The 50,748-nt window shown below is 39.4% G+C and overlaps 2 protein-coding genes and 2 long non-coding RNA genes across 15 annotated transcripts; 1 reads left to right on the top strand and 3 right to left on the bottom strand.

The window, feature by feature from the left end:
* Positions 1–2,554: 2,554 nt before the first annotated feature.
* Positions 2,555–3,480, bottom strand: LOC145431826 (uncharacterized). Its single transcript, XR_013912127.1, has 2 exons — positions 3,348–3,480; positions 2,555–3,018 (listed from the first exon to the last, which is right to left on the bottom strand). It is a non-coding gene; the product is annotated as an uncharacterized LOC145431826 (long non-coding RNA).
* A 6,869-nt stretch (positions 3,481–10,349) lies between these two features.
* LOC113032738 (meprin A subunit beta-like) lies at positions 10,350–19,953 on the bottom strand. Of its 12 annotated transcripts, XM_080308432.1 has the most exons (21): positions 19,769–19,953; positions 19,555–19,656; positions 19,187–19,205; positions 19,046–19,084; positions 18,899–18,924; positions 18,710–18,794; positions 18,210–18,327; positions 16,539–16,717; positions 16,020–16,238; positions 15,162–15,323; positions 14,753–14,983; positions 14,172–14,624; positions 13,911–14,084; positions 13,664–13,769; positions 13,417–13,461; positions 12,901–12,945; positions 12,729–12,773; positions 12,557–12,601; positions 12,385–12,429; positions 11,353–11,397; positions 10,350–10,949 (listed from the first exon to the last, which is right to left on the bottom strand). In XM_080308432.1, exons 2-21 carry the CDS (start codon positions 19,621–19,623, stop codon positions 10,874–10,876), a joined length of 2,226 nt encoding a protein of 741 aa, XP_080164558.1. In that variant the 5' UTR covers positions 19,624–19,656; positions 19,769–19,953; the 3' UTR covers positions 10,350–10,873. The 12 variants fall into 12 exon arrangements, with proteins under 12 accessions (XP_080164558.1, XP_080164560.1, XP_080164559.1 ...); XM_080308434.1 differs by lacking the exon at positions 12,729–12,773 and having other exon boundaries at positions 19,769–19,948; XM_080308433.1 differs by lacking the exon at positions 19,769–19,953 and having other exon boundaries at positions 19,555–19,694.
* Positions 19,954–20,845: 892 nt separating this feature from the next.
* LOC145431948 (uncharacterized) lies at positions 20,846–24,216 on the top strand. Its single transcript, XR_013912281.1, has 2 exons — positions 20,846–20,989; positions 21,387–24,216. It is a non-coding gene; the product is annotated as an uncharacterized LOC145431948 (long non-coding RNA).
* Positions 24,217–40,642: 16,426 nt separating this feature from the next.
* On the bottom strand, positions 40,643–49,068 carry LOC113032110 (meprin A subunit beta-like). The gene is made up of 16 exons (XM_080308446.1): positions 48,958–49,068; positions 48,602–48,620; positions 48,459–48,497; positions 48,312–48,337; positions 48,122–48,206; positions 47,626–47,743; positions 44,934–45,109; positions 44,415–44,633; positions 43,562–43,723; positions 43,153–43,383; positions 42,572–43,024; positions 42,312–42,485; positions 42,065–42,170; positions 41,818–41,862; positions 41,646–41,690; positions 40,643–41,242 (listed from the first exon to the last, which is right to left on the bottom strand). The coding sequence occupies exons 1-16, from the start codon at positions 49,024–49,026 to the stop codon at positions 41,167–41,169; spliced, it is 2,043 nt and encodes a 680-aa protein (XP_080164572.1). The 5' UTR covers positions 49,027–49,068; the 3' UTR covers positions 40,643–41,166.
* Positions 49,069–50,748: the final 1,680 nt, after the last annotated feature.

Below are 50,748 nucleotides of genomic sequence, written 5' to 3' on the forward strand. Positions count from 1 at the left end.
GGGGGGTTGGTCACACTGTGCTCAGAGACTATGCAGTCATAGGCTCCCAGCTCTGCAATGACACTCAAAGCTGGTATGTAGATGTCTTGCTCTGTTCTGTTTGACACAACAACTGGAACCTGAGTATGTGTACCACCTTTAAGAGCGACTAGACAATTACTGACACACAAACCACCCGGCAGGCCTGAACCCGGGTGCTGAATGACAACACATTGACTAGCTGGGCTGAGAAGCTTGGCAGAACCCTCGACCACAACTGTGCAGCCAGCTGGAATTAGCACAGGAGATTTACTAAGGGTCGTCACAACACCAAGATGATCAATCCAATTCTGTTGGTATGTCACTTGGAGAGTTTGCAGAACTGCTCTGTACCCGTAAGAGGTAGGCTGGAATGATGAACAGTTACTAGAAGAGAATTGTTCATAAAGAATTTCAAGTGTATTCATGCCAACAAGTACTGAGGTTGGATCAGGAACAACAAGTGCAAGCGTTTGAACTGGGAAGTCACTCCCAAGAAAGTCTTTTGGAAATGTCATGGCAACCTCAACATACCCAAGGTATGGAACACATTGACCGGCAGCCCCCTCCACATGAAGAAGCTCATTCAGTGGGTGGACTGGCTGATCGGAGAGATGCTCATTATAGAATGAAACTGGAATTGTGGTAACCTGGGAACCAGTATCCAGTAGACACGGGCAGTTGCAACCTGCAATGTTGACTTGCTGTACATCTGGATCCAACTAATCCTGGTGGTAATCTAGTGTGGATCTTTGTCTGCGACTTTGCACACTTGGCATGCTTTTTGTTCTCAGCGGGACAAGGTTGGTCCAGCTCAGCTCCTGTTTGCCCCTCAACAGGAACTGGAACTAGTTTAAATCCTCAGAAGCAGAGGACTTTCGCTTCTGCCACTTTTGTTTGCTGTCAAATTGCTTCCGCTTGGCACTTACCAATGCTGAATTGGGTGCATTTTCACATTGTGGCTTAATGTGACCATCTTCTCCACAGCGAAAGCAAAACCCTGGTTTAGGGCTGGAGACGCTAGGTTTTGGATTCTTACCAACCTTCTTTGGCCCATAGAGCTTTGGAGCTGGGCAGGCAGCAACCGGTGGTTTGACATTACACTGCTGTGCTGTCAAAGCTGAAAGCTGCTGTTGTATAGCTGCCATCTGTTGTGAGAGCCGTTTAGTCAGAGTGGTTAGCGCAGCACAGAGGTTAGTTTCTTCTCCAGTATTGGCAAACTGGGCATTAGTGGTGGCTTTCTGTTTTGTCGGTCCCAAATGCTGTTTCATCCTTAATGTCTTTGCTGCCTCTCTGTCCTCTTCAGTTCGAAGGAGTAATAGAAGCTCAGTAAATTTGGGGGGGTTGTGCTTCTTTTGCTTAAGTTGGAGTTCCGATATTAAATTGTTATCCCAACATCCCCTGCAGAATTGATTCAACAGTCAGTTGTCTATGTCTTTCTCTAAAACACCCCCTCTTTTTGCTGCATGCTGTAATACCACCTGCAGACGTTGCAAATAGGCCGAAGGCTTTTCTCCGCTGTCCTGGAAGGTGTCCATGAACTTGGCGTATAACTCATCTCCATCTTGCACAGTGCCATAGGCTGAGTCAAGTTGTTTCATATAGACCTCTGGTGGTGTGTCAAGGCTGAGATGTTTTACCATATTACAGGCAGGAGGCAGTAGACTGTCACGAATCAGTCTGGTGCGCTGCAGATCAGATATAGATGGATCTTTCAGGGCTAATTCGACCCCTGACCGCCATATATCATAATCTGTCTCTTGGATTGGCCTGGGCACTTTACCAGAAAACGCTCTCAGTCGATGGAATGCATGCAGCGAGCTGTCCCCACTCCGAACAACGTGTTCCACAACATAGCGTTGTACTTCAGGAGGGTTGAGATCAGCCGCTGGAATGGAGGCAGAATGCCTCTCTCCGCCGTGCGCTTCAGCACTACTGGCAACAGAAGGGGACTTAGATGGAAGAGGGGCTGGTAGTGAAGAAGGAAAGACTGAATCGGGAGGGTTTGAATCTTCTAGTTCTGGTTTTGCAACCACTGGAGTCTCTGGGTTGAGCTCTGCAAGGGACCGGCGTATCTGGGTCATCCCCTCACTGAGGACTTCTGCATAATCCCTCCCAGATAATTTGGCTATTCTTTTTAAGTCTGCCAAGTAAGTATTTGTCTTGGAACCACTAACTCTTGATGCATAAACTTCAGATAGACTTTCAATATGGAGTTTGTCACCTGAATCTGACATAGATGTGTGCGGTAGCAACTGAGACAACCGCGTTAAAGATAAACCCGAAGCGTACTCAGCGACAAGCATGTCATTAAATTCAGATCCTGGTGAATCTATAGTAACCTTGCGAGCTATGTCACCATACTGTTCAAGGAAAAGTACAACTTCATTAACTGAGTGCTCAGTTACTCCGTCAACTAAAACCGCATTTGGGATCTTAATGGCAAGTGTCTCAAAAACTTCCATTATTATTAATCAGAAGATTTAGGAATGCTACTGGAGCTGATGGGCAGTAATTAAATACACACAACACAAAATGCTTTTGCAGGTACCATGTATTTAACCGAAAGCAAAGAAAATTAAGAAAAGAAAATGAAAGCTTAAATAATCATTCCTGCTGTAGCTATTTAATTAATAGAAAAACCCAGTGGGGGTGCACAAAAACAACTAAGCAAATTCTTCTGGCTTATACCAAGCAATATAGATTCTCAAAAAAAGTTCCCCATAAATAACACATGTTAACATCGAAAACACTGATCCACACTGAAGTCCATGAGTTTTATCTGAATATCCATGAGAGATGTCCAAGCGCTATTGTCCATAAACGGGGGAACTGGTGTGTATGATTGTGGAAATCAGTGTATTCGGATATTACGGGACAGAGCGTCGTCTTTGATAGCTTCCTACCAGTCCAGTGGAAGCTTCAATGCAGAATGAGTCCTGCTCCTAGCCGTTCATTGGCTCGCCATCCTTTTTCATACCCAAAAAAGGTTCACCTGGCCTGCATTAAATAAACAAGGCCAATAAGAAATCACAAGAATAATACAAAACTGTCAGCCAATTAAGCTAAATACATTAAGTTATTCTTGTTCCTGTGTACACAATTTATAAAAATAAACAAACAATATATTGGTTAAATATAATATTTCTAACCAATAAGGATTTAACTGAAAACATTTCAACTGCTACATACATACATACTATGTAGCTCCACAACATTTGTTATTCAACAACTATCAGTCAAATCAAAATCAAATTGTTTGGACCGGCAGCAGCCGATTAGGGTCAGCTGGTAGCAATACAAACAGTCAATTAAAAGTTCAAACTCACCAATTCCGTTCTGTTCAGTGCACAACAACATTATGGCTCTGGCTCACAGTAATCAGCATCTGCAACAGCTCTGTCACCTGGCTTGCCTCCACGCATCTGACGGGAGGAAGCCGGGACAGGCTTACTATGACCTACATGCCATTCGATTGGCTGAGCAAAGTCATGTGGTTGGAGTCATGCATTTGTGATGCGTTCAATGGCAGGAAATAAGTGCAGGAAACTACTCTGGGTTACAAATGGAACATACTGGCAGTAAGGTACGTTTAACTGCTGATAAGGATAACATGATTTTTATATAGTCCTCATACATAAACTTCTAGGAATACATTTTTTAAATCTCTTCCCGTTTTGTTTCCTGTTCTATTCTTAAAACAGACCATTGTTAGTTTTTAACAATAATTCTACTTTTAAACAACGACTGTAAAATGTAAGGCATAAGGACCCCAAGGATATCAATGAAATGACTTGCCAAACTAGTTCTATTAAAGAGTGGAAAAAGGACTCGTCTAAAGTCTAAGAAGCTTGGAAAGAAAAGCATCTGGACTTCTTTAAGTTGCTTGAAGACGTTTCACCTCTCGTTCGGGAAGCTTCTTCAGTTTTAGGGTGTTAAGGCATCTGGGAAGGGATCTCAAAACTTGATTATAGATGGCACACAGTTGGTGAAAACCAGCTCCCCACATTTTTAAGTTTGTGTTTTGGAGTTTTGTCTTTCGGGTGAACCAGTTTTTGTCTGAGCGTGTTGCTGGGTCTGAAATACACCGGGATGTCATGCTTGGAGAAAACTCTCCTGAGTTTTTCTGATACACCGGCTACATAGGGGATGACAATGCTGTTGCGTCTGTCCTTCTTATCCTCCCTCGCTGGTGTCTGATCTTCTTTTCTGTGCCTCTTTGCTGACTTTAAGAACGCCCATTTAGGATAGCCGCACGTTTTGAGTGCTTCCTTTACATGCGTGTGTTCCTTCTTTTTTCCTTCAGGCTTAGAGGGAACATGTTCTGCCCGGTGGTGTAGGGTCCTAATTACTCCAAGGTTGTGTTCCAGAGGGTTATGGGAGTCAAAGAGGAGGTACTGGTCTGTGTGTGTGGGCTTCTGGTAAACTTCGATGTTGAGGTTGCCATTCTCTTCAATGTGCACGGCGCAGTCCAGGAAAGGCAAACAGTTATCCTTTGTGTCTTCCCTGGTGAACTTGATGTTTTTATCCACAGCGTTAATGTGCGCAGTGAAGGATTCCACTTCTTGTGTCTTGATTTTGACCCAGGTGTCGTCTACATATCTGTACCAGTGGCTGGGTACTCTTCCTTTGAAAGAGCCAAGAGCCTTCCTTTCCACTTCCTCCATGTAAAGGTTGGCTACAATAGGTGACACGGGGGAGCCCATGGCACAGCCATGTTTTTGTCTGTAGAAGCCTTCGTTGTATTTGAAGTATGTTGTGTTAAGGCAGAGGTCTAACAGTGTGCAAATCTGATCGGGTGTGAAGTTGGTCCCGTCTTCCAAGGAGCTGTCTTCTTGTAGTCGTTTTCTGACAGTCTCCACGGCCTCCGTGGTGGGTATGCAAGTGAAGAGAGAGACTACAAAGGACACCATGGTTTCATTTGGATCCAGGTTAAGTTTCTGGACCTTGTCAGTGAAGTTCTTGATGTGGTGTGGGGTGTTCCCCACGAGAGGAGCAAGGATGGTGGCAAGGTGTTTTGCAATGTTATAAGTGGCTGAGTTTATGCTACTGAATATGGGTCTGAGTGGGACAGCTTCCTTGTGGATTTTAGGAAGTCCGTAAATGCAGGGTATGGAATCCCCTGGGTAAAGGCGGTGATATGTAAGGCGGTCAATGGTTTTGTCCTTTTCAAAGTCTTGAAGGCAAGCTATAACTTTCTTTTTGTAGCTGCTTGTGGGGTCTCGCTTTAAGGCTTCGTAGGTATTGTTGTCACTGAGGAGAGTAGTGATCTTTGTATGGTAATCTGTAGTGTTTAGGACTAGGGATGGGTACCGGTGTCCGGTGCCATGATGGCACCGGTTCTGACACAAACGGTACCAGACCGAAAAGCAGCGCACATTTCGGTGCTTTATTTCGGTGCTTATTTTTTCCTGAGCTGTGATACACTTCTAGCCAATCATTTTACGTTTCCGAGGATAGTAGGCGGGTCCAGGTACGTACGTTCTTTTAGAGCAGAGCTACAGATTAAAAATGCCCAAGGCGAAGCGGTCAAAAGTCTGGCTGTACTTCACAGCAAAATATGCAAACTCAGCAGCTTGCAACAAGTGCTTTAAGCTGATACTGTGATACTATCAAAGGAGGTAACACCTCGAATCCGATGAAACACCTGGCGACGCATAGCGTTTTTTTTAAAAGCCAAGAAATGCGCTGTATTTGATAGCTTGCTGCGAGACCTCACACCCAGCGCATCTACTGCAGGTGTGGTGCCTGTTATCAGACCCGGAGTTAGCAACATCCCCAAAAACACAAAGAGGAGAGTCCTGGCCCCTAGCCCTGCCAGTGTAGCAGAAATGATGACGGCAGCAGCAGCCGTTCTTCTCTGCGTGAGTAGCTTAATGTTGTTCGTGTGTAATTTACGTTGAGTAGGCTAACCACGTTATTACATTAATGCAGGTAAGGTGAACTAGCAAACATCATCATAGCTACATGCGGCTGTCTTCTTGTTTGATGGCAGATACTCCCTTCACCCTGGCCAAAAAGGCTAAAATGACCAAAGAAAAAGAGGGAAATGGCTAAACATGAGAGGTTTTTGGATAAAGTTTGTGTTTTTTCCATTGTTTAAGCACTGCTTCCAGCCAAGAGTGATACCATATATGCCCCATAGCTGCAGAAAAGACTAACATTGTTATCTTTTTACAAAAACCAGCTGAACATGAGAGGTTTTTGGACCAATTTTGTGTTCTCCATTCTTTAAGCACCGGTTTGAGCACCGTTTGAGCACCGGCACCATTTCAAAAGTACCGATTTGGCACCGGTACCGGATAAAACCTAAACGATACCCATCCCTATTTAGGACCACGGTGCATCTTCCCTTATCAGCTGGTAAAACAGTGATGTTGTGGTCTTTGCTCAGGGAAGCGACGGCCTTCTTTTCTTGTATTGTGAGGTTGGACGGAGGGACTTTGGCACTGGAGAGGGTGGCTGAGACTTTCATCCTGATTTGCTCTGCTTCTGTCTGTGATAATTTTTAATCCATATGGCGGATTCTGTGGCTGTGATGAGGTCCACTATGGGCAACTGTTGTGGAGAAATGGCAAAATTGAGTCCTTTGGCTAATACTCTCTTTTCAGTTTCAGTGAGATTCCGGTCTGAAAAGTTCTTTACCCATTTCTCCTGACTGTCTTCAGGTGTGTTTTCTTCTCTGGGTTGTGTAGGTGTAGGTTCAGAATGAGGAGTGTGTGTTTTTGAAAGCAAGGTGTGAAATTTCCTGCGTTGTCTTTCTTTTCCTTTAGAATGTTGGGCCCGCTGAGCCTTGTCCACAAACTTGTAAACCTCTTCTAAGATTGGAGAGGGTAGAAGGGTTTCCAGTTCCTGCAGAGTCTGGCTGATCTTGATCTGGAGGGCATCTATAGTGAAATGGACCTGTCTTATCCTTTCACTTAAAAGGTGATTTTGTGCTCTCTGTAGAATCAAGTCTGTTCTGTATCCCCTGACAGTGGATCCAAGGCGCAGGCGCAGGGGGGATACTCCCACTAGGTTTAAATCTGGGACTCTCCACCATTTGACCTTAGAACTGAAGAAGCTTCTCGGATGAGAGGTGAAACGTCTTCAAGCAACTTAAAGAAGTCCAGACGCTTTTCTTTGCAAGCTCCTTTGACCATAGAACCATTAAAATACATCTGCAGCTTATCATTTCAGACTGGAGAACTGAAAATAGCTAAAGTTGTTAATTATTAAATTAATTATGTTAAACAACAGAACAGGAACCAAAATAGGAGTTATCTATTCCTTGAAGTTTTATCTATGAGGACATAATAAAAAATCATGTTATCCTTCCCACCAGTTGCACGTAACTTACTGCTAGTTGCGGTGACACTGGTGGTACTGTGCTGGCCCATGTGTGGATTACCTCTGGCAAACCTGATCTGGGCCACCAAAGGGCCATCATTCTTTGTGGTATGTGAGCCATGTGTAAGTTGTGTTCAGCCACGGGCCAGTTGTAGACACACTGCTGACCCTGTGCTGGCCCAGATGTCAGCCTGATGTGTACCTTAATCAAGCCATGTAATAACAAAATGTGCTGGAACATAATAGTGCAAAAGTAACTGTGACAGTGACATGAACTATGTCATATTTTGAATTATGACATAATTTCATAGTTCAAGCTTCTTTAGGAAGTGACTATGATCAGCAAAGATATCCTAAATGTGGCAGGTGTAGGTTGAACAAGAAACGTGATTATTAATTTTTTATAAAGAAACTGCTTTTCAAATGTAGCAGACCATATGGGAATAGTGTAATCTATATCATGGTTTAATTGTGTGCCTTTGTGGGTTTGATAGACTTAATCCCTTATACTTCCCAAGTGACATCAGCCTAGCACTCACTCATTTTTAACGAGGCAGAGAAACTTCCTGTTAAAACTTATCTACAATTTCTACACTTATTGTGAGCTCAGTGGTTATATGCATGATATCTTCTTAAAAAAACATTGTTGCGTTTGAGGAAGTTCCTTATGTCTTCCCATATGTACTGTCACGGCTGCCGAGGCGAGCCGTGTGGAGTTGGAAGAAGGACCCAAGATGCAGGCAGTGGATGAGATACCGGTGGTTTTATTTACAGAGGTGTAGTGGCAAACAAACAGTGGGGCATAACAAATAACTAAAGACACCTAAACTGGGAGAACTAAAAATAACAGACCTGGGAGCATATGACAACGGGGTGAGAAGCAGAGAGACGCAGACGAGGAACAGGACACCGTGGAACACAGGGTAACAGACTGACACGGCGTTACACAGACGAACCGGCAACAGGCAGGAAAACACACAGGGCTTAAATACACACACCAGTAATCAGGGGATGAGAGACAAGAGGGCAACACAGCTGGGAGGAATCTGGGCTGACGGGACAGGGGAAACGTAAACTGATCACACTCACATACGACACGGACCTTCACAATAAAACAGGAAACTCAGACACATGGAACCAGACAAGACATTGAACTAAACAGACAGATTCACAAACAGATGGGGTGACACCATAGACAGACAGATACAGACGCAGACTCAGAGGCAGACCGAATATAACACAGAACCTAAACAATCATCTAGAAAATGATAACAAACTAAAAGCGCTGGGTCACCGACCCAGGACCATGACATGTACAACAAACTGTACATTCTTGCATGTAACAGTATGTTGCACCCCTATAGTTATGCGAAAAAGAAAGTAAACCACTTTCCATTCTAAGGTTTAATCTATTTAAAAAGCAAGGAAAATGCAGAAGCAGTGTATGATATGTAAAACTTTGGAATTGAAAGAGGAGTCAGCTTTATCTGAACAAACTACTTCTCTCAGCAGCCGGTTGAGTTGTGGCTTTTTTCTACACGTACCTTCCAATTGCTTCAATGATCAGGGTTTGGAGTTTGAGGCAAACTTCCATTCAACTTCTAATATTTACTGTGGCAAGCTCCTTTGAGCGCTCAGTAAGGAAGACCCATCATGGATTGATGATACCATTCTTGAGTTTAGGGTTCTGAGCTGTGAAAAAGGTTTAGGCATTCAGGGTAGCAATGTCAAGTTGTACCACAGCTGCTTCTATGTTTTACACTTGTAGGTGCCAACCATCTAGTCCAGGGGTGTGAACTCCAGGCCTCGAGGACCGGTGTCCCGCAGGTTTTAGATATCACCCTGTTTCAACACACCTGAATCAAATGATTAGTTCGTTACCAGGCTTCCGGAGAACTTCAAGACATGTTGAGGTGATAATAGTAAAATGAGAATGTGATCAGTTATGTTTTCCCAATTTCTGGTATTTTCATCCACCTTTTGTTGCTAGACATATGGGAATGCTTCACTGCAACATGTATTTTGGTGTGGCTGTGTGCCTTCGTGTGTTTGATAGACATAATGTTTTATAAATCCCAAGTGACATCAGCCCTACCTTGTTATGGTCTGGTGTGCATAATTTGCTCACTCTAATGAGGTAGAGAAACTTCCTGTTAATAATTATCTACAATTTCCACACTTGTTCTTAGTGCAATGGTTGTATGCATGATATCTTTTTAAAAAGCTCATTACAACCATCAAATTCAATACTGACATTACCCCCATCCTTCCATCCATTCGCTTCCGCTTATCCTTTTCAGGGTCGCGGGGGGCGCTGGAGCCTATCCCAGCTGTCATAGGGCGAGAGGCGGGGTACACCCTGGACAGGTCGCCAGTCTGTCGCAGGGCCAACACACAGGGACAGACAACCATTCGCACTCAGATTCACTCGCACATTCAAACCTAGTGGCAATTTGGATTATCCAATTAACCTATCCCCACAAGTTGCATGTCTTTGGATGGTGGGAGGAAGCCGGAGTACCCGGAGTGAACCCACGCAAAGATTTCTCCAGACTTGTGTCAGATATTTATATAAATATAGAATAAAGGTTGTAAGTGTGGCCTTTTTGTGAAACTTGCAGCTAATGCTTCCATTTTTGTGGCTTTTTCTACTGACATTACAATAATCCAATCATCTTCTTGACCCCATTTGAGCTAATCAACCTCCACTCTGTGTGATTTAAATCTCAGAGTGCTCTCCTCATTTATGCAAACCACTTTCTCCCCATCGTCACCTTGCCTGAGGTCCATCCAAGCCTCAATCTTCTTCTTCACCACCTCCACTGTCTAGACCCTGGGGGATTCTTTCCTAAATCGTATTGCCACTGGGATTCCATTCTGCCATCATTGGACTCTAAAACGCCAAATTAATTAATATCTCTAGTAAATTATTTTCAGTTCTTCCAAGTGATCTCTTTTTACATTCAAGCAACACACACACAAAAAACAGAGGACCAAGAATGTTTTTGATTTAAAGGTTTTATTTTATGTTTTCTTAAACATCAATACACCAACAACCAAGAAAGCACACTGTGGCTAATCATTGTAGTATATTTTTGTTCACTACATTTTAATAACGTCAAACTCATGTAGATTTCTTGTGATTGAAAATTGCAGTAAACAAAACTATCATATGATTAAAGACTAATATTAGTTAAATGGAGTTTTAAACTTAGATATAGATAGATATTTTACATACTTCTCATTTCACTCTTTGCTTGCTTTATTTAGTTTTTTTAGTCTCTATATTGTGGAGAAAAACAAACAAACAAACAAATGAAAATATTGTTGCAAATGATTATTTTAAAAACAAAAACTACAATGAAAAGTTCCTCCACCAAAAAAACAAATCGCTATATTAGGAAAATCTATAATAAATGAAAAATGAATCAATGCAGTACAATAATAAACAATATCTAAAATGAATCTGGCAGAGTCCTTGGTGCTGTCCATGTAACGAGTCCAGATGTGGATGATCAAGATCACATCAAGGCATAAAAAGCATCAGTGCTAGCAGGAGGGTGAGGACAGGAGAGGCCATCATACCAGGAGAGAAAGTGCTACTGCAGAAAGACAGGAAATAATTAAATAAGTCATGTATAGATAAGCTCATGATAAGTACAGAAATTCTGAATTGCTATCACTGCTTTTGTGTTTCTGCAAAATCTATGTGGGCTTCAAACTGCAACAAATGATGACTATTCTTAAACAGAGCTTTTTGTGATGAACACTATCATTGGTATAACATCTACATTTTTCATGTCCACACACATTGTTATAAACAGAACATGTTTGAGAAGATTGTTGTGTCTGGAATTGGAATTGTGGTGGGTGAGATCCTATAAACATCAAAGCATTTCTTAACAGGTATGTTAAAACTTTTTAGTGTTAATTTTAGTGTTTCTGTTTGAAAGAAACACTTTCTATTTATTAAAAATCAGGAAATGTTTGAGAACATTGCAGTACCTGCCATCTGTTGTGTATGAGGTAGGAATCGAGGTGGTTGAGATCCTGTAAACATCAAAGCATTTCTTAACAGGTATGTTAAAACTTTTTAGCGTTAGTTTTAGTGTTTCTGTTTGAAAGAAACACTTTCTATTTATTAAAAATCAGGAAATGTTTGAGAACATTGCAGTACCTGCCATCTGTTGTGTATGAGGTAGGAATCGAGGTGGTTGAGATCCTGTAAACATCAAAGCATTTCTTAACAGGTATGTTAAAACTTTTTAGCGTTAGTTTTAGTGTTTCTGTTTGAAAGAAACACTTTCTATTTATTAAAAATCAGGAAATGTTTGAGAACATTGCAGTACCTGCCATCTGTTGTGTATGAGGTAGGAATCGAGGTGGTTGAGATCCTGTAAACATCAAAGCATTTCTTAACAGGTATGTTAAAACTTTTTAGCGTTAGTTTTAGTGTTTCTGTTTGAAAGAAACACTTTCTATTTATTAAAAATCAGGAAATGTTTGAGAACATTGCAGTACCTGCCATCTGTTGTGTATGAGGTAGGAATCGAGGTGGTTGAGATCCTGTAAACATCAAAGCATTTCTTAACAGGTATGTTAAAACTTTTTAGTGTTAATTTTAGTGTTTCTGTTTGAAAGAAACACTTTCTATTTATTAAAAATCAGGAAATGTTTGAGAACATTGCAGTACCTGCCATCTGTTGTGTATGAGGTAGGAATCGAGGTGGTTGAGATCCTGTAAACATCAAAGCATTTCTTAACAGGTATGTTAAAACTTTTTAGCGTTAGTTTTAGTGTTTCTGTTTGAAAGAAACACTTTCTATTTATTAAAAATCAGGAAATGTTTGAGAACATTGCAGTACCTGCCATCTGTTGTGTATGAGGTAGGAATCGAGGTGGTTGAGATCCTGTAAACATCAAAGCATTTCTTAACAGGTATGTTAAAACTTTTTAGTGTTAGTTTTAGTGTTTCTGTTTGAAAGAAACACTTTCTATTTATTAAAAATCAGGAAATGTTTGAGAACATTGCAGTACCTGCCATCTGTTGTGTATGAGGTAGGAATCGAGGTGGTTGAGATCCTGTAAACATCAAAGCATTTCTTAACAGGTATGTTAAAACTTTTTAGCGTTAGTTTTAGTGTTTCTGTTTGAAAGAAACACTTTCTATTTATTAAAAATCAGGAAATGTTTGAGAACATTGCAGTACCTGCCATCTGTTGTGTATGAGGTAGGAATCGAGGTGGTTGAGATCCTGTAAACATCAAAGCATTTCTTAACAGGTATGTTAAAACTTTTTAGTGTTAATTTTAGTGTTTCTGTTTGAAAGAAACACTTTCTATTTATTAAAAATCAGGAAATGTTTGAGAACATTGCAGTACCTGCCATCTGTTGTGTATGAGGTAGGAATCGAGGTGGTTGAGATCCTGTAAACATCAAAGCATTTCTTAACAGGTATGTTAAAACTTTTTGGCGTTAGTTTTAGTGTTTCTGTTTGAAAGAAACACTTTCTATTTATTAAAAATCAGGAAATGTTTGAGAACATTGCAGTACCTGCCATCTGTTGTGTATGAGGTAGGAATCGAGGTGGTTGAGATCCTGTAAACATCAAAGCATTTCTTAACAGGTATGTTAAAACTTTTTAGTGTTAATTTTAGTGTTTCTGTTTGAAAGAAACACTTTCTATTTATTAAAAATCAGGAAATGTTTGAGAACATTGCAGTACCTGCCATCTGTTGTGTATGAGGTAGGAATCGAGGTGGTTGAGATCCTGTAAACATCAAAGCATTTCTTAACAGGTATGTTAAAACTTTTTAGCGTTAGTTTTAGTGTTTCTGTTTGAAAGAAACACTTTCTATTTATTAAAAATCAGGAAATGTTTGAGAACATTGCAGTACCTGCCATCTGTTGTGTATGAGGTAGGAATCGAGGTGGTTGAGATCCTGTAAACATCAAAGCATTTCTTAACAGGTATGTTAAAACTTTTTAGTGTTAGTTTTAGTGTTTCTGTTTGAAAGAAACACTTTCTATTTATTAAAAATCAGGAAATGTTTGAGAACATTGCAGTACCTGCCATCTGTTGTGTATGAGGTAGGAATCGAGGTGGGTGAGATCCTGTAAAAGTTAAAGCATTTTTAGAGGGGTATTAAAACTTGTTAGAGTTTCACCTGCATTAACTTTTACATCTAGCAACCACACTTATTCTTGCAAGGTGCTCAAAAATGCATGAGAAAATTGCAGTATCTCTCATCATATATATTGTTTCATATGACATGTTGTATCTTCACATGAGTTGTAATTTAATAATATGTCCTACTGTGATGAGCAGTTTCCTTTATCCTGGTCTCCAGGGGGATGTGTAATTTTTACTGTTCTTACTTGAGGACAAGGCAGTGAACTTCCATTAACTAGAGGTGTGAGATCTATTGGAATGAAGAAATTAAAATAATCATAGAAAACTTGGTTTTGATGATGTGTAAAATGATTGAAATGTTTCATACATTTCTGTTGTAAAAGTTTCAAGTACAATATATAAGTTTAGGAATGAAATTATTTAAATTTGCCTTGTGCACTGAAGATGAAAATGGCACTCCCTCCCTTGAGATAATCTCTGGATTTGATGTCTTCCAAAGATGCAAAATAATATCTACCATACAGGTTATTAGCATAGATGAGCTCATTGTTCTCATCAACAATTTGAATTCCAACATCACGAGGTTTGCCCCAAAAGGGAACACCTATTTATAGAAAGCATATGTAACATAGTGGTCAATAATTTAGTTAGTAGATTTTTTAAGCATTACTTCATGTTTCTGCAAACGTACCAGTGGTGGTGAGCAGATTTGGGTCAGTGGTGAGACTCATTTGGCTTGACATCTGTAGCTGGATGTTGGGGTTCTGATCCACCATTTGGACAGTAAATTGCCTTTGTGGGCAAGGCCATTTCAGTTGGTCATCATAGACACCAGAGACAAGATGCACATATACTCCAAAATCTGTCTGCCTTAGATATAATGCTACCCGGTAAGCATAGCCCTCACTGGAATACTGCCTTGGGCTATATATCAGGGCCGGAGTATGAGTACTGTTCCAAAATCTCTCAAAATCATTAATCTGCCAGGTTCCATCTGGACACTCAAGCTCTGATAGATTGATGTCATCAATAGAGAAGCCACCTGTAGAGTTTCCTGCTCCTTTACGAACCTCAAACTCCACCTGGAACTGCTTGGTGGCATTCAGAGGAACATGGTGGAGAGTCCAGTGAGATGTCGGTGGACCTGGAGGGAGAATTTTTAGATTAATAGGTGAATGTGACGTATGTCTTCATGACAAAATGTGAAATGTGAAACATTTATACTTCATCTGGAGAAAATCATCATAAATAATCACGCAAATGATTCATTACCACTGATCTGTCCCATGAGGTAGCGAGTTCCTGTGGAGTCCCATTCATCTTGAAACTCTCTGATCCAGATGTTAAGTTTGTCTGTCTGGCTCCCATTGTGGTAATAGTAGAACTGCAGACACTGGACATGACACTCCCTCTGGGGACTCATCCTCTTTGTCTCCAGCCAGGCTGAGTCTCCCTCCTGACCTGGTCCTGTGCTAGCATACATGAAGTAACCCGCATCCTGACCTACAATGCAGTTCAAAATTATCTTACATCAGATCATTAAATCTTAAGTATCAAAAGTATTTATTATTATTGCTGGCAGCTTACTTTTGATGTTAATAATGCTGAGTTGGAAAACTAGATTTTCCATTTCAAACTGTAATAAAAACTGCAATAAAAAATGGAATATTTGAGACCTTACCTTGACCACTATTTCCACTGGGCAGATTGGTGTGGTCAGAGCTGGGACCACCATAAACACCAGTTACCATTTCCCAGCCATTGCCACTCTTTGAACAGCGGTTCATTTGACACATGGTCCCATTAGTAAAGCCACAGTACATCTTAAAGGCAATGGATGAGCCTGTAGAGATCAATTAAAAGTGCAAGGTTTTTTTTTCCAAGGAAGGTTGGAGGGAAAAGGCAAAATTGTCAACTCACAAAACTGTCATCTCAAGTCAGTGAATTGTGTCGGTGTGAGCAATTTTCTACACACATTCAGCACTTTAGGCTTAGTTAATTATTTACAATGAGCAACAGAAAGTTGATTATTGGAGTACCCGTGATATTGCTGAAATTGCAGCCTGACACATAGCAATCCTGGCATGTTGATTTTTGTATGAATTAAACAAATAGAGTGGGATTATTTGCTGATTATAAATTGACCATAGGTGCGAATATGAGCATGGTTGTCTGTTTAAATTATTTTCAAATCATAATTGTGACTTGTTGAACTTTTCTTAAAACAAATAGACTTGATCATTGTGCCAGTTCAAAAAGTGATCATAATAGATATTTTGGAATTCAATAATATATAAATTTATGGCCTCATGAATACAAGTAAAAACCCCTAGTAAAGAGCCCTACTAAGTTTAAATGCGCGTAGTAACTCTAAAAACAATATAAAACTATTTACCAATGTAAGTGTGACAAAGAAAACGGCTACTTTCTATTGGTTAAGGGCACAATATATTTTCACGGTGTCCTTAGTAACTTTAACCAGTAATCCCAGAGTATTCCTAAAACTGGATGCTGGTCCCCATAATCTTTGAGCACTTACTGCATTTGTAGAGTAGATTCAGCTCCTGAACATCACTAGTGCTCATTTCCACTTGTTGACCAATAAGATTCTGGAATTTGGGGTCTTTGGTGATAATTGTAGATCCATTGCCATTGGTGAAATCATCTTTGCCATAGTGCATCACGGACAAATAGTCATATGGGACTCCATGGGTGGTGCTCTCATCACTGCCGACTATTCTAAAATTGTGCTTGTAAGCTATAAAAATCATATATAAAAGCCAAACATCAGATACAGTACACTTAACTGAAAATATTTTGATAATATGAGAGAAGGTCAAATCATAAAAGGAAATATTTTGTATACTCACTATAGTGATTTCATTGATTTTATGACTCTATCTCAAATTATTAAATAGTTATGATTTTATTTTAACCATTTCAGAGTGGTTATTATATTTATGCAGACTGCTTTATACAGCTTTAAGATAAGTATTTGAATAGAAATATCGAACAAAGACATTAACATTGTTATAATTAGTATAAGTGTTAACCAAACCCTCTAGGATGTTTTCAAAGTTAATCGTCACATAATCATCTCTGTCATATCTGGACTGTTCATGGTAGAAGCCAAGAGCATGAAGGAACTCATGTTCAACAATGGCAATGTAACCACAGCCTATTCCAATGGAGAGTTCCTGTCCATTGGAAAGTATTCGTCCAATGTATGACCAACATCTGAAATTAAAGGCAGAACACTGATGAATATTTGTCCCATAACTGGTTATGTATTCTGTAATTTATTTAGTGTAATCTATAAAATCACAATTAAATAAATCAGAGAAGGAATAACAAAAACATAACCATTCATAAAAATTTCACAGTATTCATCTTGTTCTTTGGTTAGAACTATATATCCAGGGGTGCACATACAGTGGCTTGCAAAAGTATTTGGCCCCCTTGAAATTTTCCACATTTTGTCACATTACAGCCACAAACATGAATCAATTTTATTGGAATTCCACGTGAAAGACCAACACAAAGTGGTGTACACGTGAGAAGGGGAACAAAAATCATACATGATTCCAAACATTTTTTACAAATAAAAGAAAACCTCTTGGAGTCTGCAAAAGACTTGAGACTGGGGCGGAGGTTCACCTTCCAGCAGGACAACGACCCTAAACATAAAGCCAGGGCAACAATGGAATGGTTCAAAACAAAACATATCCATGTGTTCAAATGGCCCAGTCAAAGTCCAGATCCAATTGAGAATCTGTGGCAAGATCTGAAAACTGCTGTTCACAAATGCTGTCCAAGGTCAAGGTCAAGGTCACGGTTCTTTATTTGTCACATGCATAGTTATACAAGTATAACACACAGTGAAATGTAGCCTGACACGCTCCTCGACATGTGCAAAAAAATTGAGGGGGTGTAGAGGAAAAACATTATATATATATATATATATATATGTAGTATATACATTGGGTGAATGTGCATCTAATCTGACTGAGCTGGAGCTGTTTTGCAAAGAAGAATGGGCAATTTGTAGAAAATCTTTGGAATCATGTATGATTTTCATTCCACTTCTCACGTGTGCACCACTTTGTATTGGTCTTTCACGTGGAATTCCAATAAAATTAATTCATGTTTGTGGCTTTAATGTGACAAAATGTGGAAAAAGTGGTTGCAGAAGGTGAGATGGCTTCAAACAAATGATGAATGCACAGAGATGTGGTGCAGAATATCCCATGAAAAACAGGTCCTTTTATATTATATAAAAGGCCCTGTTTTTGTCCGCTAGAGTGGAATCTAGCGGCACCACTTTTCCGAGAATATGCGCTTCTTTTGCGGTTCGGACTCCGTCTGATATTTCTTCGGAGGTGGAGGAACACCAAAGTAATTGCTTAGAGGAGCTTGCTTCTTCGACATCTTTAAGAGTTCTAAACAAATGTCTGTCCTCCTCCAGAAAATCTTATGCACGCAAACGTGCGTTGCACCTTCTTATCTGGTGTGCGTCTTTGATATTGACTGCGTATGCGCACCTGCGGACTTATGTGCACCCCTGTATATATCACAAATTAAACTAAAGGAACAAAAAGTCTAATTGAAAAATCAGCATAGTCATTTTTAGAATATTTATGCTAATTGCAGCTAAGTAGGAAATTTTATTTTTAAAAACAACAACAACAACAACAACAACAACAACAACAAAGAGCAGAAAAAAACATACCCATTTAACTGTTTGACAGAAATGTAATAGTCCTCAGAGTCCCTTGGTTTGAAGTCAATGCATGATTTCAATCTGAACTGGTCAAAGGCTCTCAGAATGATTCCTTTAGAATCAATGTCTACCATTTTTGTGTTATAGAGATAAAAAAAAAAAAGAAGATATTTTAGACAACCAATAAAGGTCCTTTGCCTTGCCCATGCATTTTGCTCTAAGGCGCTAAAGCATACAGTTATAAAAAAATTTTCCGGTTTTAGCAAAGGCGCGGGTGGTTACTTTGCATAACTGGATGGTACAAAACTATGCCATTAAATTAGCTCTGTGCACTCGCACATGCTGCTGTTTTTTTTTTTTTTCATTATGTGGCTTCTATGTGTCAAAAGAGTCCAGCTGACATGGGGAAAAAATGCATTTTCCGGTATGACATCACAAAGATGTATTCCCATAGAAATAAAGAAATAAAGATTTATTTCAGGTGTATTTGTAAGAAAACACATATTTACCAAGGTCACTATTTAAGAGGTAGGGGACTGGAGATGTCCACAGGATGTTTTCATTAATAATGGTACTCCTCTGCTTGCCTATAGGCTAAAGTATAAGAAACATGTATATTGTGACATAATGCAGTAAGTTACTATGCACACAGATGTTTTTAGAATAAATACATTTTTATCTTCATAACAAAGACTCACCTCCAAAATATCATCATGTAAAAATTCTAAAATACAATTTAAAAAATTAGAAACAAGTCACTAATATTCAAGTACAGTTGCATGAAGCTAAAAGAACAAAAATATCCTTATAAAAAGGTTTAGTTATAAGTAGATGTTGAACTTTACCCTTGTTTATTTCAGGAATGTCCTTCACTTCACCAACATCTACAAAAACAGATGAGGCACTTTTGTATACATTTTTTTTAATATTTAAAAAAAATGAATTTCATCAAATAAAAAGTGGAAAATTAAAAAAATAGAACTTACCCACTATTTCTAGTCCATTCTGTAAAAATATCAAAGCAGTATTAAAATAAATGTTCCATCATTTAACATACTTTATACAGTACTGTGAATAAATGTTTTTTATTTTTCATTTTCTTTTTTTTTTTTTTTACATTTTAAGCTTTGATAGAAAACACACTCCATACTTGTTGGTCAACATGCAAAATTAAAACTTTTCTTTTTGAAAAAACAAAATCATTGTCAGTAGCTGATATTTAATATTCAATATGATTGTTAAACATCTTCATTACAAAACAAACCAGACAAATAATTTAAAAAATCTCTTTAAGTTCTCTTTGCATATTGATATTCACAATTTCTGAAATATCACTATGCAACTAATCACTTACTGGGTTTAAGGGGAATGCTTCAGAAATTGCCATGATCACAAAAATAAAAACACATCCTTTCATCCTCATGGTGCGTCTTTGATGAAACCTAAATCAGAGATTCTACCAAGAATGAGGAAAAAGCAATCACAAAATAAAAAATATATAAATATTAAAGATTTATATATATCAAACTTTATGTTTGTTCTCATAGAAATATGAAACTTGTCTTTACCTTGTGCCACACTTGTCTCTTCCTCATCTGCATGAGAAGTTGTGCCTGTGACAGGAGTGTTAGAACCAGTTTTATACAACTAAAGCTACGTGCTTGACACATTAGGGAGTCATGCATATTCTATCTAGATTTGTTCCTGCTTTAGCCCACGTCATCATTTCCTGTTATCTGATGTCTGTGACATTAACAAATCCCGAGTATTTGCATTACTTAAAGACATTCCACTTCACACCTAATTTTTACCAGGAAAACATGAACAACAGTTGATAACAATGATAAACTCAACATTTGACTATGAACCTATGTCTTTTACTCTTAGTGGAGAACTTTTTTTTTTTTTTACGTGTCAGAGATATACAGTTAACAAACAGTCAGGTGAATAAATCAAATCAAATTCATTTTTATTGTCACATCACATGTGCAGGTACATTGGTACAGCACATGTGAGTGAAATTCTTGTGTGCGAGCTTCACAAGCAATAGAGTTGTGCAAAATACAATAATGTAAACAAGCAAAATACAAGAATGGCTACATCTGAAACTAATAAATATATGTACAATATATAATAGTATATGCATTTCTGGATGTGTATACTAAATATTTTTCTACGTGTGTGTGTGTGTGTGTGTGTGTGTACACATATTTTACAAATTAAGTAAACAATAAATAAAATATATAAAAAATATACAGAGCTGAGACATGTGCAAAACAGTGGCATTACTGTACAGTATGGAGTGCATAATGTTAAAGTTCCAGTAGTGAACAACACTGAGACACTTCAACAGTTTAACGTGCACGGGTGAACTCAGAGAGCGTCACACACCCTGTGAGGCACAGCTCTTTATTTATAGGTTACACTGTCAATATGTAAATATGATCAATTTCCTGTTATGCAGGTCCTGATGCTTTCTGGTGTGTAAGCTGTGTGTGTGTGTGTGTGTGTGTGTGTGTGTGTGTGTGTATGTGTGTGTGTGTGTGTGTGTGTGTGTGTGTGTCAAGTCAATTTCTAAGAATAATAAAGATAATGCGAGTCTCCTCTTCACTTTCATCTTTCCCCTGGACAGGGTCATTAGAGAAGTGGCTGACAATTGTTCACCTAGGGCCTTCAGGGAAGCGTTAGTGGCGTTTACCTGGACTCCTACGTCACCAGCGGAGGAATTTAAATTGTCATACCACGTTGCTTTGGGGTGGCCCGTTTGGACCGGCTGCTGAGCGTTTTGTGTGAGTTGGGGCGTTTTTATTCGCGCTCCGTGTGGTGCAGTTTTTGGGACACGTTGGCTGTGGAGTAGCTTTTAGGGCAGTATGGATTGCATGGATAGTCGGTGCACGCTATGTTCATACATATCAAAGCTACGCTAGAAAACACTGTAATAATGAAAATGAAACAAACAAAAATACATGTCATTAATTTACATTCTTCCGAGCAGGGAGTCGCTCTGACTCTCCATGGTCTTCTGTGGTTTAGATTGTCTCTGTTTGTCTCTGAGTCTGCTTCAGTGCCAGACATTGTTTGTGTTGTGGTTGATACTTTACATGAGTGATGTATTCTCTTTTATTGTCTCTCTGGCGGTTCCGGTTGAATTGTGATTCCCTTTCTCTTCCGGGCGGGTTGGGTCAGTCCGTGAGTTAATGGCCACTGCAGGATTTCTTCAGGATGACCTGGTTCACCGAAGCCTCTGGTGAGTAGACTACCAGCGAAGTAAGATAAGATAAGATAAGATAACCTTTATTAGTCCCACACGTGGGAAATTTGTTTTGTCACAGCAGGAAGTGGACAGTGCAAAAGTTATGAGGCAAAAATTAGAATACAATAAGAATAAATACAGTACACAACTGTACAGAATAGAATAAAATAAAATACTATATACAGTAGAATAAAATAAAATAAATATACAATAAGATAAAAATAGAATACAAATACAAATACTATATACAACTGAGTAAAAATACAACGATGACAGAAAGGATTATTGCACTTAGTATTATTGCATATGTATGGATGTGTGTGCTTGATCAGTTAAAGTCTTTATTATGGAGTCTGACAGCAGTGGGGAGGAAAGACCTGCGAAATCTCTCCGTCCCACACCGTGGGTGCCGCAGTCTCCCACTGAAGGAGCTGCTCAGTGCTGTCACAGTCTGCTGCATGGGGTGGGAGATGTTGTCCATCAGGGATGACAGCTTAGCCGCCGTTCTCCTGTCACTCACCACCTCCACTGGGTCCAGAGGGCATCCTAGAACAGAGCTGGCGGGGTATACCCAATCAGCCCTTCCTCCACCAATAGATCACCTAGTCGTCGCGCAAGAGTGCTCCGCACTTCAGCCATTTTTTCTGCTCTGCAAGTGGTGCGGCTTTCTGTTCGTCTTCTAACACATCAAGTGGAATTAGATGTGAGGCTTCATCAGTCATTAGGGCTTGCAGGTGTTGTTGTGCTGCGTTCTTGGCTGCGTTATCCGCGAAATTGTTGCCTCTAGTGATTTCTGAGTCGTCTTTCTGGTGAGCTGCACACTTGCACAGTGCTAGTTGTCTGGGCAACGTAATGACATCTAACAGCTCTTTTAATAGATGTCCGTGCTGGACTGGGTTGCCATTTGAGGTTACCATGCCTCTATTCTGCCATATTTCTTGCAAAGTGATGTACGGCTGCAAAGGCATATTGGCTGTCAGTGTGAATGTTTATATCTTGTTTATATATGTTTATATCTTGACCTTTATTCCACCATCTTCCGGTGCGGAGAGAAGTGTGCTAGGGTTCAATTGCCCACACTGCTCGATTGTAATGTGTGATTGTGAGAGCAGAATGCCTACATATGAGAGCTGTCTTGCATGCGTTAAATAAGACAAGTTTGCTTGCAACAAGATGGAGGTTACAGCATGTGGAACTTTAATAATCAGTGTGTGTCCTAAAACAATGTCAGCTGATTTTTTAACTGCCTCTGCTGCAGCGGCACAAGCTTGTACACATGTTGGTATACCGGACGCAACCGAGTCTAACTTACAGGAGTAAGATGCGAGTGGGCGTTGTTTTTCCCCGAAAGCTTGCGTTAGGACGGCTTTCATGTAACCGGCCGCGCCGTCAACATGCAAATAAAAAGGTTTTTCATAGTCTGGCAATGCTAAAACTGAGCTTGTTTGCAGGGCAAGATAAAATTAAGTTTTAAGTCGTTAAATGCTTTATCTGCCTCTGGTGTCCATCCTATTTCATCTTTCAGTGCCAAGTGTTTACCATAGATTAGGTTTTGCAAAGGTTGGGCCACCAGTGCGTATTCAGGTATCCAACATCTGCAAAAATTGCAGAGACCTAAATAACTCATCATTTGTTGTTTTGTGACAGGTTTAGGAGCGTTCTGTACAGCTACTTTTCTGCTGTCTAACAACTGTCTGCCTTGTCCTGTTAGTCTGTGGCCAAGGTACGTCACTTCTTGGCTCCACAACTGTAGTTTATGCTGTGAGACTTTATGGCCTTGCTCTGCTAGATGTTGCAAAACTGTCAGTGTGTTTGCTTTGCAATCTGCCTGTGTGTTGCCTGTAATTAAAATATCATCAACGTACAGAAGGAACTTCCCTGAGGCAGGAAGCGTGCAAAGTGACATGGATTGTCTTAGAGCCACTGCATATAGAGTGGGGCTATTCTGGAACCCCTGAGGCAACCTTGTATAGGTATACTTCTGGTTGTCAAAAAATAGAATCCAAATAGCTTTTGTGAGTCAGGGTGCAGCGGTACAGAGAAGAAAGCATTGGATAAGTCTATTACAGAGAACCACTGTTCTTTTGGTGTCATTTGATTTAAAATGGTGTGTGGATTTGCTACCACAGGTGGGATTTGTTCTGTTATGTCATTTATTGCTCTAAGGTCATGTACTAGTCGATATTTCCCCGTGTTTGCTTTTTTCACTGGGAAAATCGGAGTATTACAGGTTGCTTCAGTTGTTTTTACTAAAATGCCTGCCTTTTCCATATCTGCGATCACTGGTCTGATCCCTGTTTTTGCTTCTGTGCTCAAAGGATATTGTGGTTTAACTGGCGTATAAGTTGTGGTAGTTTTTACTTCAACGGGATCTGCTCCTTTAATTAATCCTACATCTGTTGATCCTGTACACAAACTGTCGCTTCTGCAAGTTCCTCTATTCTAATCTAAAGTCACCTTTTTAACAAGAAAATCATTATAAACGCCTATTCCACTAAAAGCTCCAAAAGAAAACAACCACTTTAACCCTTGTATGGTGTTCGGGTCTGTGAGACCCGTTTTCAGTTTTTTTCAAAAGAAAAATTAAACAATTAATTATTTTTTCAACCTGAAATTCATTGGCTTTGGCTTATTTTCTGTGAAGAACATAAATCCGAACTAATTTTCAATGACCTCATACTGTACCTCCCCCCACGCATTTACATTACATACAAGGTGTTCGGGTCCACTGGACCCAGGTCTAATAAAAGTGTTGAAAGTGAAGGTCCTGTGTTCCCACACTCTGTCTTCCTCCTTTCTGGTGCTGCTGATAGTGTTTTCTTCCCCTCCTGCTCCCGCACAAAGTTGCAACATTGTTGAAAATTCAACTATCAACACCGTCTGCTCTTACATTCCCGCACATTTTACCCTCTTTCTTGAGGGATCCAAATTTTATTTTCTCATACCGTGTCCCACCTGCAAATTAGGGGCATAATACTATAAATAAGACTTTGCCAGTGTGGTTCTTTATCACAACTGATCAAGATGGCAAAAGATTATCTGCTGCGAGGGCCATCCAATTGATTTTGGAAGAGAGAAGGGCTTCGGATGATGATGTTGACAAAGAGGTTTCAGAATATTTCACATTTCTGAAAAGTCAGAGTCTGACAGTGACTTTGAAGAAGAGGATGAGGTTGAGCATCATTTAGTAACAAAACAAAGACGAGTACCCCATCTGCAGCCAGCTCCAGGACCAGAACAAGCCCACCAGACAGCAAGTGAAAAAATATGGATGTCAATAACTGGTGAAATTGAATGGTCTTCTTGCCCAAGAAATGAGCCACCCTGCAGAGCTGTTACTGTGATAATCCAGGGCCAACACGGCTGACAGTTACTCATGTGCAGGACATCAAGTCTTCATTTGAGCTTTTCATCCCAGATTCCATCCAGAAAATTATTCTGGATTGCAGTAATCTAGAAGGAAGGTGTGTTTTTGGAGATAGGTGGAAGGAGATGGACCAAATTCATCTAAGAACCCCAAAGGCCTACTTTGGGGTTCTTATCCTTGCAGGAGTTTTCAGGTCCAAAGGGGAATCCACAGAATCCCTGTGGGATGCAGAAACCTTTCCGTGCATAAATGTCTCTGGAAAACTTCCACTAAATTTCCAGGATTATCCGTTTTGATAACCGAGACGACAGACCAGCTCGACGGCAGAGAGACAAGCTAGCTGCCATCAGGACAGTGTGGGATAAGTGTGTGCACCGCCTCCCCCTGTTTTACAACCCTGGGCCTAATGTCACCATTGATGAGCAGCTGATCCCATTTAGTTGTGAAACATATTGCTTCACATGTAAATGTGTTGTCTTTCCACTCACTCCACTCGATTATAACTGATTTATTTTTTATAACATTTTATAAAAAAACCCCCAAAAAACGAGAAGCACATTGATTTATAAATGTGATCTAACAAAGGTAAAGGGAAAAAAATAATCATGTTTGCTGTTCATATGGCTTGTAATTGGGATGAAATAAACATCTGTTGAGTAATTTAACATAAAATTGTTTGATAGTGTTAATTTGGAAAGCCAAAACTCTAGCGGGTCCACCAGACCCATGAACACTGGCTGAGTAACAAAAATATGAACACCACACAAGGGTTAATCAATTAAGTTTAAGCATATAAGCAATTACTCCTGCATACATTTCATCATAGCTAAATGCTGCCTAGAAACAACTCCTCTCCCTCCTTCTACGGGCATGCAAACTTCCTGTCACACACACACTCACAGCCCCCACCTTTTCTTTCTCTCACCAACACAGAGCGCGTGGCCGCGGCTCTCATGCACTTCACAACTTCTCAAACTGCGCCACAGCTGGCAGCCAGCTGTGCCTGAGTGACCGAGCCCCAGGCCAAGAGGCCGGGGACACCCCACCTCCGAAGTGGCCCGAGCGAGCCCCAGGCTCGGGTGTGTACCCAGACGCCCACCACCAGACACAAAGAACCACCAACGCACCGACACCTGAGGGAGTCCGCCACTGGCAGGGGAAGTGGCGGTGGATGGAGATAGGCCTCCAAACCTTGGAGGGCCTGAGATGTCCCCAGAGAGGTGACGTCTGATACCCAACCTGACATATAGACACAGACATACAGGCACACACAGATACAAACATCCATTCCCACCCTCATGCTCTCATATGCACTTACTCCACACTCAACCAACGTGGAGACAGACATAAAGAGACGCTGTACACACGATCACACTCCCCAAGCGTACTCTACGAACCGGGTCTAGGTACCCTTGCCCCTGGAGGGGGGAACTGCACCCAGACCCAGGTGGTGTTACCCTTTTCCCTGCGGTGGGGAGAGGCAGACCGCCCCGACTCCGCAGCAGCAGGGAGGCCCCACACTCCAGACCGCAGTCGGACGGCCAACTCCTCCTCCTAGCCCCCCCGCTCCAGCAGGCCGCAGAGAATGGGGGTGAGAGAAGACTCCAAACCTCCCTCCACCCGCTCATTGTAGTGTTGATACATGTGTGTTCTAAGGTGCAATTAAAACCCAGGAGGGCATGGAGCTACCTGCCAGAGAGCAGCAGGTAAGCGCATAGTCCCTCCTGCTAGCCCTCAATGTCTACGTGTATTCAAAATTGAGAGGTGGGCAATGACGCCAGGGGTGAGGTGTACACCCTGATGGTAATTTGGACTCCGTGTATCGTGCCCACCCCCAAGATCCTATATGTATGTGTAATGAGAGTGTGAGTAATGTGAATGTCTAAGTTGTGGGATAAAATCAGTCTTTCTATAGACTTTTGTTAGCGAATAGGTTACTTCCTATTTTAATATACTTAGACCAGACAGACTGTCCTAGCCAATCGTTTTACGCGAAATGTGTCAAGTGTGGAATAATCACCTGGCTTCGCTGTTGCCGGTTGGTCGGGCGTCCTCCTTCAAGCCCCACCGCCGTGGGCCTGTATAAGACGTTGGCCAGGACCCGAATTCACGTCCCCGGACTTAATCCCTTCCGGGAAGGGCGCTCTGCAGAGGCTTCAACGCAGGTTTGCCATGACGTCGGGACTTGAGGAAGGATACCACTGTGAAATGGAGCGTAATATTACTATTAATACCAGTCCATTAGCGGCTTCGAAGGACCAATTAAATGTCAGAGATATACAGTTAACAAACAGTCAGGTGAATAAACAACACTGAGACACTTCAACAGTTTAACGTGCACGGGTGAACTCAGAGAGCGTCACACACCCTGTGAGGCGCAGCTCTTTATTTATAGGTTACACTGTCAATAGGCAAGGCAAGGCAAATTTATTTGTATAGCACAATTCAACAAGGTGATTCAAAGTGCTTTACAGAGACATTAGAAACAAAAACAAATAAAAAGCATGATTTAAAATTGATTAAAACAAGCAAACAAACAAACTAACTAAACACACACATTTCACACCTGTTCGCGCGATCTGAACCCTTATCGTAAGGGGAGCTACCAGTCCTTCTGTGGACGAGCTACTTTCTATTTTAAATTCCCTGAATTTAAAATACTCTCTAGACCCAGCTGGGGAGCTACCCAGAGCTCTAAACCCACTTAACAAACAAACAAACAAACAAAACAGTATATAAAATCAAAACAGATAAAATCAGAACAGTAGATAAAATCAGTAGTTAATGTAAGTTTTGAAATTTAAGCTTAACTAATTAACAAACAAACAAAACAGTATATAAAATCAAAACAGATAAAATCAGAAATAGATAAGATCAGTAGTTAGTGTAAGTTTTGAAATTTAAGCTTAAAAGTGTGGATTTGGTGCTTTATTCAAATGCAGCTGAGAATAGGTGAGTCTTCAACCTGGATTTAAATAAACTGAGTGTTTCAGCTGATCTGAGGCTTTCTGGGAGTTTGTTCCAGATATAAGGAGCATAAAAGCTGAATGCAGCTTCTCCGTGTCTGGTTCTGACTCTGGGAACTGATAAAAGACCGGATCCAGATGACCTAAGGGATCTGGAAGGTTCATACTGGGTCAGGAGGTCATTGATGTATTTTGGTCCTAAACCATTCAGAGCTTTATAGGCCAGCATCAGAACTTTAAAGTCTATCCTCTGACGGACAGGCAGCCAGTGTAAGGACCTCAGAGCTGGACTGATGTGGTCCACTTTTTTGGTCTTAGTGAGGACTCGAGCAGCAGAGTTCTGAATGAGCTGTAGTTGTCTGACTGATTTTTTAGGTAGACCTGTAAAGATGCTGTTACAGTAATCAAGCCTACTAAAAATGAATGCATGGACTAGTTTTTCCAGGTCCTGTTGAGACATCAGATCTTTTATCCTTGATATATTCTTGAGGTGATAGTAAGCTGACTTTGTTATTGTCTTAATGTGTTTTTCTAAGTTTAGGTCTGCATCCATCACTACACCCAAATTTCTCGCCTGGTTTGTGGTTTTTAGATGTATAGATTGAAGTTCTCTGGTGACCTGTAATCGTTTTTCTTTGGCGCCAAAGACTATTACTTCAGTTTTGTTTTTGTTTAGTTGGAGAAAATTGTGGCACAACCAGTCATTAATTTCCTCAATGCATTTACCAAGAGCCTGTACAGGGCCTCGGTCTCCTGGTGACATTGTGATATATATTTGTGTGTCATCTGCATAGCTGTGGTAGTTTATTTTGTTGTTCTTTATAATCTGTGCCAGTGGGAGCATGTAAATGTTAAACAGAGGGGGTCCCAAGATGGAACCTTGGGGAACTCCACATGTGATACTTGTCTGCTCGGATGTGAAGTTACCTATTGATACAAAGTATTTCCTGTTTTCTAAGTATGTTTTGAACCAGTTTAGTACAGTTCCTGAAAGACCTGCCCAGTTCTCCAGTCGTTTGAGTAATATGTTGTGGTCAACTGTATCAAATGCTGCACTGAGATCCAGTAAAACTAGGACTGACATTTTTCCACTGTCTGTGTTCAGACATATGTCATTAAACACTTTTGTCAGAGCGGTTTCAGTGCTGTGGTTCTGTCTAAAACCTGACTGGAAGGCATCGTAGCAGTTATTCTGTTTTAAGAAGTAATTGAGCTGTTGAGAAACTGCTTTTTCAATGATCTTACTTAAAAATGGGAGATTTGAGATCGGCCTGTAGTTTTTCATTTGTGTCTTGTCAAGATTGTCCTTTTTCAGTATAGGTTTGATTACAGCAGTTTTTAGTGGTTCTGGAAACACACCTGACATTAAGGAAAAGTTGACGATCTGTATCAGGTCTGACTCCAAAGTCTTTGAGACCTTTTTGAAAAAACTTGTTGGCAGGACATCTAAACAGCAGGAGGAGGAGTTCAGTTGACCTAAGATGTCCTCCAGGTCTTTGCTGTTAATCGGGTGAAACTGTTTGTGTTTAAACAGTTTTTCGGTGGACACAGTACATATCCTGGATCTGCTGTTGATGTACCATATGTAAATATGGTCACATTTCCTGTTATGCAGGTCCTGATGCTTTCTGGTGTGTAAGCTGTGTGTGTGTGTGTGTGTGTGTGTGTGTGTGTGTGTGTGTGTGTGTGTGTGTGTGTGTGTGTGTGTGTGTGTGTGTGTCAAGTCAATTTCTAAGAATAATAAAGATAATGCGAGTCAACTTCTGCGGATGTGTATTTCTGTGCTGATCTCTTGCGGTAAATGTCACAGGGTGAACTTTCTGCAGAGTTGGTACATTGTATCTGGTGAAATATGTGAACATAAGCAGAACATAACATTTGAAGCATAATCAAATAAAACAGTAAAAACTCTATAACATTACGTGTGCAATTGATAGATGACCTAAGGTACTATATTATCTTTCCTCTGTCTCTGATGTGAAACAAATATTTTGTTGTGGGAGTTGGCTGTGGATATGGATCTCAGTCGACTACTTCATCAAATCTTCTGTTTTCTTTTATTTGTAAAAATGTTTGAAAAGAGGACTGATCAATGAAATCTCTCACCTTTGACTGTTTTCAGTTGTATAACAAGGCTTTGTCTGTCAGGCTTGGATGCTGCGATATTGTTCCATAATGGCCAACTCATTTCCCTGATGATGATACTTGAATACAAAGTCTACAAAGATCTTTTCAGCTCCAGTTTTTGCTGACTTGTTGGGTGAAATGATTCATAGCAACTACAATGTACTTATATCCTCCATTACAAACTTCCAGATCCAGATCCAGTGATGCTCTATTCGACTTGTTTGGAGGTTTCTGTTCCAGGCAGCTAATGATCACCTAATAATCCATATCTCTTTGCATATGTGTTATTGATCACGCTGAGTGTCTGTTCTACTCTAAGATGACACTGTGGATTTTATTCGCTTGTGTTCTACATCCAGGGCTTCCAGAATATTACATCTCCTGGAAGTCACAATATTCAAAAATGGAAGTTAACGAAATTAATTATCAATATAATCCACAGTTGCTTGTTGTATTTAAAAGTTAAACTTTAAAGTGTTGATTGTGATCATGAGTTACTGCTATGATAAAGACTATTTAACTTAGACAGTAGGACGTTATTTCAAGGATTTTCCAGGATTGCTTACTATCATAATGTCACACTCCATTAAATCCAGGCCTGAAGGAAGATGCAGTATTACAATTGTACTACAACAACAACAACAACAACAACAACAACAACAAACTCTTGCTCCCGACTCTCAGTCTGATGCTTGGTCAGGAATCCCCCCCCCCCCCCCCCAAAAAAAAAAAAAAAAAAACCAAAACCAAAAAAACAACAACAAAACCTGATCACTTTTTGGTTTAAAATACACAGTATGTGATGATAAAAATGTTTAAGCAGTAATAGACAAAACCAGCTCATTTTTCTGATTTGTAATCTACTTCAAGCATGGCAAATTAACAGGGTGTAAAAAGTAAACAGTAAACGTTAGAGCAATCAGCACACAAAATAACTTGTTAATTATAGTCTGACAAAGATAATACAAGAAGTTTCCTTGTATGTTATGATAAAAGGATAAAACCATTTGCCACACACTGAGTAAGGACATGTTCAGCCTGGACAGTTGTTCTGTGAGGAAGCATTCAGAAATCGGCTGCTTTATCACAGTTCTGCTTTGTAAAATTGAAATGTGTCTAAAAGACAATCAAACACAATTTTTTTACTGCCAGATTCTGACTAATCTATTACTGGCAAGAATCTAAACCACAACTGGCTGTTGGCAAAAACAGAAAAACAGAAAAATTCAAGCAGTATTCTAACACTTTTTAGATTCAACAAATAACACGGTTAATAACAAGGCTTTTTTTTCTTCAAGAACTTGTAAAAAAGATACAAGTCTGTGCCTATAAATGTCCTGCTGACTAATGTACTGTGACACAATCTCTGTGCAGAAATGCAATGATAAACCAGAAATATTGGAAACTACAACGTAAAGGGTGCTTTTCTATTCTTTATGCCTGTAAGATGCTTACATAAATCCAAGAGCTGGCCAATCCCTTTTTTTCAGTCTGTATGCCTCAAGCCTTTTGCTTTGTTACATTATCGAGGACCCAAATGTGGTTCTAAACATTTGGAATCAGGACTCAAACATGTGCTTAGAAGTAAAGTATACATAGATCATAAAAAATGAACTTATATGTGACTGTGAATTTTCCCAAATACAAATAAAAATCCTTTGATTGTTTTTAATCAGATCTTTTGTTTTGTCTTTACAAGTGTTTCCTGCTGGATTAAGAAGACTAATATAATGGTATAGCTTGAAGACGTTTCACCTCTCATCCGAGAAGCTTCTTCAGTTCTAAGGTCAAATACCATTTGACCTTAGAACTGAAGAAGCTTCTCGGATGAGAGGTGAAACATCTTCAAGTAACTTAAAGAAGTCCAGACGCTTTTCTTTGCAAGCTTCTTTGACTACGATGACCTGGATGACTGAGAACCTTCAGAGACATAATGGTATAGTATTCACAGTAGCAGCTGCCATGACACCGTATAATAACAAAAACCAATGATGCGTGTGACAGTGGTCTGTTCAACTTTCTGACACCTAAAGGAAATAATTTTATCTTGTTTTGAAACCAAGCTGTTCCACATTCTTTGAAGCAACATCCTCATTTTCACTTGTTTTGTTTTTTGCTTTTTTTGTTGTTTTTCTTCCCTTTTAGTTAAGGCATTGTATGGTAAATGGCCTGCATTTGTATAGTGCTTTTCTAGTCCCTAAGGACCCCAAAGCGCTTCACACTACATTCAGTCATTCACCCATTCACACACACATTCACACACTGGCGATGGCAGCTACATTGTAGGCACAGCTGCCCTGGGGCGCACTGACAGAGGCGAGGCTGTATGTCTGTCTGCTTTAGAGCCACATGATTTAGACTATCCCACATGTTAATAGAGTTTAACATAGGTGCAAGTGCCTATGCTTGACCCCACTCCCCGAAAACAAACAGAATACAAGGACAGACCACTGGCTGTAAAAATGTGAAAGGAATGAGAGATGTGCATCAGAGATAAATAAAGGCTCATGTCCATATGTGGGTTCCTGGAAAGGGGGATAATGGTAAGTGTTAATGCTGGTAATTTGCACAAACATCTCTGATGTGGTGGATGATTGTCATTACCCAGAAAAACACTGTTGAAACACTCAGATAAAATTATTTCCCTTTGTTAGAGCAAAGATAGGCATTGTTCTAGAACTGAAAGAACCCATCTGCAAACATACAAAGAGGCGACCGACTTTATTGCTTAACACAGAATAGATCTAATAGGCAAGGCCTTATTCTGGCTTTTGGTATAATTTTGAATAATAGAAATTAGAGGTAATGTTGATATGGTGAACTACCATCATTGCAAGCATTGAAATAAGTTTTGTTTTTATTTGCTGCCATTTTATTTTGTCCGCACACATTCAGTTCCAATAATCTCTGCCTATTTTCTGTGCATTCAAAATGATGTTCAAAAGAAATTATTATTATCCACTGACAAAATGTTTTACTTTTTACTTTTTAATTAACATTACAGCTTTATTCTTTGTAAATTTGATAAATTTAACTGGTTGTACTTGTTATCATCTAACTTAGTACAGCAACATTTGTGTGCATCTTAACCTGACCTAACTGCAGTCCAGAAATTTGAACCACTAAAAACATTATTTTATTTACATTTTACAATAACAACAAATTTGTATAACATTTAGTAAATAATGGTTTATTTGCTAAATAAAATTATTAAAGGGATAAAATAAGCTTTTATTAATAATTATTAATGATCCAATAAAATAATGCTTCATATCAACATCATGTGCACTTATGGTGATGCGGCTTAACCTAGTTTTGTACTGAGAATTCTCAGTAGGAGCTGTCATGACATGCAACAATGACAAAAGGCATGGCAAGACAATGACGTGCTTGACTCGGGCCTATTTTCCACTCTGAAGAATAAGGAAAATATTTTTTTTGCAGTCAAACTACCAGCATTTACGCATTCTTTTGTTCAGCACAGTCCCCAAGAGTATTACCAGCAAAGCACCCCCACAAATCATCACACCTCCTCCTCGATGCTTCACTGTGGGAGCCATGCATGTAGACCATCCATTCACCTTTTCTGCATCCCACAAAGACATGGCGGGTGGAACTAAAGATCTCAAATTTGGACTGATCAGACCAAAGTGCACATTTCCACTGGTCTAATGTCCATTTCTTGAGTGTTTTGGTTCAAATAAATATCTTCTGCTTGTTGCTTTTCCTTAGTAGTGGTTTCCTAGCAGCTGACCATAAAGGCCTGATTCACACAGTCTCCTCTGATCAGTTGATATAGAGATGTGTCTGCTACTAGAACTCTGTGTGGCATTTATCTGGGCACTGCTAACTTGTGATATCTGATGCTGGTGACTCTGATGAATTTATCCTCAGCAGCAGAGGTGATTCCTGGTGTTCCTTTCCTCGGGTGGTCCTCATTGTGAGCCAGTTTCGTCATAGTGCTGAATGAATCTTAGGACTGCACTTGGGGACACATTCAAAGTTTTAGCAATTTTCTGGACTGACTGACCTTCAGTTCTTAAAGTAATGATGGACTGTTGTTTCTCGTTACTTAGCTGATTGGTTCTTACCATAATATGAATTCTAACAGTTGTCAAATAGGGCTGTCAGCTGTGTACCAACCTGACTTCTGCAAAACACAATTGATGGTCCCAAACCCATTAAGAAGACAAGAAATTCCACAAATGAACCCTGACAAGGCTGAGCTGTAAAGTTGAAACCATTTCAGGTGACTACATCATAAAGCTCATTGAGAGAAAGCCAAGGGTTTGCAGCAATGCCAAAAAAGCAAAGGGTATCTACTTTGAGGAATCTAAAATATAAAACATATTTATATTTATTTATCAATTTTTTCTTTGGTATAATTCATATAATTGATGTCATCAGTATGTATCTACAGTGCAGAAAGCAGTGAAAATAAAGAAAAAACATTATATGAGAACGTGTGTCCAAACCTTACCACTCGATGGCAGTGTAACCTTGTTTTAGGACAGAAAACCTTCATGTTTACAGTGTCACGTGGGGCATTGTAGTTGCTTGGAAAAGCTGTTGTTGTTGTTTTTTTCTTTTAGAATTCACAAATTAACATGACCTAAAAAAGTAATATGTAACAATGTAACAAAAGTATTAGACTTCAAAGTTTTTTAAGGAAAATGACCAAGTATGAGGTACATCTGTATGTATTTGAGTATTATATCTGTAGGCTAAGCATTTAAGCCTGTAGGAGTAATTTTAACAAATAGAATGACAGTCATGTAGAAAAGTTGTACTATTGATATTCATACATATTCTGATTTTAATAGCAGAAAATGAATTATGAACAAACCATGAACAAATAAGATTTATTACCATACCATAACAGCTTTATTTATAAAGCACTTTAACGTAAAACCAGGGTTCACAAACTGCTGTACATATACAGACTGAGTAAAACCATGAGCTGAGCTCTTCTGGATCATTACATATAGAATCAGGAAGGCTGCTGTTCTGATTAAAAACAACAGAGAACTGACCAGCAGTGGATGGGTTAAAAATACCACCGCTCTGACCGCTCTAACCCTAACCCTAACCCTAACCCAGGAGGATTAACTTTAGTACAAGGAAGGGAAACCTCAAACAAGACAGGCTTATGGTCCAGCCATACAGCATCACAGACCTCTAAGTTAAAGACCGGTAAACCGCGAGTTAAAACAAGATCCCATATTTTTGTGTAGGCACAGACACAGGTTTTGCGAGTGTACACTAAAAGAGAGTAAACTCTAGCACACAAAAAATAGCCTAAATAGCACAAACAAACACAACAGGATCAGGGCTAGATGGCAAGCCAAACACATTGGTGCCATCTTGGGCACAGGACCAAGATACTTGATAGCCATCACGTGGGAACGGCAAAGCTAGACTGTGTACAAAGGGAGGAAATTCAAGATAGAAAGTGGGCCATACAATAAGACAACATCCTCTTGGAGCAAAGAAAACTAAAAGTCAGTGCTTTGAAATGTTCTGGTCAAAACCATGACCTGAAGGGTTCTGGACGAGCTGCCCATGTCAGGAAAACACCAGCATGGCAGAATCGAATGTGTTCCTCTAGGCTGGTGACTAGGACTGGTCAATATAAATGTTTAGTTGCATTTACTGCTTCACAAAGTGGTAAATCAAATATTTAAATAATTGATCATTGCCTCAATTATTTAAAAAAAAAATCCACATTTAGTTAGTTTTGCTTAATATACTCTGAAAACTTGCAGAAAATGAAAAAGAAAACCCACAAAAACATATGAGGTTGTTTTATGATGTATTTATAGGGGACTCTGAAAACTTCCAGAGCTGTAACAAAACATTTCCAGTAGAGGTACAGTTGGAGGTTTAAACACTGGCATGGAAAATGTGAACATGATGATATGCTGCATACAACAGTTTTCTCATGGCAATTTCAAATGATTCTAAATTCCAAGTACTAGGTGAAATTGTTGTGTTACATTTTTCTTTCTTGTCAAGAACGTCTCTTCATAACAACCCTGCTCTGAAGCATGGCCATATTCATATGATTGAGAAACAAACGCCATGACCTGAGATCATTTCTAATGATCCAATGACATGCGATACTTATCTTATCACTGCTTGTCAAGCAGAGAAGAAAAGGTGGCCTTCCTTTCCACTTCCTCCATGTAAAGGTTGGCTACAATAGGTGACACGGGGGAGCCCATGGCACAGCCATGTTTTTGTCTGTAGAAGCCTTCGTTGTATTTGAAGTATGTTGTGTTAAGGCAGAGGTCTAACAGTGTGCAAATCTGATCGGGTGTGAAGTTGGTCCCGTCTTCCAAGGAGCTGTCTTCTTGTAGTCGTTTTCTGACAGTCTCCACGGCCTCCGTGGTGGGTATGCAAGTGAAGAGAGAGACTACAAAGGACACCATGGTTTCATTTGGATCCAGGGTAAGTTTCTGGACCTTGTCAGTGAAGTTCTTGATGTGGTGTGGGGTGTTCCCCACGAGAGGAGCAAGGATGGTGGCAAGGTGTTTTGCAATGTTATAAGTGGCTGAGTTTATGCTACTGAATATGGGTCTGAGTGGGACAGCTTCCTTGTGGATTTTAGGAAGTCCGTAAATGCAGGGTATGGAATCCCCTGGGTAAAGGCGGTGATATGTAAGGCGGTCAATGGTTTTGTCCTTTTCAAAGTCTTGAAGGCAAGCTATAACTTTCTTTTTGTAGCTGCTTGTGGGGTCTCGCTTTAAGGCTTCGTAGGTATTGTTGTCACTGAGGAGAGTAGTGATCTTTGTATGGTAATCTGTAGTGTTTAGGACTAGGGAGACCGAAAAGCAGCGCACATTTCGGTGCTTTATCTCGGTGCTTTTTTTTCCTGAGCTGTGATACACTTCTAGCCAATCATTTTACGTTTCCGAGGATAGTAGGCGGGGCCAGGTACGTACGTTCTTTTAGAGCAGAGCTACAGATTAAAAATGCCCAAGGCGAAGCGGTCAAAAGTCTGGCTGTACTTCACAGCAAAATATGCAAACTCAGCAGCTTGCAACAAGTGCTTTAAGCTGATACTGTGATACTGTCAAAGGAGGTAACACCTCGAATCCGATGAAACACCTGGCGACGCATAGCGTTTTTTTTTTAAAGCCAAGAAATGCACTGTATTTGATAGCTTGCTGCGAGACCTCACACCCAGCGCATCTACTGCGGGTGTGGTGCCTGTTATCAGACCCGGAGTTAGCAACATCCCCAAAAACACAAAGAGGAGAGTCCTGGCCCCTAGCCCTGCCAGTGTAGCAGAAATGATGACGGCAGCAGCAGCCGTTCTTCTCTGTGTGAGTAGCTTAATGTTGTTCGTGTGTAACTTACGTTGAGTAGGCTAACCACGTTATTACATTAATGCAGGTAAGGTGAACTAGCAAACATCATCATAGCTACATGCAGCTGTCTTCTTGTTTGATGGCAGATACTCCCTTCACCCTGGCCAAAAAGGCTAAAATGACCAAAGAAAAAGAGGGAAACGGCTAAACATGAGAGGTTTTTGGATAAAGTTTGTGTTTTTTCCATTGTTTAAGCACTGCTTCCAGCCAAGAGTGATGCCATATATGCCCCATAGCTGCAGAAAAGGCTAACATTGTTATCTTTTTACAAAAACCAGCTGAACATGAGAGGTTTTTGGACCAATTTTGTGTTCTCCATTCTTTAAGCACCGGTTTGAGCACTGTTTGAGCACCGGCACCGTTTCAAAAGTACCGATTTGGCACCGGTATCGGATAAAACCTAAACGATACCCATCCCTATTTAGGACCACGGTGCATCTTCCCTTATCAGCTGGTAAAACGGTGATGTTGTGGTCTTTGCTCAGGGAAGCGACGGCCTTCTTTTCTTGTATTGTGAGGTTGGACGGAAGGACTTTGGCACTGGAGAGGGTGGCTGAGACTTTCATCCTGATTTGCTCTGCTTCTGTCTGTGATAATTTATTAATCCGTATGGCGGATTCTGTGGCTGTGATGAGGTCCACTATGGGCAACTGTTGTGGAGAAAAGGCAAAATTGAGTCCTTTGGCTATTACTCTCTTTTCAGTTTCAGTGAGATTCCGGTCTGAAAAGTTCTTTACCCATTTCTCCTGACTGTCTTCAGGTGTGTTTTCTTCTCTGGGTTGTGTAGGTGTAGGTTCAGAATGAGGAGTGTGTGTTTTTGAAAGCAAGGTGTGAAATTTCCTGCGTTGTCTTTCTTTTCCTTTAGAATGTTGGGCCCGCTGAGCCTTGTCCACAAACTTGTAAACCTCTTCTAAGATTGGAGAGGGTAGAAGGGTTTCCAGTTCCTGCAGAGTCTGGCTGATCTTGATCTGGAGGGCATCTATAGTGAAATGGACCTGTCTTATCCTTTCACTTAAAAGGTGATTTTGTGCTCTCTGTAGAATCAAGTCTGTTCTGTATCCCCTGACAGTGGATCCAAGGCGCAGGCGCAGGGGGAATACTCCCACTAGGTTTAAATCTGGGACTCCCCACCATTTGACCTTAGAACTGAAGAAGCTTCTCGGATGAGAGGTGAAACGTCTTCAAGCAACTTAAAGAAGTCCAGACGCTTTTCTTTGCAAGCTCCTTTGACCATAGAACCATTAAAATACATCTGCAGCTTATCATTTCAGACTGGAGAACTGAAAATAGCTAAAGTTGTTAATTATTAAATTAATTATGTTAAACAACAGAACAGGAACCAAAATAGGAGTTATCTATTCCTTGAAGTTTTATCTATGAGGACATAATAAAAAATCATGTTATCCTTCCCACCAGTTGCACGTAACTTACTGCTAGTTGCGGTGACACTGGTGGTCCTGTGCTGGCCCATGTGTGGATTACCTCTGGCAAACCTGATCTGGGCCACCAAAGGGCCATCATTCTTTGCGGTATGTGAGCCATGTGTAAGTTGTGTTCAGCCACGGGCCAGTTGTAGACACACTGCTGACCCTGTGCTGGCCCAGATGTCAGCCTGATGTGTACCTTAATCAAGCCATGTAATAACAAAATGTGCTGGAACATAATAGTGCAAAAGTAACTGTGACAGTGACATGAACTATGTCATATTTTGAATTATGACATAATTTCATAGTTCAAGCTTCTTTAGGAAGTGACTATGATCAGCAAAGATATCCTAAATGTGGCAGGTGTAGGTTGAACAAGAAACGTGATTATTAATTTTTTATAAAGAAACTTCTTTTCAAATGTAGCAGACCATATGGGAATAGTGTAATCTATATCATGGTTTAATTGTGTGCCTTTGTGGGTCTGATAGACTTAATCCCTTATACTTCCCAAGTGACATCAGCCTAGCACTCACTCATTTTTAACGAGGCAGAGAAACTTCCTGTTAAAACTTATCTACAATTTCTACACTTATTGTGAGCTCAGTGGTTATATGCATGATATCTTTTTAAAAAAACATTGTTGCGTTTGAGGAAGTTCCTTATGTCTTCCCATATGTACAACATACTGTACATTCTTGCATGTAACAGTATGTTGCACCCCTATAGTTATGCGAAAAAGAAAGTAAACCACCTTTCCATTCTAAGGTTTAATCTTTAAAAAGCAAGGAAAATGCAGAAGCAGTGTATGATATGTAAAACTTTGGAATTGAAAGAGGAGTCAGCTTTATCTGAACAAACTACTTCTCTCAGCAGCCGGTTGAGTTGTGGCTTTTTTCTACACGTACCTTCTAATTGCTTCAATGATCAGGGTTTGGAGTTTGAGGCAAACTTCCATTCAACTTCTAATATTTACTGTGGCAAGCTCCTTTGAGCGCTCAGTAAGGAAGACCCATCATGGATTGATGATACCATTCTTGAGTTTAGGGTTCTGAGCTGTGAAAAAGGTTTAGGCATTCAGGGTAGCAATGTCAAGTTGTACCACAGCTATGTTTTACACTTGTAGGTGCCAACCATCTAGTCCAGGGGTGTGAACTCCAGGCCTCGAGGACCGGTGTCCCGCAGGTTTTAGATATCACCCTGTTTCAACACACCTGAATCAAATGATTAGTTCGTTACCAGGCTTCCGGAGAACTTCAAGACATGTTGAGGTGATAATAGTAAAATGAGAATGTGATCAGTTATGTTTTCCCAATATGTTGTTAGACATATGGGAATGCTTCACTGCAACATGTATTTTGGTGTGGCTGTATGCCTTCGTGTGTTTGATAGACATAATGTTTTATAAATCCCAAGTGACATCAGCCCTACCTTGTTATGGTCTGGTGTGCATAATTTGCTCACTCTAATGAGGTAAACTTCCTGTTAATAATTATCTACAATTTCCACACTTGTTCTTAGTGCAATGGTTGTATGCATGATATCTTTTTAAAAAGCTCATTACAAACATCAAACTCAATACTGACATTACAATAATCCAATCATCTTCTTGACCCCATTTGAGCTAATCAACCTCCACTCTGTGTGATTTAAATCTCAGAGTGCTCTCCTCATTTATGCAAACCACTTTCTCCCCATCGTCACCTTGCCTGAGGTCCATCCAAGCCTCAATCTTCTTCTTCACCACCTCCACTGTCTAGACCCTGGGGGATTCTTTCCTAAATCGTATTGCCACTGGGATTCCATTCTGCCATCATTGGACTCTAAAACGCCAAATTAATTAATATCTCTAGTAAATTATTTTCAGTTCTTCCAAGTGATCTCTTTTTACATTCAAGCAACACACACACAAAAAACAGAGGACCAAGAATGTTTTTGATTTAAAGGTTTTATTTTATGTTTTCTTAAACATCAATACACCAACAACCAAGAAAGCACACTGTGGCTAATCATTGTAGTATATTTTTGTTCACTACATTTTAATAACGTCAAACTCATGTAGATTTCTTGTGATTGAAAATTGCAGTAAACAAAACTATCATATGATTAAAGACTAATATTAGTTAAATGGAGTTTTAAACTTAGATATAGATAGATATTTTACATACTTCTCATTTCACTCTTTGCTTGCTTTATTTAGTTTTTTTAGTCTCTATATTGTGGAGAAAAACAAACAAACAAACAAATGAAAATATTGTTGCAAATGATTATTTTAAAAACAAAAACTACAATGAAAAGTTCCTCCACCAAAAAAACAAATCGCTATATTAGGAAAATCTATAATAAATGAAAAATGAATCAATGCAGTACAATAATAAACAATATCTAAAATGAATCTGGCAGAGTCCTTGGTGCTGTCCATGTAACGAGTCCAGATGTGGATGATCAAGATCACATCAAGGCATAAAAAGCATCAGTGCTAGCAGGAGGGTGAGGACAGGAGAGGCCATCATACCAGGAGAGAAAGTGCTACTGCAGAAAGACAGGAATTAATTAAATAAGTCATGTATAGATAAGCTCATGATAAGTACAGAAATTCTGAATTGCTATCACTGCTTTTGTGTTTCTGCAAAATCTATGTGGGCTTCAAACTGCAACAAATGATGACTATTCTTAAACAGAGCTTTTTGTGATGAACACTATCATTGGTATAACATCTACATTTTTCATGTCCACACACATTGTTATAAACAGAACATGTTTGAGAAGATTGTTGTGTCTGGAATTGGAATTGTGGTGGGTGAGATCCTGTAAACATCAAAGCATTTCTTAACAGGTATGTTAAAACTTTTTAGTGTTAATTTTAGTGTTTCTGTTTGAAAGAAACACTTTCTATTTATTAAAAATCAGGAAATGTTTGAGAACATTGCAGTACCTGCCATCTGTTGTGTATGAGGTAGGAATCGAGGTGGTTGAGATCCTGTAAACATCAAAGCATTTCTTAACAGGTATGTTAAAACTTTTTAGCGTTAGTTTTAGTGTTTCTGTTTGAAAGAAACACTTTCTATTTATTAAAAATCAGGAAATGTTTGAGAACATTGCAGTACCTGCCATCTGTTGTGTATGAGGTAGGAATCGAGGTGGTTGAGATCCTGTAAAAGTTAAAGCATTTTTAGAGGGGTATTAAAACTTGTTAGAGTTTCACCTGCATTAACTTTTACATCTAGCAACCACACTTATTCTTGCAAGGTGCTCAAAAATGCATGAGAAAATTGCAGTATCTCTCATCATATATATTGTTTCATATGACATGTTGTATCTTCACATGAGTTGTAATTTAATAATATGTCCTACTGTGATGAGCAGTTTCCTTTATCCTGGTCTCCAGGGGGATGTGTAATTTTTACTGTTCTTACTTGAGGACAAGGCAGTGAACTTCCATTAACTAGAGGTGTGAGATCTATTGGAATAAAGAAATTAAAATAATCATAGAAAACTTGGTTTTGATGATGTGTAAAATGATTGAAATGTTTCATACATTTCTGTTGTAAAAGTTTCAAGTACAATATATAAGTTTAGGAATGAAATTAGTTTAATTTGCCTTGTGCACTGAAGATGAAAATGGCACTCCCTCCCTTGAGATAATCTCTGGATTTGATGTCTTCCAAAGATGCAAAATAATATCTACCATACAGGTTATTAGCATAGATGAGCTCATTGTTCTCATCAACAATTTGAGTTCCAACATCACGAGGTTTGCCCCAAGCAGGTACACCTGTTTATAGAAAGCATATGTAACATAGTGGTTAATAATTTAGTGAGTACATTTTTAAGCATTACTTCATGTTTCTGCAAACGTACCAGTGGTGGTGAGCAGATTTGGGTCAGTGGTGAGACTCATTTGCCTTGACATCTGTAGCTGGATGTTGGGGTTCTGATCCACCATTTGGACAGTAAATTGCCTTTGTGGGCAAGGCCATTTCAGTTGGTCATCATAGACACCAGAGACAAGATGCACATATACTCCAAAATCTGTCTGCCTTAGATATAATGCTACCCGGTAAGCATAGCCCTCACTGGAATACTGCCTTGGGCTATATATCAGGGCCGGAGTATGAGTACTGTTCCAAAATCTCTCAAAATCATTAATCTGCCAGGTTCCATCTGGACACTCGAGCTCTGATAGATTGATGTCATCAATAGAGAAGCCACCTGTAGAGTTTCCTGCTCCTTTACGAACCTCAAACTCCACCTGGAACTGCTTGGTGGCATTCAGAGGAACATGGTGGAGAGTCCAGTGAGATGTCGGTGGACCTGGAGGGAGAATTTTTAGATTAATAGGTGAATGTGACGTATATCTTCATGACAAAATGTGAAATGTGAAACATTTATACTTCATCTGGAGAAAATCATCATAAATAATCACGCAAATGATTCATTACCACTGATCTGTCCCATGAGGTAGCGAGTTCCTGTGGAGTCCCATTCATCTTGAAACTCTCTGATCCAGATGTTAAGTTTGTCTGTCTGGCTCCCATTGTGGTAATAGTAGAACTGCAGACACTGAACATGACACTCCCTCTGGGGACTCATCCTCTTTGTCTCCAGCCAGGCTGAGTCTCCCTCCTGACCTGGTCCTGTGCTAGCATACATGAAGTAACCCGCATCCTGACCTACAATGCAGTTCAAAATTATCTTACATCAGATCATTAAATCTTAAGTATCAAAAGTATTTATTATTATTGCTGGCAGCTTACTTTTGATGTTAATAATGCTGAGTTGGAAAACTAGATTTTCCATTTCAAACTGTAATAAAAACTGCAATAAAAAATGGAATATTTGAGACCTTACCTTGATTACCATTTCCACTGGGCAGATTGGTGTGGTCAGAGCTGGGACCACCATAAACACCAGTTACCATTTCCCAGCCATTGCCACTCTTTGAACAGCGGTTCATTTGACACATGGTCCCATTAGTAAAGCCACAGTACATCTTAAAGGCAATGGATGAGCCTGTAGAGATCAATTAAAAGTGCAAGTTTTTTTTTCCAAGGAAGATTGGAGGGAAAAGGCAAAAATTTCAACTCACAAAACTGTCATCTCAAGGGAGTGAACTGTTTCGGTGTGAGCAATTTTCTACACACATTCAGCACTTTAGGCTTAGTTAATTACTGACAATGAGCAACAGAAAGTTGATTATTGGAGTACTCATGATATTGCTGAAATTGCAGCCTGACACATAGCAATCCTGGCATGTTGATTTTTGTATGAATTAAACAAATAGAGTGGGATTATTTGCTGATTATAAATTGACCATAGGTGTGAATATGAGCATGGTTGTGTTTAAATTATTTTCAAATCATAATTGTGACTTGTTGAACTTTTCTTAAAACAAATAGACTTGATCATTGTGCCAGTTCAAAAAGTGATCATAATAGATATTTTGGAATTCAATAATATATAAATTTATGGCCTCATGAATACAAGTAAAAACCCCTAGTAAAGAGCCCTACTAAGTTTAAATGCGCGTAGTAACTCTAAAAACAATATAAAACTATTTACCAATGTAAGTGTGACAAAGAAAACGACTACTTTCTATTGGTTAAGGGCACAATATTCTCACGGTGTCCTTAGTAACTTTAACCAGTAATCCCAGAGTATTCCTAAAACTGGATGCTGGTCCCCATAATCTTTGAGCACTTACTGCATTTGTAGAGTAGATTCAGCTCCTGAACATCACTAGTGCTCATTTCCAGTCGTTGACCAATAAGATTCTGGAATTTGGGGTCTTTGGTGATAATTGTAGATCCATTGCCATTGGTGAAATCATCTTTGCCATAGTGCATCACGGACAAATAGTCATATGGGACTCCATGGGTGGTGCTCTCATCACTGCTGACTATTCTAAAATTGTGCTTGTAAGCTATAAAAATCATATATAAAAGCCAAACATCAGATACAGTACACTTAACTGAAAATATTTTGATAATATGAGAGAAGGTCAAATCATAAAAGGAAATATTTTGTATACTCACTATAGTGATTTCATTGATTTTATGACTCTATCTCAAATTATTAAATAGTTATGATTTTATTTTAACCATTTCAGTGTGGTTATTATATTTTTGCAGACTGCTTTATACAGCTTTAAGATAAGTATTTGAATAGAAATATTGAACAAAGACATTAACATTGTTATAATTAGTATAAGTGTTAACCAAACCCTCTAGGATGTTTTCAAAGTTAATCGTCACATAATCATCTCTGTCATATCTGGACTGTTCATGGTAGAAGCCAAGAGCATGAAGGAACTCATGTTCAACAATTGCAATGTAACCACAGCCTTTTCCAATGGAGAGTTCCTGTCCACGGGATGCTTTCCCAATGTATGACCAACATCTGAAATTAAAGGCAGAACACTGATGAATATTTGTCCCATAACTGGTTATGTATTCTGTAATTTATTTAGTGTAATCTATAAAATCACAATTAAATAAATCAGAGAAGGAATAACAAAAACATAACCATTCATAAAAATTTCACAGTATTCATCTTGTTCTTTGGTTAGAACTATATATCCAGGGGTGCACATACAGTGGCTTGCAAAAGTATTTGGCCCCCTTGAAATTTTCCACATTTTGTCACATTACAGCCACAAACATGAATCAATTTTATTGGAATTCCACGTGAAAGACCAACACAAAGTGGTGTACACGTGAGAAGGGGAACGAAAATCATACATGATTCCAAACATTTTTTACAAATAAATAACTGCAAAGTGGGGTGTACGTAATTATTCAGCCCCCTGAGTCATCCATCCATTCGCTTCCGCTTATCCTTTTCAGGGTCGCGGGGAGCGCTGGAGCCTATCCCAGCTATCATAGGGTGAGAGGCGGGGTACACCCTGGACAGGTCGCCAGTCTGTCGCAGGGCCAACACACAGGGACATACAATCATTCGCACTCACATTCACTCGCACATTCACACCTAGTGGCAATTTGGATTATCCAATTAACCTATCCCCACAAGTTGCATGTCTTTGGACGGTGGGAGGAAGCCGGAGTACCCGGAGAGAACCCATGCAAACACGGGGAGAACATGCAAACTCCACACAGAAAGACCCTGGCCTGATGGTGGAATTGAACTCAGGACCTTCTTGCTGTGCGGCAACAGTGCTAACCACCGTGCCACCGTGCTGTCCTTAGGATTAGTGAATACCCCCTGAGTCAATACTACAAAAAGATTTCCCAAGCCTTGAACATCCCACGGAGCACTGTTCAAGCAATCATTCAGAAATGGAAGAAGTCTGGCACAACTGTAAACCTACCAAGACAAGGCCGTCCACCTAAACTCACAGGCCGAACAAGGAGAGCGCTGATCAGAAATGCAGCCAAGAGGCCCATGGTGACTCTGGACGAGCTGCAGACATCTACAGTTCAGGTGGGGGAATCTGTCCATAGGACAACTATTAGTCGTGCACTGCACAAAGTTGGCCTTTATGGAAGAGTGGCAAGAAGAAAGCCATTGTTAACAGAAAACCATAAGAAGTCCTGTTTGCAGTTTGCCACAAGCCATGTGGGGGACACAGCAAACATGTGGAAGAAGGTGCTCTGGTCAGATGAGACCAAAATGGAACTTTTTGGCCAAAATGCAAAACGCTATGTGTGGCGGAAAACTAACACTGCACATCACTCTGAACACACCATCCCCACTGTCAAATATGGCGGTAGCAGCATCATGCTCTGGGGGTGCTTCTCTTCAGCAGGGACAGGGAAGTTGGTCAGAGTTGATGGGAAGATGGATGGAGCCAAATACAGCGCAATCTTGGAAGAAAACCTCTTGGAGTCTGCAAAAGACTTGAGACTGGGGCGGAGGTTCACCTTCCAGCAGGACAACGACCCTAAACATAAAGCCAGGGCAACAATGGAATGGTTCAAAACAAAACATATCCATGTGTTCGAATGGCCCAGTCAAAGTCCAGATCTAAATCCAATCGAGAATCTGTGGCAAGATCTGAAAACTGCTGTTCACAAATGCTGTCCATCTAATCTGACTGAGCTGGAGCTGTTTTGCAAAGAAGAATGGGCAAAGATTTCAGTCTGTAGATGTGCAAAGCTGGTAGAGACATACCCTAAAAGACTGGCAGCTGTAATTGCAGCAAAAGGTGGTTCTACAAAGTATTGACTCAGGAGGCTGAATAATTACGTACACCCCACTTTTCAGTTATTTATTTGTAGAAAATTTTTGGAATCATGTATGATTTTCGTTCCACTTCTCACGTGTGCACCACTTTGTATTGGTCTGTCACGTGGAATTCCATTAAAATTAATTCATGTTTGTGGCTTTAATGTGACAAAATGTGGAAAAAGTGGTTGCAGAAGGTGAGATGGCTTCAAACAAATGATGAATGCACAGAGATGTGGTGCAGAATATCCCATGAAAAACAGGTCCTTTTATATTATATAAAAGGCCCTGTTTTTGTCCGCTAGAGTGGAATCTACCGGCACCACTTTTCCGAGAATACACGCTTCTTTTGCGGTTCGGACTCTGTCTGATATTTCTTTGGAGGTGGAGGAACACCAAAGTAATTGCTTAGAGGAGCTTGCTTCGTCGACATCTTTAAGAGTTCTAAACAAATGTCTGTCCTCCTCCAGAAAATCTTATGCACGCAAACGTGCGTTGCACCTTCTTATCTGGTGTGCGTCTTTGATATTGACAGTGTATGCGCACCTGCGGACTTATGTGCACCCCTGTATATATCACAAATTAAACTAAAGGAACAAAAAGTCTAATTGAAAAATCAGCATAGTCATTTTTAGAATATTTATGCTAATTGCAGCTAAGTAGGAAATTTTATTTTTAAAAACAACAACAACAACAACAACAACAACAACAAAGAGCAGAAAAAAACATACCCATTTAACTGTTTGACAGAAATGTAATAGTCCTCAGAGTCCCTTGGTTTGAAGTCAATGCATGATTTCAATCTGAACTGGTCAAAGGCTCTCAGAATGATTCCTTTAGAATTAATGTCTACCGTTGTTGTGTTATAGAGATTAAAAAAAAAAGAAGATATTTTAGACAACCAATAAAGGTCCTTTGCCTTGCCCATGCATTTTGCTCTAAGGTGCTAAAGCATACAGTTATAAACATTTTTTCCGGTTTTAGCAAAGGCGCGGGTGGTTACTTTGCATAACTGGATGGTACAAAACTATTCCATTAAATTAGCTCTGTGCACTCGCACATGCTGCTGTTTTCTTTTTCATTATGTGGCTTCTATGTGTCAAAAGAGTCCAGCTGACATGGGGAAAAAAATGCATTTTCCGGTATGACATCACAAAGATGTGTTCCCATAGAAATAAAGAAATAAAGATTTATTTCAGGTGTATTTGTAAGAAAACACATATTTACCAAGGTCATTATTTAAGAGGTAGGGGACTGGAGATGTCCACAGGATGTTTTCATTAATAATGGTACTCCTCTGCTTGCCTATAGGCTAAAGTATAAGAAACATGTATATTGTGACATAATGCAGTAAGTTACTATGCACACAGATGTTTTTAGAATAAATAGATTTTTTATCTTCATAACAAAGACTCACCTCCAAAATATCATCATGTAAAAATTCTAAAATACAATTTAAAAAATTAGAAACAAGTCACTAATATTCAAGTACAGTTGCATGAAGCTAAAAGAACAAAAATATCCTTATAAAAAGGTTTAGTTATAAGTAGATGTTGAACTTTACCCTTGTTTATTTCAGGAATGTCCTTCACTTCACCAACATCTACAAAAACAGATGAGGCACTTTTGTATACTGTTTTTTTTAATATTTTAAAAAAAATGAATTTCATCAAAAAAAAAGTGGAAAATTAAAAAAATAGAACTTACCCACTATTTCTAGTCCATTCTGTAAAAATATCAAAGTAGTATTAAACTAAATGTTCCATCATTTAACATACTGTATGTAGTACTGTGAATAAATGTTTTTTATTTTATTTTATTTTTTTACATTTTAAGCTTTGATAGAAAACACACTCCATACTTGTTGGTCAACATGCAAAATTAAAACTTTTCTTTTTGAAAAAACAAAATCATTGTCAGTAGCTGATATTTAATATTCAATATTATTGTCAAACATCTTCATCACAAAACAAACCAGACAAATAATTTAAAAAATCTCTAAGTTCTCTTTGCATATTGATATTCACAATTTCTGAAATATCACTATGCAACTAATCACTTACTGGGTTTAAGGAGAATGCTTCAGAAATTGCCATGATCACAAAAATAAAAACACATTCTTTCATCCTCATGGTGCGTCTTTGATGAAACCTAAATCAATAGAGATTCTACCAAGAATGAGGAAAAACAATCACAAAATTAAAAAATATGTAAATATTAAAGATTTATATATATCAAACTTTATGTTTGTTCTTATAGAAATATGAAACTTGTCTTTACCTTGTGCCACACTTGTCTCTTCCTCATCTGCATGAGAAGTTGGACCTGTGACAGGAGTGTTAGAACCAGTTTTATACAACTAAAGCTACGTGCTTGACACATCAGGGAGTCACGCATATTCTATCTAGATTTGTTCCTGCTTTAGCCCACGTCATCATTTCCTGTTATCTGATGTCTGTGACATTAAAAAATCCCGAGTGTTTGCATTACTTAAAGACATTCCACTTCACACCTAATTTTTACCAGGAAAACATGAACAACAGTTGATAACAATGATAAACTCAACATTTGACTATGAACTTTTGTCTTTTACTCTTAGTGGAGAACTTTTTTTTTTCTGTGTGTAATCGATAGATGACCTAAGGTACTATATTATCTTTCCTCTGTCTCTGATGTGAAACAAATATTTTGTTGTGGGAGTTGGCTGTGGATATGGATCTCAGTCATCTACTTCATCAAATCTTCTGTTTTCTTTTATTTGTAAAAATGTTTGAAAAGAGGACTGATCAATGAAATCTCTCACCTTTGACTGTTTTCAGTTGTATAACAAGGCTTTGTCTGTCAGGCTTGGATGCTGCGATATTGTTCCATAATGGCCAACTCATTTCCCTGATGATGATACTTGAGTACAAAGTCTAAAAAGATCTTTTCAGCTCCAGTTTTTGCTGACTTGTTGGGTGAAATGATCCATAGCAACTACAATGTACTTATATCCTCCATTACAAACTTCCAGATACAGATCCAGTGATTGTCTGTTCGACTTGTTTGGAGGTTTCTGTTCCAGGCAGCTAATGATCACCTAATAATCCATATCTCTTTACAAATGTGTTATTGATCACGCTGAGTGTCTGTTCTACTCTAAGATGACACTGTGGATTTTATGCGCTTGTGTTCTACATCCAGGGCTTCCAGAATATTACATCTCCTGGAAGTCACAATATTCAAAAATGGAAGTTAACGAAATTAATTATCAATATAATCCACAGTTGCTTGTTGTATTTAAAAGTTAAACTTTAAAGAGTTGATTGTGATCATGACTTACTGCTATGATAAAGACTATTTAACTTAGACTCTAGGACGTTATTTCAAGGATTGCTTACTATCATAATGTCACCCTCCATTAAATCCAGGCCTGAAGGAAGATGCAGTATTACAATTGTACAACAACAACAACAACAACAACAACAACAACAACAACAACAACAACAACAACAACAACAACAACAAACTCTTGCTCCCAACTCTCAGTCTGATGCTTGGTCAGGAATCCCCCCCCCCCCCCCAAAAAAAAACAAAAACAAAAAAACAACAACAAAACCTGATCACTTTTTGGTTTAAAATACACAGTATGTGATGATAAAAATGTTTAAGCAGTAACAGACAAAACCAGCTCATTTTTCTGATTTGTAATCTACTTCAAGCATGGCAAATTAACAGGGTGTAAAAAGTAAACAGTAAACGTTAGAGCAATCAGCACACAAAATAACTTGTTAATTATAGTCTGACAAATATGAATAATACGAGAAGTTTCCTTGTATATTGTGATAAAAGGATAAAACCATTTGCCACACACT

The sequence above is a fragment of the Astatotilapia calliptera genome, chromosome 11, assembly GCF_964374335.1.
Source record: "Astatotilapia calliptera chromosome 11, fAstCal68.1, whole genome shotgun sequence".
NCBI lineage: Eukaryota > Metazoa > Chordata > Actinopteri > Cichliformes > Cichlidae > Astatotilapia > Astatotilapia calliptera.

Bases quoted from the DNA above. Each gene is read 5' to 3' on its own strand.
- LOC113032738 (XM_080308432.1), bottom strand. From the start codon at position 19,623: ATGAGGATGAAAGGATGTGTTTTTATTTTTGTGATCATGGCAATTTCT. The intron at 15,324-16,019 runs GTAAGTGCTCAA...TGATCTCTACAG, and splicing joins GAATCTACTCTACAAATGCA to GCTCATCCATTGCCTTTAAG. The intron at 14,984-15,161 runs GTAAGGTCTCAA...ACTGCATTGTAG, and splicing joins CAGTGGAAATAGTGGTCAAG to GTCAGGATGCGGGTTACTTC.
- LOC113032110 (XM_080308446.1), bottom strand. From the start codon at position 49,026: ATGAGGATGAAAGAATGTGTTTTTATTTTTGTGATCATGGCAATTTCT. The intron at 48,338-48,458 runs GTAAAGTTCAAC...ATTGTATTTTAG, and splicing joins CATTCCTGAAATAAACAAGG to AATTTTTACATGATGATATT. The intron at 47,744-48,121 runs GTAAATATGTGT...CAACAACGGTAG, and splicing joins CCTCTTAAATAATGACCTTG to ACATTAATTCTAAAGGAATC.